Below are 72,089 nucleotides of genomic sequence, written 5' to 3'. Positions count from 1 at the left end.
TCAACAAAGCGATGGAAATATGATGAACATCTGTGTCCCGTTGCGGCTAGGCAACCAACGGGTTCTATAGATTTGGAGTGTTGTTTGGAATGAAGCCATGGGGGGGCTCTGCCTTCCCCATTAGTTGGGGATGCAGGGCTTGGCCCCCTTGACTCCATGCATCATTTGGGTTCCTCCTCTGTCTTGTTCTTCTCTCTCAGCTCTCAATGGGAGCTTGAAGGTTGCCTGTGGGTTGTCTCCTGTAGCTTCATCAGGCTCCGGCAAGCCCTTAGTTAATATCATGAGATTTCCCAGGAGCGTTTTGGGTGTAGTGGTGTAGAGGAGGGGAGATGGTGATTCTCTGCTCGATGTATCAAGGGCAGAGAAGATCTCATCGGGTAAGGAGGGGGGTGACAAGATGAAATGTTCTACTTGCAGCTCATAGTGGGAGCTGGTCATCGTAGGGTGGAAAAGAAGATGTTGATAGTTGTGAGAGCTTTGGGCTAACAATCCCTAGATGCATCGCTCAACTATTCTCCGGAGCACCCGCCATCCAGTCGTTGGTGTTCTTTTGAGATCTGGGTAAAAGCTTTCTTCGATGGGGTTTTGCCCAAAGGCCTTTGGATGCTTAGAGATCTTTCTCTGCTCTAGCCGTCGCGCTATGCAGGGGTTCTTGATTTACTACCTCTTTTTCTTATGGCCATTAAAGGCTTGGACCTTGTCTTTTGTAATTCGCTATCCCAACGTCTCTTCTCGGGGCTCGAGGGCTTGTGGTCCAGGGCCGCGCCATCCCCTGTTGTTAATGCCCATAGTGTATGCAATTTGTGGGGAAGTGATCCATACTGGGGGGACGTGCCCACTAGCATGCTTGAGTGGCTAGAGTCTAGGACCAGGGCTGTTTAGTCTGTCGTATTCCTAGGGTGTGGTGCCTTTGTTAAGTGGTTCGTACTTTTATTGGGGACTCTTTTTCCATGGCCATAGTCCCCTTAGGGGCAAATCTTTTGGGGCTCTTTAACCATGGTCATAGTCTATTTAGGTGCAAATTTTTGTAACCCTGGGGACTCTTTTTTCATGGCCATAGTCCCTTTATGGGCAATTTTTTTGGGATCATCCAATCGGTATCCTTTAGCTATTAACTATAGTTTAATTAGTCCTTTTGAGGGGGTGTTGAATTTTTCTTAGACTAAAGGGGCTCCCTCCATCTTTTCTAGTTGGGATCATATTCCATCATCGTGCCTTGTCCCTAAAGGAGGCATGAGTGTGTATGTGTGTGTGTGTGCATGCGTGCATGCGTGTGCATGTGCATGTGTGTGTGTGTGTGTGTGTGTGTGTGAGAGAGAGAGAGAGAGAGAGAGAGAGAGAGAGAGAGAGAGAGATGTCATAAGTGGAATAGGTGGAAAAAAACATGCTAGTTGCCAAGAAAACTCACTCCTAAACTCGCTCAAAAAACTCACTTCTTGCCCTTCCCTCGTGAGTTGGACTTATGGGTTGGCATTCTTGTAACCACTCCACGAATGGAACCTTAAGGATCCTTGCGGATGGAAAGGCTTGGAGGCACATAGAAATGAAGTGGCAAGAGTTTGGGCTTGAGCATCAGCATTTGTGTCTTGGAACTGACTTTATGCTCTCTATTTATCACCATTAGAGGGACCCTCTAAGACAAGTCAATATACTCTCTGACATTCAAAACAATTAATGCATCAGTCTTGATCAGGACTTTAATAGGGCGGACATGGATAACAACTGTAGCTAGGCCGTGAAGTTTGCAGTCCCATAATGTGTAGTATTCATGTTCTAACATGCTATGCTTATGGATGGATGCAGGTGAGTCCAGCTAGCTGCCTTGAATTTTTTATAAAAGGGAAGGAAACTGAAGAGATGTAGACAAACATTCAAACCATTTTACAATAGTATAATCCACTTTGCATGAGGATTTCATTCAAAAGGATGTCATGATGTCCATATCTTATGGACTGAGATCAACATGATAAGTGGGTTATATACAATATTTATGCCTCCATGCTTGCCACATCTTGAGAATCTGTTGGTGGAGTTGTTTCAACACCAAACACAAAGACTAGTTATGTGGATTCCACATTTGTGAGAAGCTTGCTATCACTTGATGCATATGGAGTCTATCCATGGTCAAAGTGATACTAATTTAGTAATGATTGAAGCTATGAATCATACACTTTCTTAATTTGATGCATGCTCAACATCTAAATTTGTGGCTAAAACAGACATACATGCTCTCAAAAAATAAAAAAGAGAAAGAACGATGTAAAGACAGACTTGATATTAAATGATTCCCAAAGGTCACCAAGGATAAAATTCCCCTATCTTATTTTATGCCCAAAAAACTCATAAAATGCCATATTCACGAAAAAACACTGTAACATCTATTTTGGGTATGTAACATTGGTACTTGTTTTAAGATTCCCTAAAAATTTCGTTAAAATTGCAGGTTTTTCAAAAAAACTCTATATTTTGTGTAGTCAAAATTAAAAGCTTGTTAAATTCATGCATTTTTCAAACATCATGCTTGCAAAGTTGAGGTTAGCACTTGTTAATGCATGAGCCCCAATTTCTAGAGGCATTTTTAACTAATTTTATGGAGGCAGGTGAGCTAGCTGGCATTGGGCGAAGGAGATGGAGAAAAAGAAGGCAAGTGAGACCCCAAAGGAAGAAGCCCAGACTAAGGAGGTTCTTGCAAATGACTTGGAAGCCCAAACTGAGAAGTTTTTCGCAGATGACTTAGATGATGCATATGGTAGATTTGAGTAGAGAGAGAGATGTGGATTTATATTGAGTATTTTGTGAATATGTATGCTTTGAATATGGATTTTTGAGACATTGAACTTGGCCAATGTTTTCAAGCAAGCACCCATGGAGTTTACTTCATTATTTTAATAAAAATTTTATTTTCTTTCTTTATTGGTGAACAAAAGTTTTCTATTCTTTCCTTATGTGATTTCAAAGAGAGTGAAAAGTCCCATTTGGACAACAATGACTGGAACATGCTACTATGTGCAACAACCTAAGATAATAAAAGTTGTTTTCTGAGAGAAATACAAAGGTCAAGGGAAGGAAAAACTTTTAGACTTTGAGAATACAAAAAATCTAAAGATATTTTGGGATGTAGTGGAGATTTCTGGCAAGCAAAGCCTGTCAAAGATGCATGGGTCTTTAAAACAAACGAAAAGACTTTGGACTCCATGGCAAACATATATTGGCAAACCAAGGTCAAATGTTACGAGTGCAAAACAATAATGAGGCAAAGAGATAATGCATTCGTGGAAGCTTTGAACTCATTTAGGAAATCTACCCACACATAACAACAAAATGACTTCATAAATAACAAATGCGTACACCCACCACCATAAGACAATACATTTCCTCACCTCTTTTTCATCAACAGTGAAATGAACAAACACAATGACTCTATCCTTCAAATTGCACAAGGCAAGAGTTACGTGTTGCAAGTGATATACGAATATTAGAGACCACACCTCACAACAAGAAAATATTGGAAGACTCAAAAGCAACAAATGGGTTGAGAACATGTATATAAATAAAGGAGGGAATGCTCATTGAGGTATGCTCAGGAAACATTAACCAACATGATGGCCTAGTGAATGGAGCAGATGGCATTTTCAAAACAATGACAACATGTGGGGCAAAAGACATAATTTGGATACCAGAGATAGGACTAAAAACAAGGGAAGAAAACAAACATGCTTACAAACAGACATTTGACCAGGAAACAATTTTCAATTCGAACCCGCTACTACAGTAAGAACAATACACAAAGTGCAAGGGCTCACCATGGAGCAAGTGGCCTTCTCTCCCAAAGGCGTACGTGTGCATGGGCTTGCATACACTGCCCTCTCAGAGCGAAGAAAATTGAGAACCTTCACTAGCTCCACCCACAACTCTGAGAGAATTTCAATGTTGAAAAGGACGTACAAAAAGGTTGAACACCACATACGATAGAAGACATTAAGAGAATTGAACTTCGTCTCCCAATATTACCCTTCCATCTAATTACATTTCAATATTCCTTCATTACATTGCTATTACCCTTCCATCTAATTACATTTTAATATACCGGATCGCCACCTTGTTTAGTGCCAGTTCCTTTCCTCTAATAAGGCATAATTCGGAGCTTTACCTGTAGTAGCCATGGAGTGCATCGTACAAGGCATCATCGAAGTTCAGGTTGACAATACATCGGCGTCACTAGACGAACAATTAAGATAATTCGGAGCTTTACCTGTGGCAGCTATGGAGTGCATCGTACAAGGCATCATCGAAGTTCAGGTTGGCGTTTATTAACTATCACACTCAGTGAGAAACCCAAAGGGCCAAGAATAGGCCTTCCCTGCCTAGCCCCTACTTGGTATGAACATAACTTTGTTAGGACAGGTTGCCTATCCTATTTGGAAGCCTCATTCCCGTCCTGCGGACCGGCGGAACCTTCGTTTCTGTGTCGCATCGGAAACAAGCCAAGAATTTTGGACCAGTGCGCTTAGGGTTCCGAGATTACACGTGTCAAGACTCATTATCGATCAATGATTGTATGTGCTGATTTTCTGTTTTAGACATCGAAGTCTAAGACAGATCCGACACTTCCATGCAGCTTGCAGTTCCACCGCAAGCTGCATGGATGCCTCTGTTTTTTTATATCGTGTTTCAATATTATGTTAATAAAGTCAAAAATTGCCCCAACTATTTGGTGAAATATAGTAACGTTTCATAACATATGGCGTTAGTCCAGCGACAGTGACTGGGTTCTATGCCTGCGCAACAAGCATGTAATGCTAGATGCCATGCTATATGGTCATGCTTGTGGGCAGGTGAAAATCATGACAGTGCTACCATGACATCATGCTTCTGCAGCTTGAGGGCATCCGATATCTATAATACATACAGCTAATATATACATATTCTTGGTGACTTATCCGTATCTAAAGCTACCCTATTTAAATTAATCACCGGGAAAAGTGTGCACCGTTCAATGGATCAAGAACCTCTTTTAAGGGCTTCAGGAGCAGTTGTTGCTTGGGGCCGTGTTTTGAAAAGTTCTCTTAAATGCTAGCTACCCTTCATTTATGAAGCCTTGGCAGAAATTTAGCATGAAGAAATGTATGCTCCAGTACACCTGTGAGTATGCTTTTGGATATAATGTGCACATGTTGTCACATGTATTGTCTCCATGCTGACCTCAGGCTATGTAAGGTGCAGTAAAGAAGAGTTTAGAGGTACACCTTTGTGTGCATGCATCAATTCAGAGGGACATTTGCCATATGCTCCACTTGTGAGCCCCCAAATGAGGACATCGGGGCAGGACACCTGCAAAGGGTAGATAGGGCTGCACCTTGCTGTGGCTGTATGAATGTTGGGGCCATGTGCTCTACTTGTGAGCCCCCAAATGAGGATATTGGGGCAGGACACCTGCAACAAGCAAAGGGTAGATACGGCTGCCAAGTGGACATGTGTTAGAGATGCCACGTGGGGGGCTCTGAGACAGGAGAGGGCAGCCATCTGGTTTTCTCAAGTGCAGCACCTTACCGTGGCTGTATGAAAGGCCCCGCCATGTGGGCCGTGTGGCCCACGCATGGGGGCAGGCTGAACAGCCTTTTATAGGCCAGCAACAAGGTGACAAATTTGGTTCAAAGCAGGGAGGTCGGTGGGTCCTGGAATGGGTTGACTAATCTGGCATGCCATTTGGTCTAGGTTGCAGGGTACATCCAAAGCAGTTTCGACTATGAGAAAGGTTCTGAAACAGCCCCTTCTTCTCTAAATCTGCCTTTGGCACCCAAGATGCATTGTTGGACCATGACTTATCTATGAAATCAAATGCTGTCTCCCAAGCAAGGGGATCATGCATACTCGCCAAAAAAGCCGATAGACATCCCAATTGATCTACATGTTAGAAGCGACAGAAAGCAATGGCTGTCTCATAGATAGGCTTCTATGTCACTCGCCATGTGCTACACCAAGAGGTTGTCCCCCAAGGGCAACCACAAGGACTTTTCTCTAACACACTAAAAAGTAATCTATATCCTCACACACTACAAAACAAGAGTAAAGATAAGGTGCCAAAGGGCTACCCTAGCACACTGAGTGAGACATTGAAATCAATTCCTACAAACAATGGCACGTTTCCAGATGGAGAAAGCTAGAACTTTTTGTGTTTCCGGTGAAAAAGACTGCTATTTATTACGTATGAAAGAAAAAGAGCAATGCACCCAGGGTGCAACTACATCATGCATAGCATGAAAAATGTAGTGGCATTTTCAGCCACAATCCTGTTTTGTTTCAGGATTTGCTTACATTTAGATATTTCAGTGGCACTTCAGTGGGAGACGGCAGTAGCAGCTCTTAACCAGAAGGATAGGTGAAGCAAATGGAGATTGAATTGGCTGTATAAAACCTGCAGCTCTTGGACTTGTTTAACCACTTCTTTTCTCTCATATTAAGAAAGTCTATATGGAACATTATTTACTGGTTGGAGTTGGGCTCCAACTCAATAGCATGATCAACTTCACTACGAGGAAAGCCCCTCAACTCACTACAGTTTATTTTTTTGTTGATTATGAGCAGAATATTTATATTGGCTCTTTTTGAAAGGCAAACATGTATGGGAAGGCATCTAATGTTGGAAAAAGTCCGTATGAGGAAGTTGTAGACTCTTCAGCAGGCTACAGTTTTGATACATCGCAATTTACATGGTTTAATTGTTTGGATGGTGAAAGAATGATCAGAAGATCAAGGAAAAGCACTTTGGACTGATTTTTATGCTTGGATTCTCGTGTCGAACTCTAAAATGCAGGTTTGAGGCCTATAATGGCAGATTTTGACAGATTGAGATGAAGACAAAAGCTATAGAGAATTGAGAGATGGTTCAAAGTCGTCTTATTGATTATTTCAGATTTCACATCATTTGATAGATATGGGTCTCCAAAGTTTTAGTGTTCAAAAAAGAAAAGGAAAAAAAAGGAACTTGTTAAATCAAGACAATGGTTTATTTTTGAAAAGCCGGTCTAGATTTCAAAAAGTAGATTCACATTGGAAAAAGACAGATATACGTCCTTTAATATCAAACCAAATTTAAACTTCAAATTGCAAACTTTAGTAGGGAGCTCTTGTAGAGGGATTTGCCAAAAAAGCATCTCTTTGGTGTAGCAACCTAAAATAAAGTTGAGAAAGGTAATGACACAAATGGCACACATCTACCTAGCCATAAAAGAAAAAAAAACCAACACATGCACGCACACGTGCACTCACACACACACACACACACACACATATAGATATGAGAGAGAGAGAGAGAGAGATGTTGAGGAGCATCATGTGCACATGATGTAAATATGCACCGACACTCAGAGAGTGCTAAAATAGCACTAGGATTTGCTAGCCCTAATTCTAAACCTAAATAGTCATGGAAAGTTGTATATATTCATTCTTTCCAACTAATACCAAGTCTACAGTTAGTCACTTGTGTACATGCTCCTAAAGGCCACTCTGTGATTACAATCATGATATTTAAAAGCCTCATGTGTCTGAAATAGTAGAAGGCTACATAAAGGGATTGTGAAATGGTTTGCAAGATTGGACCCTCCTTGACAGTTTTTACTTTTTATATACTAGCAGAGGATGCCATGAGATAATGCATTAATGCTGATGTTCACTTTCTGTATCAGTTGTTGGATAAGCATCTGGTGCTTTCTATTCCTTTGAAATTATGAACAGTGATGGAAAGGATAAAGTGGGAGGTGCATTCTATTCGAGCAAGACTTGTAAGCTGAAAAATTGTCAGTTTTTTTGCACAGCATATAGAAGCCTTGGAAGTGTTGTTGCAAGGTCTTTGTGGAAGCCGACGACAGGTTGTGAAAGTCCACGAGCTGTGTCTTAAAAGTGGGCATAATCTAGGTTTGTACATGGTTTCCCATTCCTAGATTACATTCTTTGTGTTAATCTGCATATTTCGCTTATCATACTCTTTGTCTTGAAAGTTCGTTTTGGATTGTGATGTAGGACAAGTATCATCGGAGCTGCACCTCCTGTGTGATTTAGCGCAGCCAGAGCCTAATTGGTACTTGCATTGTCCAATCGGTTTTATGCTGTGAGAGGACAAGTGTAGTTTTAAATATGGGAAAATGGGGACTTTTTCAGTTAGAAGCCTAATAAATATGTGTTTTGGTAAGATTTACAAGGAGATTGATGAATTTTGATTCAGGACAGTAAGGCATGTTGGCGGTCCCATGCGGGGTGCTGGTGCTGATCAGTTGCCTGCGTTGGTTCGGAGTATCTTGGAGTGCAAAATAAGTAACAATGCACTGCGTTTCTTTTATGCTTTGGGCTATAAGTTGGATTTCGAGTTACTGCAGATTGGCTTTAAGTTTCAGTTTCACAGGGTTGTGCCAATCACAGTGTCGGTAACATCTATTTGTAAAATCCCAAAGTTGCATGCAATTGATGAAGCAGTACCAGTTACGCCAGGGATCCAAATAGTGGAAATTACTGCTCCAGCATCTACAGACAACTACACTGAAGTTGTCGCAGCAATTGCATCATTTGCTGAATACTTGGCTCCGTATGCTCTCTCTCCTCTTCTAATCGTGCATCCATTTAGTTTCATCTGGAAGATTTTTTGTTGTGAAGGGATGTTGAGTATACTCTTGATGATGTGCAGCCTTTTACACTTGTCGAAGCCTGGTGTTCTCACTGGTGTTGTTCCAACAGCATCTTCAGCAGCTGCTTCTCTCACCTCGCGGGCAACTAAAGTGCCATAATACTTCAAAGACTGGGAAGGCAATCCTTAGCTTCCTGAATTTGATTATCGACTGGTGTTGAGTTGAGCAGGGCAGTGATTGTTGGGTATCATAAAATTGAGGACTTGGTGTAAACTTCTTATGTTTTGATATTCATGTGAAGTGCAGCAGGATATGGAATTAGCTCTTCATAATGACATGATGCATATCAAAGTTCCAGAGTAACAGAGCTTGTGAGACCTGCTAGAATTCTTTCAAATTTCTTGAGCTCAATCTTCAGTGTCTTAAAGAAAAACTTTACGCTGGCATTGGCCTTATTGCAGAATGAGTAGTGCAGATGCAACATTCTGCATAAGAAGGATTGTATGAGCTATTGATGGTCTGTCGGAATCATTTTAAATATCTAGAGAAAAAGTATTAATGTCATTAGGTTAAGACAGCAGGAACGGTTTTTAAAGGTCCCCTTTGGTTTCATCTTTCGATGTACATGGCCTATCAGGGGAAAAGATGCTGAGGTATGATTGATATCTCTAAGCATGTGATAAGACATCATAATTGATGTCACAGAAGCATCTAAGGCTGCAATGTGCATAGGAAAAAGAAAAGGAGAACCAGAACTGTCTGCTTTTAGTAATTTATGGGTGCTGTCTTGATGCCCACAGGTTTCCTATCATGAGTGTGAATCCTCTTCAAAGCACACTATTACCACTCATTTATAATGTCTATTTATATAATGGATTTGGCTACTTACACTTGAGCCCATTTTCCCCCACACACACACAAGCTCAACCCCATGGAAAGGATGTTCATGATTACACTATTCTAGACCACAAAATTGTCAAGGAAGTGAAGTCATGGAGAAGTTTCTTCACATGAATACAGTGCCAGGTTAATCCAATGCTTCCATCTATGATGAAATCACATCACGATAAATAGGGTTGAATATGATGAAAGCTCATCCCCTCCCCCACAGCGGAAGCACAAGACCATAGTGGTAAACGGGATGCTAAGTAGACCCACACTAGTTGGAACGGTGTGTCGTTCTTTTGAATTTGTATTTATAAAGAGAAGGCGTTATGCTTGTTCTTACATTCTCTATGGATATTTTTAATAAAATGGAATCTTGGACGATTCTTGCATCACGAAGGTAATAGCTTCCAAGACTTAAGAAGCAGTAGGATGGATTAAGCAATCTTTCTTTTGAAAATAATCTCTCTTGAAACAAGCATCTTAGAAAGAAGCTTATTGATGAGCTAATCTTGATACTTGAGCAATAAAGCAAATTGAACATGAATTATAACTAAATCATGATGGACATGGAAAAATGTAATCCCCAAATGGTGTAGTATTATGTTTGTCCCTTGTAAATATATCCATGATCTAAGGGATCTCTTAGGATTAAGTTGGATGTACATGGTGAAATTGGTTGAAGCATAGTGATATTTAAAAAAATCGAGACTTGGGGGACGGGGGGGGGGGCGGGGAGAGAGAGAGAGAGAGCGCTTTAGGGGAATTTCAAACTCAAAAAGGGACTCTTGGATTAGGACCTTAAGATTTGTGATTAGCAAACTAGCCAATGGGAAGGCCAAGCATTAAAAGAATGGATGATTCGATATTGGCATCTCATTGGTGGAGATCTCCCTAAGAGAGAGAGAGAGAGAGAGAGAGAGAGAGAGCAATAGGGAAATTTCAGACTTAAAAAGGACTCTTGGATTAGGGCCTTAAGATTTGTGATTAGCAAACTAGACAATGAGAAGGCCGAGCATTAAAAGAATGGAGGATTCAATATTAGCATCTCATTGGTGGAGAGACCTCCCTTGGGATCCATTAGACTCATACGTGCCTCCCTCTTGCCCACACCACCATCTAGCAAACTAGACAATGAGATTAGGGCCTTAAGATTTGTGATTAGCAAACTAGACAATGAGAAGGCCGAGCATTAAAAGAATGGAGGATTCAATATTAGCATCTCATTGGTGGAGAGACCTCCCTTGGGATCCATTAGGCTCATACGTGCCTCCCTCTTGCCCACACCACCATCTAGATTATTTACTCACCTCCTTAACTTTTGGCTTGTCCCCCTATCATCCTCCCTCTTTCTTAGTGGGCCTCAAATTTTGTTTGTCTTTTTTTTTATAAAAATTCTCCAAAAGTATCTTGACCTAGCCAAACACCTCCGAGGAGTCCTCCCAAACTATCTTCCCCTCTTAACCTTTTGCTCTCAACCTCTTCCTCCTCTTAGCCTCCTCTCAACCTCCTCTTGGTCTCCTCTCAATCTCTTCCTTCTCTCAACCTCCTCTTGGTTGGCCTCATGCTCCCAACGTCTTCCTTCTCTCAACCTCTTTCTCTTTGATTGCTTCTATGATGATGAATCACTCCCCTTCCCCTAGACTAAATATATTACTTCAATCTTGCATGGGTCACATTTTAAAGGATGACAGTGATGTTTTGGATTGCTCAAGAGTTTAGGCTAATGTCCTAGTTATAATGCAACATTCTATAATAGGTCTATTCAAGGTTTCAAGAAAAGAAAGAGCAAAAAAAGAGCAGCATTCGAAGGGTTGCATTGTTGGGTTTTTAAATATAAAAAAGGACTCAAGGTGAAGGTTTAACATGTATACATGGCTTGAGATATGAACTTGGATCTTGCAAATAGGGCTTGCCTTCAAATTATATGTATCATTTACATTGCCATTTGTACATTATGGCACCTTCATTTGTCCATTCTAGTGTGTGTGTGTGTGTGTGTGTGTGGAGATTGAGAGAGTAGGAGGGAGAGAGATATGATAAAAGGGGTGTGTTACACACACACACACACACACACACATACATACAGAGCTAAAAGTAAATTTCATTCATGATCGAATATTAGATCTCATCTTCATCCTGAATGCATCTATAGAGAATGGATCATAAAGAGGACAATCTGGACGATCAAAGTTAGGAAGAGGAAGAGGACAGAGGCTTCCACATGCACCTATCTTTGAGATACTTGGAAGCATGCATTATAGAAAGAAGTGCTAGACTTTGTCTTGAGAACATTAACTCCCCAATATTTGAATGGAAAGCTTGAAATTTTTCCCGTGAGTGTCCAAGGATTGGGTTTTAACTTTGGTAGAAGGAAACATATCTACACAGTAACCAAACAATGATAAGCAAGATGTCAATGTGCCAATCTCTCTCTCTCTCTCTCTCTCTCTTTGGGTATGAGTTGATTCATGGCCTCCATTGTATATATTTATTGCTTCAAATCAACCTTCATCCACAAAACAAAGACCATGTGGGTATGCAAAGAGCTGGCAGAGGAATTTCTTGCTAATCTCTTATGTCCAAACGTGGAATGTTAGGAAAGGTTTCCAGAAGGGAGACCATTTTAGATGTGTAATTAGTATGGAAATTTAAGTAATAAGGTATCAAGTAGTGAGACAGTATTTCTTACATGAGAGTATGCTTATAGGAGTTGGAAAAATAATCATGGCACATGGATACCTATGGATTATGATGTAATGGACATAACAAAGGTAGATATACATATGTCAAATGGCAAAATCCAATGCCTTGAGGTCACAGATAGTTGAAGCTTGAATCACATCCAAGAATACATTGCTATCATCTTTGATGACTTGGACCTTTTCTTTACACTCAATGGAAAGATAGTAAGAAGGTGACTTGAAGCAACCTCATCAATGCTTGATTAATTGAAGCCTTCTTTTACCTTGGCCATTCATACTTTGATTGGATAAATTTAATAGATTTTGAAGTGTGACAACATTTGTGAAGTGGACTAGACAATTTTTGGATTTCGTAGAATGAATTTATATTGTTTCTTGGTCTTTTTGAAATGTTGATTACCTAAGGAAAAATGTCATGATAAAATATTTTTAGGAATTTAAGTATCTAATCATGGTGATAATTTTAAAAATTGGTTCTTAAATTTGTAAGGAACAAGCTAATATATTTTATTACCTAAGTTTTATAAAATGTTCCTTTGGCTTTTTAAAGAGTTTTTTAAAGACTCAAGGGTCAACTAATAAAGGCCCTAGAACTAAGATAGCCTTCATTGCATTCATCACTTAGACATACCTTCTTCAACCCTAACTCATACCACCTTCCATAGACCTCCAATGGCCACACCCCATGAGGCATACCATAACTTCATGGTTTCTACTCATCATGCCAGTAGAGAGGAGGGCTCATATCAAAATTTTAATTGTGAGATAGATGTTATGGCGATAGCACAAATGCTACTGGTTTTAGACATAGGTTGCATAGAATTTGTAAAAAACTTGTTTTTGGGTTGATGTGCAAGTCTTGCTAGGTATGTTCGCTATGTGTTTGCAACATTTTCCATCTTGCTAATAGTTTTGCTCAGAGATTTACTATGTATTTTCTTAAGGTGTGTCCTTGGGTTCGGTCAGTTTGAGATTTGCAAGGTTTGTTGAGTTTAGATGTGCGTTTTTACTGAGAAACATTACTAAGTACCATTTCGGGTCACTAGGCTTGTTTTGTTAAGTGAGAGTGTGTCTCTCATATTCTTTTTTAGGATAAGGGATTGTGTACACCTTGAGGAGGTGCCTATAACTCAGAGAAAGCTCTAGAGCAGCCCAAGCACAGCTTGTAGGTGGCCAAGCAAAGAAGAGAAGCTCATGAACAACATAGTAGACTGTAATGTCTTGGAGGTAATGAACGATAGCTCCAACACCAATTTGAACAAGTGAAAGAGCTTGAAAGCTCTAGTTGTGGCTAGACTACAAAGGAGCGGGTGTAATGACTGCACATAGAAGTTCAAAGTAGCTCGAGTTATGGGCAAAGTTCGAACCTCAGAAGAGGTAGCTTGAATGGCAAAAGCAAAGCTTCAAGAGAACTTGGAAGGAAGTAACGACGACTTTGAGGAGTTGGTTTAGAGGAGAACTATGGCCAAACTACATACAAGATCAAAGCAGCCAATGTGAAGAGAGCTAAAATAATCATGATATAGCAAGGAGCTTGGACACAAATAGTAGGAGCAGAGGCGGCCAAGCAAGGAGGAAGGAGCTTGGAGTTAGCGACATGCTTGGAGACCAAGCATAAAGCAGCTCATGAAGGAGAGGTTGCAAGGGAGAGAGGAGTGAAGCTTGGAAGTGAAATAAAGGAGGGATAAGCTTAGGGCAAAGGTGATGGAGAAGCTTGAGACAAAGAACGTGGTGGGTGAAGAGACAAAATTATGCAATTGTGGTTGAATCGTGGAGGGTGGCACTTCAAAGGTCTTTTCATCAAGATTGAGACCTAAACTATTTTGAGGGCACCTTAGGCCCCCTCTATCATCCTAAAGTTCTCTCTCTTCCACTAGCCCTCTCATACACCATTTCAACTTTGTGCAATAGAATGTGATTTGGGCATTTGGGCAAGCCCAAACCCCCATATAGCTTTCTATTGTACACTCTTTCAAAGCCCCCTCAAATGTATTTTCCAAGGCTCTTATCCCCTCCAAGTTCTCTTTCACACTCTATAGTGCACTAGAAAGTGTGTTTTAAGTTTTCTACAATAGAAAGCAATTTCATTAATTGGGAAGGTTTCAAACCTCCAAATCACTTTGTATAGCACACTTCCTCCATAGTGTCCCAAACTTCACAGAAGCATAACATTTTTCTCAACACTCAAAATTCATATATTTTTGAATCAAAACAAAGAGCACATAAGGTCTTTTCAGTTCATTGCTCATTTTGAAATTTTAATAAACTTTGTGGGAAGTGGAATTATAACTCCGAGTATGAGTGCTTGAGTCATCCCTACAATGACATCCATGGGAGAATTTTGTGTGCCAGACACCCTAGTGTTTGATGGCAATAAATTTCACATTTGGAAATGCGGAATCAAGAATCTCTTGGTCATTCAAAAGTTGTGGGAATTTATTGATAGAAAAGTGTCAGCTCCAACACAAAATGCCCCACAAGCATAGAAGGATGCCTATGCTGAGATGCTTTGGAATGGAAGATCCAAAGTTTGTTGAAAAGATATTCTAGAGTTTACCCGCCATCCTATGAGAGCCTTGGGGTATCTAGCAAGTCAAATGAGCTAATAAGACTTTGGATCGAAGAGGAGGATCAAGAAAAGGCTTGAGGGATGACCAGGTTGAAGGCACACTAGTGGCAAAGATGTGCAATATGCAGTTCAAAGGCAAGAAGCCCCAGAGGAATGCACAAAATGGTTAAAGTTCTAAGTTTAAGCCTCAACAACACAAGAACAATAAAAGCCAATAGAGACAATACTATTTTGCTAAGCAAAATCCATCTGCAAAGAAAAAAATTAAGTGCTATGAATGTGGCAAATTGGGTCATATTGTTAAGAATTGTCATAGTAAGTCCAATGCTAGATAGGGAAACAATGGAAAGAAACCATGAAGGGCACATTAAACAAAAGTAGAGTATGCTTTTGATGGGAGAGAAAGGGATGATGCCTCAACATGGATGTGTTGTGTAATAACAAGATGTTGATTGTTGCAAACAAGTCATGCAGAGACCTGTGCAATAACAAGGATGTTGATTGTTGCAGGCAAGTCATACAAAAACCTTAGATATCTCAAGCACATCAAAATATGCATAGCATTGAGTGCATGAAAGAAAACTGTCCATGGCTTGAGGATAATGGATTTTGGTGCATCACAACACATATGTTGCAAAATAAATTGGTTCAAGACACTTGATCTAGTCAAGGGAGCCCCAAATGTTCATCTAGGAGACAATCATCTTGTTACAAAAATTAAAATTTGACATGCTCACAAATTCATAATTTACCAAAACCATAGAAACCAAGAACAAGTAAAAAAGTGGGGGAGAGAAGAGAAAGAGAGAGCGACACTGCATGGGGTCCAATCAATGCCCCTAGATGGTGGATCTTGCTTTCCATCTAGAGTATTCATAATTGTAATTCCAAAAAGCAAAGAGCCAATAATAGTACATCCAAAAGCATCCCTTGTCCACAATTAGAGGGATTTCTCAACATAGCTCCACAAGCTCAAAATATCACAAGGCTTGATATGCCCTCATCCACGATTAATAAAATAAATTAGCCCACAGCTTAGTATTCATTACTTTGTAATATGGCCCATGGCCTTTGGCAACCATTCAATACTTCAATCTATCCAAATCACCTTCACCATCTCCGTTCCTCGTTATCCAACTCAGCATCTATACTCAACCTACCAATTGTGTTAGTTATTATAATCAATTGATTAATCATCACACCAACTAATCCCAACACAATTGTACGCTTGATATATAGACATCAAAATACACACCTTGCGACCAATTGCAATACCACCAGCCAATTGCATTAGTTATTATAATCAATTGATTAATCATCACACCAACTAATCCCAACACAATTGTACGCTTGTTGATATATAGACATCAAAATACACACCTTGTGACCAATTGCAATACCACTAGTAGCACTAGCAATATTAGCATTAACATGGAATCACCCACAATACTAACCATCTAGCCTAGCAAAACACACATAGTTAGGCATCCCCAACTAAACCCCACAAAGCATCCCCATCGCATCCAATGCGCTCCTATGGAATACTTTGCCATAGTCACATTTGAGTAGAATAAAATAATTTCCATAGTAAGAAATATCAAAAATACAATTCCATAACACATTCACTTCCAACCAAAGGAATTGTTGACATACCAATTCAACTTCCAAATGGGAAGGTAAAGTTCATTTGTGATGCTCTTTATATGTGAGGACTTGCCATGAATCAAGTGTCAGTCATACAATGTGCTAATCTGAAGATTTGGACCATCTTTAAGGACAAGAAGGTGTTCTTGTTCACTTGAGAAGAGATCATTGGAAATGGATTAAGAGATGGAATTTTTACAAATTTCATTCACAAACCTTGGTTAGGATGTATGCATGCTTGCACATACAGATTCTCAGTTATGGCACCAAAGGTATGGGCACCTTAACTTTAGATCCATGCAGTTTCTTGCATGCAAGAACATGGTGAAAGGACTCCTCTTAGTGAAAAAGAGAGATTTGTGTGAAGTGTGCCTTTATGGGAAATAGCATAGGGAACCTTTTTCAACCTTGACTTTAGTGGAAAGATGACTTGGATGGAGAAATGGCTTTGGTGGAGAAACGACCACCAATTATCCCTTGTGGGCTTCATCCATGATGATTTCTCTTTTGTGCTAAAGGTGGATCCCTAGAGCAAGGTAGGGCTTTTTTTGAACAACTATGATGCCTGGTCCTCGGAGCAACAATTAACTAGCTAAACAATTCCTTCTTCCACCTGATGTTGTATGAAACAGTAACGAATATCAATGTGCTTTGACCTCTCATGATCTTTTAGATTCTTTGCCAATGCATGGCACTATAGTTTTCACAAAAGATCGTGGTAGCATGATCTTGGGCTACACCAAAATCCTATAAGAGCCTCCGATGCCATATTGCTTCACTTGCACACCATGCAAGAGATGTGTACTTAGCCTCTATTGTAGATAATGCCATAGTGGCTTGCTTCTTGCTTGACCAAGATACTCAACGAGTATATAACATAAACGTGTATCTTGAAATAGACTACAAAGCCCATCTTGCTTTGCTTTTGCATATGGGCTCTCTTTGACATATGTTAGCATATGGTTGGTTGGGCTGCTAAAGTACCTGAAAATCCACTTCCCCATTTCAATGGTGGACACACTGCTTTTCCATAAACTAGGTCAACAACCCTACTGCATAGCAAATATTAGGCCGTTTGATGTCATCTAGTAGATGAGCTTACCAACTGCCTTTTTTTGGTATAGTGTAGGATCTAAAAAATTTACACTATCCAATTTTAGCATGTTATGCCTGGTCTCAATCGGTGTACTCAAAGGTATGGCATCCAATATCCCAAACTACTCCACATAGAGTCAATATAACTTGTTTGTTGAAAATATGCCTTCCTCTATTTGTGCTATCTCAATAGCCAAAATATAATGCAACAATCCCAAATCATGCATGTGCTATCTCAACCCCCAAAATATAATGCAAAAATCCCATATCATGCATTTAAAACTGTCTCTGCAAAGATTGACCTTGACCTCCTTCATCAGCATGTTGTTGTTGCTTGAATCCTTCTTGTGTGAAATAAGTGTCAATCTTGCTATAAAAATCTCGTGGGACTTGCTTGAGGCTATAGAGTGCCTTTTTTTAGCTTGCACACCAAGTGCTCATATCCTTTCTCCACAAATCCTTGTGGTGCTGCATATAAACCTCTTCTTTTAGCTCTGCATTAAGAAAAGCAGATGTGACATCCATTTGATGCAAGTGTAATGCCATACTACAAGCAGAGAAAGAATAAGATGGATTGTTTTCATCCTTGTGTGACTAATGCACATGTCTCCTCGTAGTCAATACCCTCTTGCTGAGGATATCCTTTTGCCACCAATCTTGCCTTATACTTGTCTACACTCCTGTTAGCTTTCTACTTGACTTTGTAGACCAGCCAATGGCATTCTTTCCTTTAGGTGGTTCCACCAACTCCCAAACTTCATTTTTCAAAATGCCACCATACCCCTCTCCATGACACATTCCTTGGATTATACTGCCTCTCAAAATTTTGTAGGCTCTTTGACTGGAGACACACAACACCTATAGTCTATTTGCACCCTTCTAGGCTTCATATCTTTGACAATGTCCTCTGCCTCACCCACTAGCTTCTTTGCCCACCTTGGCATCTGCTTGGATGATGAGGCTTCTTGATCATGCTGAATAGGAGATGCATTATCCACTTGAGAATTTGTAGAAGGTCTAGGAGATACCTCCCATTTCATGAGTTTCTCCTACGCATGCTAGGTAGCATGTCATCAAATATTTTTATGGATGTCTGCAAATCTGCATCTCTAGTATTGTCAACCACTTGATTCTCTTCTCTTCCATCTGGTTCTAGATAACCATGATGGCAGTTACCTTGATTTACCCTCTCATCAAACCACACATTACGGGAAGCAAAAATTGTGTGTGCTACAGGGTTGTATAGCTTATAAGCTTTATGTTCCTCTGCATACCCAACCAAACTGCATTCCTTACTCTTAGCATCAAACTTACCTTTCTTATCCTTTGACATTGAGCATAAGCAATTGATCCAAATACTCTGAGATGCTAGACATTTGTCTTATGTCACTCTATGCTTCCTTTGGTGTCATATCATGTAAAGCATTTGTAGGGACCGATGGTTCAACAAATAAACTGTTGTGCAAAACTACTTCTACCCAAAACTTTTTAGGCATGTCTTTGTTTGCATCATACTCCTTGCACACTCAACAATGGTGCAGTTCTTCCTTTCCACTACTCAGTTTTGTAACTTTTTTTTAGGCAAGGAAAGTTCTCTGCATTTGACTAGTCTGAGCTTCTACCATGGTCTTGAACTCTTTGAACTTTGCAAGTAGTTCAGACGTCTTCTTCATGGTGTAGACAAATATCTTCCTTGGGTAGTCATGAATAAAAGTCATGAATAAATGTGACAAAATATTTGTTACCATCAAGTGATGGCTTATTGGTCATGTACTTGCTTGAAATATAAATATGTAGCAATTGTAATGGTCTCTTGGCTCTTTTGGCTTGAGCCTTGGGAAATGCTACCCTATGCTATTTCCCATAAAGGCATCCTTCACACAAATCACCCTCCTTCATCGAGGGAAGTCCTTTCACCATGTTCTTGTGTGCAAGAAACTGCATGGATCTGAAATTAAGGTGCCCATACCTTTGGTGCCATAGTTGAGAATATGTATGTGCAAGCATGCATACACTCTGACCAAGGTTTGTGAGTTCCAATTTATAAAAAATGCCATCTCTCAAACCATGTCCAATGATCTACTTTTGAGTGAGCACGAGCACCTTCTTATCATCAAACAAGGTCCAAATCTTTTGATAAGCACATTGTATGGCTTACAGTAGATTCATGGCAAGGCTATGCACATAAAGAATATTGCATATCAAATTACCTTCCCATTGGGAAGCTAAGGTGGCATGTCACAAATTCCCTTGACTGGAAGTGGATGGTTGTCTCCTAGATGAACATCTAGAGTTCCCTTAACTGGATGGTTGTCTCCTAAATGAACATCTATATCTCCCTTGACTGGATCAAGCATCTTGAACTAATCACATCTACAACACATGTGTTATGATGCACTAAATCCACTACCCCACACATCATGACCAGTTTTCTTGGATGCATTCGATGCTAAGCATATTTTGATGTTCTTCGGATGTCTAAGGTCTTTGCATGATCTATCTATGACAACTGGTATCTTTGTCATTGCACAACACATTTTTCTTGAGGCATCACTCCCTTGAGACCTATCAAAAGCATACCCAACTTCTACTGCATGTGCCCTCCATGGTTTCTTGCCTTTTTTGCTCTATCTAGCATTGGACTTGTTATGAAAATGTAATATGATCCCAACTTGCCACATTGATAGTATTTTATTTTGTTCTTTGCAAATTGCTTCTGCTGACCAAAAGATTGTTAACACTGTTGGCTTTGATTGTTCTTAGGCTTAGAGTTTGAACTTTCACCATGTTGTGCATTCCTATGAGGCTTCTTACCTTTAAACTGCATATTGCACATCCTGGCCACTAGTGCACCCTCAATATGGTCATCCCTTAATCCTTTTCTCCGATCCTCCTCTTGTATCAATAGGCTTATCAATTCATCCAACTTGATAGCAGTGCCTCTGGGAATTATCTACTATGTAGATGACATTCTTCTGACCTTCTAATGGTTTCATCTCTGTGAGCCATTCCTGATGCTTTGTCATAATTATATCACTGCCACCCTGAGGATCTCATAATTATAATCCTCTATATAGCTCATTCAGCCCGCTACCCTCTATTTCTCACTCACCACCTATATAGATTGAACAGGATTGAACTGATTGCTGGGGCCTCCACTTTGGCTATGGCCATTCTCGACGCTTGAATTTTTGCAAACCATAAATTCCTGGTCCTTTCATTATTATTGTCTTCTCCTCACCCTCATCTTCTCCTCCTCTTCCCATTTCAACATTGCCCATTTGTACTACTGTTTGCTTAGTTTGCTACCATCGATGGCAACGCATTTGTAGAATCACCACCCCCGCCTTCAAGTACTTGGAATTTGTTTTAAAGAGTCTTTTCTCGTATTAATTTGCCCCAATTGATAGTCATCAATAAGTTTAGTATCTTTATTTATTCCAATTTCCATTCCACAAGGAGAGATGTGGATCAGAGGATCCCACATGTGTTGACTATTCAAAGGGCACTCTCTATATAAGAGGCCTATCATGTATTGTTGAACACACATTGCAATAAAGGAATGCACATTCACTCAAGATTCTATTTATGAGTCCAAGCTAATCTATCTTGGAACCTAATTGACTTGAGGTACATGTCATGAGCATTCTCTTCATCATGTCTGCACACAGGTTACATCCACCTTAGAGCACTCCATAGATCCTGAGGCACACACGTTTTCTCATGGTATCAGAGCATAGGTTTAGCTCATTAGTAGTTCACTACGATTGCTCCCATTCCTAGATTAGTTTCAGAATGTAAGATTAGTTTTAGATCTCGAGAGTTCTTGTGACAATTCATTGAGAGAAAGAGCGACAGAAATCCAACTTCTTGAGAGAATTCCATTTATTGCACTTCTTCTTGAGAGATCTTGGAGAAGGAGATTAGCGAGAGTGTGAGGAATGTTCTAGAGAGACTATATCTCTCTATCCTAGTCTATGATCGGCCCAGTGAGCACGGCCCAGTGAGCAATCCTCCCACAGTTCAAAGCCTCAACCAAACAAGCAGTTCAGCTCAATACGACTCTACCTAAGGTATCTCAGATCAACAGACCTATCCTAAAGCTCATTGGCTACACACATCCACAATAGCCTGCTGCCAAGCATGCAATTGCCTTTTTGGTTGCATCGACAGCCAGCGGAAGCACTCCTGCAGCCCACTTATTCAGGATTCAGAATCAAGCAGCTCAGGCAAGGAACCCGTCTTGTAGATAGGAGAGTACTCATGCTCCTCGAAATCATAATCAGCCCCTTTGACTCTCAAACCTCGCGCTGTCATGCAGACTCAAACTACAGCTCATTACATGCAAGCTCTTCTCCTGATGAATATCGGCGGTGCCATTCATCCCAGCTAGGCCTTCATTGTCTTGCTATAATTTGATGGGCAACCTCTGCAAACTCAAGCCAGCCCACTGCCTGGACTCAACGAGCTTGTGTCAGCGACCTCCAGCATCTAGCTCCTGAGCAGCCAATGCACTATCTATAGCCACACTCCATAGGCGACCAAGCGGTTGCCCAATGATCGACTCTTCCAGACCTCCAACAGTAGCTCTATAAACTCCAATTGGGCGATGGAATCTCTACAACGACACACAACGCGGGCCTATGGCTGACTCCAAGCTCTTCCAGCCATCCATAATTGAGCAGTCCACGAACCACAGCACTCCACAGTAGTGCTCCAACACTGCCTTGCCAAACGACGAGCTGTATCCAAAAAGCCTCTACAAGCGACCTGTAGCAACAGGCCTCAACGAATGGTTGACAGCCCTCCTACTAGCCACGAGCTCCTACACGACCTCGACACACAGCCATAATCCTCCATACGCCGCACGCCATCATCTCCTTTGCATCACCGTTGTCAAAAGTCCCGCAGAGATTTCTTCAAAGTTTTTTTTTAAAGGTTTCTAAGGTTCCCACAAAAAGCCACATGGTAGGATAAGGCTTAACTGTGGTTAAGTTCATCTAATCACAATTAACCTTGGTTAGTTGTGTGTGGTTATTGACTGCTGGTTAACTTAACATGGGTAGAATTAACCTTGGTCAACAAGTGGATAGGGTTGGTCAAGCCAACCCCTGGAAGGTCAATTCACAATAACCATGGTTAGGGGTAGGATTAGTTAAGTGCCACCTCAACACAGTCACCCCTTGCCAAGCACAGCTTGCAAGCAGCATATGAACAACCTCTGCCACATCATCAAGGTCCCCTCTTCTTCACAAAAACTTCGACAAGCCGTAACTTGCAATCCAAGAGGAATTTGCGCACGCTCCAAAAAGAAAAAGTGATCGTCTTTTCGAGCTCTACACGCTTATCAGATCAAAATCATTGTACGCAATTAGACACTACCAATATTGAAAGAAATCAATTGGTAAGACCTTTGCAACAAATGGAGAAGCAACGCATGAATGCAAAAAGCATGCCAAAAGCACAAGTGTATGAGATGACCATAGCACAGAACATGGCATCCACACATAAAGCATTAGGGCACATGGAAGAACAAAGCATCACACATCAAGCTACATCAAGCAAAGAAGCGAACGCCATTGACATCAAGCATTGAGAAGCTTTTACCTTGCCACCTTCAGCCCATATGTTTGTAAATCAAGCCTAACCACCTGAGAGTAGCTATTTAAGGACCCAGAGGACGTATTGACATGTAAAAGCCACACTTGACCACCTTAAGTAGCAATGCATGCACTAAGGGGAGGTGATGGATTTGTAACTCACATCTGACCACTTTGCAGTAGCCAAAGGATTATGGCACCAAGGGGAGGTGTTGAGATATGGTGCCATAAGCACATAGATTAAAGGGCAAAGGTATGTGATAAGGAATGTATTAGCAGTAGCCAAAGGATTATGGCACCAAGGGGAGGTGTTGAGATATGGTGCCATAAGCACATAGATTAAAGGGCAAAGGTATGTGATAAGGAATGTATTAAAGTAGCCACCCTAGGATGTGGACTACATGATGTGGAGATGTGGATTAAGGATACCCACAAGGAGAGATGTGGATCAGAGGATCCCACATGTGTTGACTATTCAAAGGGCACTCTCTATATAAGAGGCCTATCATGTATTGTTGAACACACATTGCAATAGAGGAATGCACATTCACTCAAGATTCTGTTTATGAGTCCAAGCTAATCTATCTTGGAACCTAATTGACTTGAGGTACATGTCATGAGCATTCTCTTCATCATGTCTCCACACAGGTTCCATCCACCTTAGAGCGCTCCATAGATCCTGAGGCACACACATTTTCTCAAAGTGTTCTTGTATAGCTATTCCCAAGGTACATATAATGAATTTCAATGGAACCATTGCTTTAAGACCATAAACCAATTGAAATAGAGTGAATTTTATGCTTGCTTGTTGCTTGGCATTAATCTTTTCAACCCAATTTGACCACTTGGTTCTACTTTTTGGTAAGAACATTGCATAAGATTTTGTGAATGGATTCCACTTATACATTTCCCTTTGGATAATATGTTGTCACAAGACTTTCTAATCACATAATTTATAAAATGCATTCCTATGTCAGATACAATCTCCGATGGACCTTCTTATATGGTGGTCACTTATCCATACAAGATTTTTGTTTGCTTTTGGCAATGGCTTTACTTATTGTTGTAGCTTCTTTCCATTTTTTTTACTAGTATATGACAACAATTGTGTATCGGATTTACGTGCCTTCATAAGTAGATGAGCGAGTCTCATATAATCTCCTCCTATTCAAAAGGATTCTAACAAAAAATTATTGTTATGGGATTAAAATCTTTGTGTTGGAACTTGTTTGTTCTTTGGCAAACATGGCATTGCATTAACATATCCTTTCAACCTTGTCTGCTTGCTGTCCTTATATCAAAGCCGCGATCTTTTGGGGCATATGGTGCATCAGAATCAAGTTCTTTTTTGGTTCTTCTCTAAATATTGGCTTGAGGGTGGATGCAATTTGGAGCCTCCGATTCTTGCACTAGATTGGTGGGTGACCCAATGGACTGTGGGTTTGAAGCGACCAAGGTGGTGTATAGGAATCTTGTGCAGAACCACCTTAATAATAAATGGAAAGTTTGGAGAACCCCGAAATAGTGGAAAGATCGATTCAAAGATCACTTTCCTTGCATCAGAACTTGCATTGAGAGACGATCATCTTGCAACCCTAGAAAAAAAGTTTTTAATAGAATAAATTATGTTGAATATAGAAGACCACATATTGCATGACTTTTCCACATTACAGTATGAAAATCAAAGTAAAAGATTCCTAACACTTGTGACTAGTTAACTAAATATAGCAAGGCTTGATAATCAATGGCAAATTCAAAATCATTTACCAATAAATAGTATATAAGGTCCTTTACATCTACACCATTGTTGATGGTTTTTGCTCGATGGGGGTATAATTTACTTTGGCATCAATGAGTTGGCAGCTTACAAAGTAGATTGGGTAATCTTCTCTAGTTGACAAAATACAACTCCTATGACATAGCTAGATCCGTGGATACATGGTGGTGCTCTTAGTATTAGCACGACAATGAATCCTAATTTCAAGACTTCAAAAGCTAGTTTTTCTCTAGGATCCTATATAATAGCTTAGCTACCATTGCATACTTTAGAATGAACCTTCCCTAGTATCTTGCAAACCCCATGAAGATCTACACATTAATTGAAATTCTTTCACTACCAAAACCTTGCACACATTCTAGATATCTAAATTGCAATTTCATCATGTGACCTAAAAGTTGCATTTATTGCTTAACTTTCATAAAATTAAATTTATTAATTACATTGAAAATTAATTACAAATGGTCACTTGTGAAATTCTCCAACATTAATAAAGTATAAATTGCACCTCGACTTGGCTACCATCAATTCCAAAATTTCATGTCTAAAATTCAACTACATTAAATGCTTACAATTGACTTCTACATGGTCGCAAATTACTTCAACTCCGTAGTTTAGAGGAATCATAAAAGAAAGTACAAACTTATATCAAACTGGTGATATTTATACTAGAAGTATCCTCAAAATCTAAATCTTCTCCCTTTGTTGATTTCTCCACTCTAGGATGAAAAACAAATCACATACTAGGAGTATTACCAGTGATATAAATATTCTCCATTTGTGATGAGCTCTCCACTCTACGATGAAAAACAAGCTATCTTTCATATAATTCTACAAATTACAATTTTCTCTTGCTCAATGTGTGCACTAATATCATGTTGAAGCTCGAAGAATGTAAGAAAAAGCAAAAAAACAAGCTTGATTGTATTGATAAAGCTCTCACACTCCAAGGGACATGTACAAGAGAGTAAAAGGGACATGCTTGACGAGACAAATATACCTTTATGTGCTTCATTTTTAGGGTTTCCAAGACCCTTGATGGCATGGTATTGCCACATGGTAGGTGAACAAAATCTACCGACCAATTGCCCTAGGTGAGCTTAACTATCTAAATTTTAAGAACGACCACTGGTTGGTCTAAAAAAGGCATCTTGAGTACTTAAACATAAGCATTAAATTATAATCCCTCTCTCTCTCACACACACACATCCTATGCCCACTCTTATGTGCACTAAAATTAGAAATTCAAATACAATTACTTCTCTTCCTAGATATTTGTAAGAATAGGCCTAGATTTTCATTTGATTTATAGTAGCTTGCATTGTAAATCAATGCCATGCTCAACATAGCATGTTCTTGATTTACATTTGATTTATAATGGCTTGCATTATGCCATGCTCAATCCAACATGAGCTGAGTTTTCTTTTAAAATTTTATAGAAGTTTGATTAATGCCTTGAATTTCAAACTAAATCCAAGAATGCTAGAGCCATCAACAATATGCATGAAGTCGAAAACTACACAAAGGAAACAACAATAAAGGAAGTACGCAAATGGCCTTAATTGCCAAAATTTTTTATTTATTGAAACTCATTTTTAAGGATATAGGTTTTCATAAATAGTGTTACTAAACTCTTGGTACTTAGGGCATGTAAGCGATTATGGATGATACAAGGCATAAGAAGAGTTCATATTGAAGTACTATAAATTTAAAAACAGCATTGGAAAATAAACAAAAGAGAATTCAACCTTGTAAAAAGAACATTGTAGCTTGGGCTTTTAGCTTGAGCTCCCACACTTTACATTAAAGTGTTATGCTGAGATCTACAAGAAACGATACAACAATTACCACAATAACAAACATGGTGCAAATAAATCAAAACAAGCTAGTTTTTGAAATGACATCAAGCTCTTAATGTACATCAAATTCTCCTTTTAATTGGACATGGAAAGTAACATTAGCACCGCTTAACAAAATGTCAAAAGACACAATTAATTCCATTGAAAATTGTGGCAAAGATAAAAATGACAACATAAACACGGGCTATGTACCTGTCTATATAACCATCTGATTTGCATTTCGGCTTGTACACCCATTTAGTTCCACTTGCTTTCTTGCCACAAATCAAGTCCACCTCCCAAGTGTAGTTTTTCTATATGGAGTCTAACTCTGTTTGCATAGCTTGCATCCAATGCACATTATCATATGCATCATCAAAGCAATCTGGATCTTGCTGACTCGAGCTGAGTCATAACAATGAGCATCCTCAGCATCTCTAGTATCACCCCACGTGCGACCTAGAAGAGGTGCAGAAGGCTTGCTCTCCTCCAGAGCACGGAGCAGCCAACCAGAAACTCTCCTTGCTTGATGATATCTTTATTTTGTTAGTTTGTTTTGTTTTGAGAGCCGGCTTTGCTGTGTGAGGCATTTACCCACCAGGCATCTCATGGAGAACTCTTTCGCGCCACCTTATGTATTCGGCGCCACCTCAAGTGTGGCACATCGGACCGCAAACATCACTGTGTACAAGCTGCAATTTTCTCGCAACCAAGACAGCACCGTCCCGTGGAAATGAGAATCTATGCATTTTTTCCAAAATACAGGCCTCACATATATGCTTATAAGGGACCTCCATAAGAGGTAAAGCATCAACCATTTGAGGCTGCCAAAATTGACATGCGACTTTGCATTCTACATGGCAGAGGTAGCTGTAGAAGCTGTTATAAATGAATCCCTACAGAGGGTATCCCGCAGTGGAAGACTAATAGAGTGTCCCCGGAATCCACACGGAAGTGTTTAACTACGGAAATACTTCTTCACTTATGTATACTTCACAACCATGAGTGTGTGCAAGCCAGTAAATAGACTATGAATCACAAGAGAGATACAGAATCCACAAAAGGTATATTTCCATAAAAAACCGGACACAATACAAAAGAGATGAAGAGTCCCACCAAACCGTGGTCCTCTGATCTTACCAAAAGCTCTCCTATTGTCTCCTTGGCACCTCTAGATCCTTGAGCCAACTGCTCCTCTCTGAGCTTATGTAGACTCTCTGTCCTTGATCTCTCGACCTTACTGCCCAGGTAGTCAGCCTAGGTGGGCAGCCCTTCCAAGCTTAGTCTGCAGCCCTCCAAGGCTCTCTTCTCCGCCTGGATGTAGGCCCAAAAGAGGCTGATCTGCTGCTCCTATCTGCCTGTTGCTTGCTGCTCCAGATGATGCCAAGTGAGGCCCCAAATGGCCCCTTATATAGGGCTGAATGCCCCTCCAACAAAAGCGAGCAGGTAGGGGAGTTTGGGCCGACCCAAACAGACCTCCCCACCTGACTTTCCAGATCTGCATAGTCCCCTTGTGGGGGCGCACAGTTTGAGGGCTGGCTAGCCCAGCCTGGCCACGTGGCAAGCTGCCGCTGGCCCAGGCCTGTCCAGCCCAAACCCAACCACCTACAAGCCCTTTCTGGTCCCCAAAACAGCCACAACCTGGGCTACCTTCCTTCTGCAGCACTTGTTCAGGTCTCCTCCAGGCCCCGGAGCCCTTCCAAATTGCTCCATAAAGCTTGCTGAAGATGTCCATACTAGGCTTGACGTCATCACTAACTCATCACCTGCTTTTCCTACGCAATCAGGCCCTTTCCGATGGACAGCCAAGTAGCATCGTCGCCTCATATCTGCCCTCCATGATGGCTTCCACCTGCTAGGTACTCTCCTTTGTGTGCTGCCCACATGGCAGCCTGTTTGCTGCCCATGTCACAGCCCATATCGTTTTGTTTTCCTCTATGGTTCACCCCCCCCATGCACTTCTCATTTGGGGGCTCACAGATGGGGAGGTGACCAACCCTAATCGAACAGAGCTGAATGTGCTCTCTTCTTATATGCATCATGCTGAAAGAAACCGTGACAAACTGTGCCTATCAACACCAATGCATAAACTCGCTCTTTGTCACACAGTACATTTGTCATCGAGACCTTGAAAGCCTCAAGCCTCCTCTAGTCAAAGAGGACACTGAAAGTGGATTCTTCTTAATCCTAAGGATAAACATGTAAGAAAACAATACAACGTCTGTGCTCAACAGATAACAGGATCTCATACGCAAGAGAGAAAATAGATAGTATGGAGAATAAAAAATGTGATTACTGTAGAACTGATACAATAGATGGCGCTGCCTCCCAACCCTGCGCTCCTGTGAAAGAAGCTTCGATGGTGAGCTAGAAACAGTAGAGGACGGAGGCTGGATGCTAAGGAATTAGGGTTGCTGTAGCCAGTGATGAAATGGGCTTCATGGGCTTGCTCTTATATAGCCACCAGTCGTATCGGTTGGGCTCAATTGGGTGACCGACCTAGTCCGCCCAAAACGGTCGACTGGGGGTCGGTCCCGAAATAGGCCACCGACCACACGATAGAACTGGTGCGCAAAATAGAGCAACTAACCTACGGACTCTGTTCGGCCCACAAACATCCGGGATCATCTGGGACTCCAAACGGACCCCGCAACACGAGAGTGGGCTGCCCCAAGAAATGCTCCGTCTACCCTCAATGCGGTCAGTCATGGGATGCCTTCCCGCACTTGCATGTAGCCTAGTTGACACTGTGCCAACTCCGTCCAACCATCAGGCCACACATGGCTCCCATCTGGTGTCCAAACCAGGACCTACCGGATAACCGAGCTACTCAAATGCCTTCTCCTCATATGGGGGGCTTACAAGTAGAGTTAGCTGGTTCCCGCGTAGTTACACGAGAGTGGAGCATTGATATCCAACACCCCCCCTCAATGTCCACCCGCAAGTGAACTTTACTTTTTCGGACCAATGCCAAGACGATGAAGATGCCTCTCCAGCAAGTCTCTTTCAAGAGCCTTCGTGAAGATGTCCGCAGCATTCTCTGTAGTCGGACAATACACCAAGTCGACCTCTCCATCCATGATGAGCTCGCGTACAAAGTAATATTGAATCTCAATGTGTTTTGTGCAAGCATGGAACACAGGGTTCTTTGCAATCGCCATGCAACTCTGATTGTCACATAATAACTGCGTAGGCTTGTTCTGCACTGCACCCATGTCCCCTAAAATCCTCCTCAACCACACTGCCTCACAAGAAGCAAAGCATGCTAATTTGTACTCAACCTTGGTAAAAGAAAGAGCAATTGTGGGTTGCTTCTTGCTGACCCATGACACAGCTCCAGATCCAAGTGAAACAGTAACATGTCACTGATCTCCTACTGTCCACGTCTCCTGCCCAATCCGAGTCATAGAATCCGGTCAAGATATTGCCCTTGGTATAGGTGATGCCATAATCAAGTGTGCCTTTGATGTATTTCAACACCCGCATCCCTGCCCTCCAATGGTTCTCCTGAGGCTTATTGGAAAACCTGCTTAGTACACCAGTCGCAAAGCTGATGTCCGACCGTGTGTTGCATAAGTAAATCAAACTGCCCACAAGCCTTCTGTACTTCGCTTCGTCCACCAGTGGTGATGAATCCTCGTTTGAGAGCTTCACGTCAACCTCCATAGGGATACCAACTGTCTTGCACTTAGCCATGCCAAATGCCTTCAGTATCTCTCCAGCATACTTCAGCTAGCATACTTCAGCTGTGAAATAAAGATCTGTTTCGGCTCTTGCCAAACTTCAATCCCCAAATAGAAATGCATCAGTCCGAGGTCTGTCATTTCAAACTCTCTTCCTAGCAAATGCTTTGTCTGCAAGATCTTCTCTTCATGGTTCCCTGTTATGACAAGGTCGTCCACATAAAGGACCACGATCATACACCTGCCTCCTCTGAAGATATATAAATTTACATCTGATGGACTCCTCCTGAATCCGTTTTGCAAAAGTAGACATCAATTCGCTGGTACCACGCTCGTGGGACCTGTTTCAGCCCGTAAAGTGCCTTCTTTAGTTTACAGACTTTATCTTCTGAACTGGGGATCACAAAACCTTGTGGTTGTTCCACGTATACCTCCTCCTTGAAATCCCCATTCAGAAAGGCGGATTTTACATCCATCTGAAACACGGGCCAACTTCCCTGAACAGCTAAAGCCAAAACACTGCAAATTGTGGTTAGTCGAGCTGTGGGAGCAAAAGTATCCTGATAATCAAAACCATGTACCTGTGCGAATCCTTTTGCCACGAGCCGAGCCTTGTACTTATCCAACGTGCCGTCGGACTTGTACTTGGTCTTGCACACCCACTTGGTGCCGATTACCTTACGTTTTGGTGAACGATCCACAAGGTCCCAAGTATTGTTCTTCATTATGGAGCCATACTCCGACTGCATAGCCTCCATCCACCTATCATCACCTTGTGGCTCTTCAAGACACTTGGGTTCATCAACACGGATCACTTCTGTCATCAAAGCATAGTTGACCAAGTGTTCCTGCGCTCTTCTTTGCTCCTCTAATCTCTTGGACTGGCGGTGTTCGAATGGTTCCTCCTCAATGGCTAAAGGTTCTCTGCCGTCCAAAAGCTGCTTTACCCACTTCGGGAATGACCGTTGCCGTTGTGGTTCTGCAGGCTCTTCTTCATCTTCTTTATCTTGAATCCTCCCAAGCACCGTTGGGGGAGTTTGGTCTGCTGTTGGTGATGGTACTGGATGGATATCCTGGTCCTGGTTGTCTGGGAAGGAAGCATCCTCCTCCAATTGATGCGGCTGTTTTGAGTAGACCGCATCGCGACTTACTATTACCTTCTTGGTAACAGGGTTATAGAGATAATAACCCTTCGTCTTTTCACTGTAGCCTAAGAAAATACATTTTCGGCTCTTCGGTTCCCCTTTGGTCTTGTTAGCATCAAGGACATGCACAAAACAGTCACATCCAAAAACTCTGAAATGTGCAGCTGAAGGTTTCTTACCAGAAAATGCCTGCAATGGAGTCATCCCGTTCACAGCTTTCGTGTAGCTACGATTCAGAATGTAAACTGCAGTGTTAAATGCTTCAACCAGAAAGTCTTTGACAAATCTTTCCCTTTCATCATACTCCTACCCATTTCACAGATGACGCGCATCTTGCATTCTTCTCCAGTCCTCGTCTTTTGACGCATCTCCTCCTCCAGAAGCATCGCGCTAAAATCCTCAAAGTTGAGGGACGAATTTCTGTTCTGCGTATTCAGCGCTGTAGCAAGACCATCGTACTTTGGTGGGAGAATCCGTATACACCTTCGTGCTAGATTCTCGCTGGTGATGGTGATGCCAATCGCAGTCATTTGATCGCGCAGATTCTTCACCTTGGTGATGAACTTCTCTACCTTTTCAGACTCAGACAATTTCTCGTTCGCGAGTTGAGTCTCCAGATTCTGAATCCGCGTCTGATTCATGATCTCGTACTGATTTTTCAAGACCGTCCATGCCTCCTCCGTTGTGGTGACATGTTGAATTAACGCCATAACGGAATCACTTACACTGCAGACAATAGAACACAGCGCATCTGCATTTCTTCTTGTCCACGCGAGAATCTCATCCGCAGTTGGTACTATCTGTTGTCCTGCATTGACTGGAGCCGGTCTCGCAACCGACCTCACGTCCACCCCAGTAGCAGTGCCCCAAAGCTCATATGCGCTTAGGATGGTCTTCATCTTGAACTTCCAGAGTGGATAGTTAGAGCCGTCCAACTTTTCGCTTGCGCCGAACGCTGGGATTCGCAGTCTTGCGGACTGGGCCATCTTTCACAATCTGCTCGCAAACAGAAACACACTACCAAATCTTCTTGCTAGAGTCCAGGCTCTGATACCATGTAAGAAAATAATACAACGTCTGTGCTCAACAGATAACAGGATCTCGTACGCAAGAGATAATACAGATAGTATGGAGAATCAAAAATTTGATTACTATAGAACTGATACAATAGATGGCGCTGCTTCCCAACTGTGCGCTCTTGTGAAAGAAGCTTCGATGGCGAGCTGAAAACAATAGAGGACAGAGGCTGGATGCTAAGGAATCAGGGTTGCTATAGCCAGTGATAAATGGGCTTCACGGGCTTGCTCTTATATAGCCACCAGTCATAATCGGTTGGGCTCAAATTGGGTGACCGACCCAATCCGCCCAAAACGGTCGAATGGGGATCGGTCCCGAAATAGGCCACCGACCACACGATAGAACCAGTGCGCAAAATAGAGCAACTCACCTATGATCGCCGTTCGGCCCACAGCCATCCAGGATCATCTGGGACTCCAAACGGGCCCCGCAACCCGAGAGTGGACTGCCCCGAGAAATGCTCCGTCTACCCTCGGTGCGGTAACCATGGGATGCCTTCCCGTACTTGCATGTAGCCTAGTTGGCAGTGTGCCAACTCCGTCCAGCCATCAGGCCACACATGGCCCCCATCTGGTGTCCAAACTAGGACCTACCGGATAACCGAGCTACTCAAATGCCTTCTCCTCATATGGGGGGCTTACAAGTAGAGTTAGCTCGTTCCCGCGTAGTTACACGAGAGTAGAGCATTGATATCTAAGAAAACAAAGCATCCTGGATGTAGAGATCAGAGCCATTGACAACTGTGAGCAAAATCTCTCCAATTTAACCGGACAAGAAGAATTATTGGCACATGAGACTTTCTTGCCAACGTGTGTTCACGACATGTCAAACAATTCTTTTCAGGACGTGATATGACAGGATGCACCGCTATCAAAATACCATGTTTTCTCATTTACACTGAAAGTACGCGCCTCCCACGAGGCATCATAGCTACAAGGAAAAAATGCCCAATCATGCTCAACAACGTTGGCTGAAGTATCATATCTTCCTGCATTATGGCTGAACCTGAACAGCCATACCAGATTCCTTCTTCTTTTCCTTTGCAAGCCTCCTCAGGCACTCACTAATGTGATGACCCGGCTTATTACAATAATGGCATCGACCTGTCTTGAAAGGCTTCCCGGCATCCTTTTTATCTTTAACTCTAGCATGGCCAGGAGTAGGCTTATTCCAGAATTATGACCAACAACATATTTGGGCTGATATTTTTTATTGCCCTTATCCTTTGCTGAAAATGCCTGCTCACATCCAGCCTATCCTTGTGGGCAAGCACTTGGATTATTATGTGCCATCTTGAACAAAAGAAAAGGAGAAGGTGGCTGGGGCTGAATTGGTGAAGCGCCAGAGATGGCAGGAAAAAGGGGAAAAGAAGAGAGGGGAGAGGGAAAAGGAGAGAGAGAGGAAGGGGAAGAAGGAGAGGAAGGGGTAGAGGGAGAGGAAGAGAGAGAGAGATAGAGAAAGATTGGGAGAGAGAGTAGGCAGCACATAGGAGGAAGGAGGAGATAGTAGATAGGATAGATGCCACATCAAAAAGGTGCTACAATATGTGGTGGAGGGAGACTTATATAGTCCCTCCAGCTGTCTCACCTAAAATCCCCCTAAAGGGCCTCTAAATTAGCCCATTTTCCCCCTTCATTACAACCATCCCTTCCCATAGAATTTCGCCCACAAAATTTTACATCCTGGCTGTCCAAACGGTGCAGCAAACAGCAACTACTAATCAGCCCAGAAGGAGATAGGGGTACATGGTCTCTGAAACCCACGATGCGCTCCGGGGCATAGAGGATGTGACCCTCCTCATCCATCAGTGTCGCTCATGAACTTGGACATGCTGTCCTACATGCGGCTTCAGCAAGGACACATGGAAAACATTGTGAATCTTGGAGGTAATGAGTAGCTTCAACTCATAGGCCACCTCTCCAACTTTGCAGATGATCTTGTAGGGACTGTAATACCTGTGAGCAAGCTTCGTATTGGTGTTACCTTTCAGCGAGGTATGACGGTTCTTATGGAGGCGCAAATGCACATAATCCCCTTCTTCAAAGACAGATACCTCCTACGTTCATCTGCATACTTCTTCTGCTTGGCTTGGGCATCTTGCATATCCTTCTTAGCCAATTGCAGAAGGGCATCCATTCTTTCCAAGTCACTCCTTGCTTGCTGATTTTTCACAGCTATGTCTGCCATTAAAGGCAGACCCCAACCTTGCACGACTTATGTGTATCATGACAAAAGTGCCTCAAGTATTCCTCCACCCATCTGTTCAACCTCTCTGACTGTCCATTCGTCTCTGGGTGGTAAGCAGTGCTAGGTGTGAGGAGAGTACCCATCGCCGTGAATAACTCTTGCCAAAAGTGACCCATACACTTTGCATCTCTGTCACTGACAATTTTCTGAGGGAAGCCATGATGCTTAAAAACATGCTTTATAAATTGCCAAGCAACCTGTGATGCTGAATAACGGGTCTTAGTGGGTATGAAATGAGCCTGTTTTGTCATTCTGTCCACCACCACATAAATGCTATCCCATCCCTTCTCTGTAGAAGGCAACCCTGTGATGAAATCCATAGCGATATAAGTCTAGAATAGGGAGAAGTTGTAAGAGACCTGCAGGTCGCTAACTGTCTACCTTATTATGTTAGCAAGGCACGCATTCAGTGCCATATTTAACCACACCCCGCAACATGCCATCCCAAATGAAACTCTGTCTGATTCTTTCATATGTCTTAGTGATACCAGAATGTCCTGTTGTAGGAGATTGTTGAATTTCCTGTAAAAGCAGCCGTTTATACTTTGAATCTAGCACAACATAAATTCTTCCCTTGTGGTACAACAGCCCATTATGAAGCTTAAATTCAGTATGCCCTTGGTTTGAAGGCTCCTGTAACTCCAGAAATATGGGAGCTGCCTTCAAATCCTGCATAAACTCTTCCTGAATCCCATGAATCCAATCTTGATCAATGGTGGAAACGGCAAACAAACTGCAAGCCCACATTCTAGATGGCAACCACATTTTCTTTCCCCTTCTTGTACTCAATGTCAAAATCGTAAGACGACTGCAACCAACCACCTCTTCTGCTTCATGGATAAATCGTGCTGCGTAAGGAAGTACTTGAGTGTCCTATGATCTATCTTAACCTTAAGCCTGCTACCGTACAGGTAGTGGTGCCATTTCACGAAAGCATGTAGTATGGCCAGCATTTCCTAATCATAAATATGATAGTCCAATTCCTTGGCTGTAAATTTTCTGCTCTCGAAAGCTATAACTCCATGTTGCTGTCTCAGAACAGCCCCCAGTCCTTTGCCACTTGCATCCGTCTCTACAATGAAAGGGCATGAAAATTCAAGGCCCACTAATACAGGTGCATTACTCAAGGCATGTTTGAGGTCCTCAAAACTGAGTTGTGCTTCTCTTAACCATTTGAAAGCATCCTTTTTAAACAAGTCAATGAGAGGGGCTGCCCTCTTGGCAAAATGCTTAATAAATCTCCTGTAGAAAGAAGCCAGACCCAAAAAGCCTCCGAGTTGGGTGGGATTTTGCAGTTGTGCCCAATCCCTTATGCATTTTACCTTGGCTGGATCCACCTGAATTCCATCCTTGCTCACAATGTGGCCAAGATATGCAACCTCTTCTGCCATGAAGGCGCATTTGCTGGCTTTAGCATAAAGCTGATGCAATCTCAAGATTTCTAGGACTTGTTTGACAAGTCGGATATGTTCTTGCTTGTCCTTGCTGTAAATGAGGATGTCATTTAAAAAAAGCAGCACATATTTGTAAAGAAGAGGTTGCAAAATCTTATTCATGAGTTCCTGAAAAGTAGCCAGTGCATTGGTCAATCCAAAAGGCATAACTTTGAACTCATATAAACGTCTTTATGTGCGAAAGAATGTCTTGTGCCCATCTCATTCTCTCATTCTGATTTGATGGTAGCCTGACCTCAAATCAATCTTAGTGAAAAATCGAGCGCCCTTGAGTTCATCCAACAGGTCATCTATCCTAGGGATCGGAAACTTGTCCTTGATAGTATCCTTATTCAAGTCTTTGTAGTCAATGCACATGCGGTATGAACCGTCTATCTTCTTCACCAGGAGCACTGGGGATGCAAAAGGAGAAGTGCTATGAGAGAGAAAATTTTTCTGAATCAACTCTTGCACCTATGTTCTCGTTCTTCTTTCGAGAGACGCTACGGAGCCTTATTAATTGGCTTGCTACCAAGCTCAAGCACTATGGCATGATCAACATCTCTTCATGGAGGTAACTGTGAAGGCATATCAGCAAACACATCTGTGAATTCTGAGAGCAACTTCTGCATATCACAATCCTCAACATGGGAAATGCTACCCTCTTGAGAAACTGACCCATTCAATACATAGATGGCACACTCACTCTTGAGTTCTATGGCTAGCTGCTTCGCTGAAATGACCTGCAATTTAGGGGTTGCAATACCATGCAATGTTATAGATCTTCCCAGTAACAAAGCTGAGTGACAAGGCATTTAAGTCCATGCTGATTTTGCCCGAGGATTTCAGCCAATCACAGCCCAAGACAGCATCGATTAGGCCCATATCCGATGCCAAGAGATCCCCAGCAAAATCATAATCCTCAGAGATCTTGATCCTTGCATCTTGGCAACAAAATTAACTGACCAAATGCTGTCCAATTGCCACCTGTACTCTCAGCCCATGGTCAATCTCAGTAGCAATCAGTCCCACCTTCTGTAAGGTCTTAGAATTGATGAAACTATTAGTGCTACCGCTGTCCACAAGCATGTGAACAGTCCTGCCATTAATTTTCCCTTTCAATCTGATAGTTTCAGCACTTTTAGCACCCATCAAGGCATGAAAAGAGAGAGCATAAATTATTTGCTGCACATCCCAATAGATCTCCTCCTTGTCCACAGAAGCATTTCCATTTGCATCCTCTCATGCAGGAAAAGGCATAGCAACATGATGCTCCACAAGAAAAGACTTAGGTCTACGAACTCGCATGCCACGAGTGGGCTGAATGTCCAGTGATGACATATCATGAATATCATGACCAATTGCACCACCCGAATTAAAAGGGAAATCAATCCCCTTCATGGCTCCATTGTCAAGAGCCTCATCCGCATCATGTGATCTTGTTGTCTCATCATGAGAGGCATCGAATGAATCTGTGGCATCAACCAAATCCTCATCATCAGAGATTTCAACGATCATATTAAGCTTGGCTGACCCAGTATTCCGCATCTTGCAAACATCCTGATGCTCAAGGGTCCATTTCTGCCCACACTTAAAGCATAAGTTTGCCTTTTTTCTACTGTCCATTATAGCCCTGGTATACTGCTTAATTTCTTATTTTTCATTTCTAGCAGTAAGCTTAGTTCCTGGCTTGGCATCTGATGGCTTGTATGGCCTGACATAGGGCATTTTACTACCTGAAACAGTAGGAAACCTTGGAAAGGGCGCTGCTGCAAATTTTTTACCACGCCAATCAGTCACCTTAGGCTTCTTCTCATCCTCATTTGCATTCCCATATGTGCTGCCCGCTGTCATCTTATACTTGCTGGCATATTTGGGCTCAAATACCTCTACCAATTGGGCTGCTGCACGCTCAATTGTTTGAGGATTATGTGCCTTCACATCTGCAACGAGAGAAGCACTCAATCCCTGGATGAAACGCAACAACTTCCCTCTCTCGGATACATCTTGTACAAACAAAGAAAGTCTCCAAAAATGCTGCAAGTACTCTTGGATAGTACCAGTCTGCGATAATGCATAGAATTCAGCCAGATATTGCTCCAGTGGTGATCATCAACTCCTTGAACTCTTTCCATGTGGCTGGCCTCTGAGGCGAGTCCCTCATATAACGCCACCAAGTATGTGCATAGTCCTGCATGTGCATACCCGCAAAGATTATGCGATCCTCATCTTGCTTTGGGTGGAAGCGGAAATAATCTTCCAACTTCGTAAGCCACTCCTCCAGCTCATTAAGTGTGCGAGTGCCCCCTTTGAATTTATGCACTGTGAGTTTGTCCTTGATATCCTTGGCTGTATAATTCTTGTGTGTGTAGCCTCCGAAAGTGCGGGCATCATCACGCTTGAGGTTCACATAATCGGAGAAGGACATAGTTTGATGGCCTCAGGTAGGGCCTTATATGAACGCAAAAAACCTGCCAGGATATTATCGGAAGTGGCTTGTTGCCCACGCATGAACCCCTGGCTGGGTCTCTCTGCCAAATGCATGTCTCCGAAATGATGGCATACCAAAGGGCTGAGAAGTGGACTTACCTCTCTCCCAGGGGTGTGGGCTGCCATATAAACCCAAGCCAGCTCCAAGCATACTCGCTGGTGCGGTGAAAGGAACACTAACCGGATGCACACCAACAGGTCGGCCCAGTAGAGATGGCTCATCTTGCATAAATGCAGAAAGCTGTGAGCCAAAAGATGGCCTAACATCCAGCAAGAAGGTCCTCTGTGGCACAGAAAATGCATCATCTACGTCCAAATAATCCTCATGCTAGGGTACATGCAACGGTCCAGAAGGCTGATGCTCATAGGCACCGCACGCATCTGCCATAAAACCCCTGTGTGGAGTAGACAAAACGTCCTGACTATCTGAGTGGTCCCCTTGCTAGGGTGCACGTTGCTTACCCTTATCCGGCATAGCAATGGCAGATGTGATCTGCTAACCAATCTGTTGTCCCATCTGGGAAAAGGGGTATCCTGCATAGCCATGGTTGTGGTAAGCTGCTAGGTGAACTCATGTCCTATCTGGCGGAAAGCACCCTAGAGCATAGAGGAAAGGGCATCCAAAAACTGTGTCTGCGCTGCCTGCGCTTCCCGAGATGCAGGAGAGAGAGGATGAGTGGAAGGAACCTCTGTACCACTAGTGGATGCAACCACTGTGGCAGGCACTCGCTCATACTGAGCAGCCTCATCACTGTCATGCAATATATCATGAGGGGCACGCTTCGGTCACATGGTGACTGGCCCTAGAGAGAGAAGCACCAATGTAGGCAAAGAGAAATGGATAGCAAATCCCTGCTGTAATGAGCACCTGAGAGAGTGTGTGGAAACACGAAAAGATCGATGGAAAGGCTCAGAAGAAAGGTCGTCGACGAAACTTTGAAACGAGGTCTGAATGAGCCAAAATAGAACTATGGAAAGCCGTAAAAGAGGCTCGAAATTTTTGAGTTTTTGCCTCTCTTTTTTTTTTTTTGGGGGGGGGGGCCTAAGTCACCTAGGACACTTAGGACTCCTAACCTAAAGACTGGTAAGATAGTTAGGACACTGACTTACTCTAACCCAACCTAACCCCTAATTGAACCCTAGTTAGGTTAACCTAACTTACCAACTAACCTAAACTAGCTAACTAGACCTAACCCGACAAACCTAACTAAAGCTAACCAAACTAAACCTAGCTAATTGAACCTTAGGCAATACACTAAGGTTTTTGGTTGTAGGCGTGACGGGTGGCGGCGGCGGCGCGGCGAGAAGGCGGAGAGAACGACATCAAAAATCGACAGACGGCAACCATGGTGACGACGAGACTGGTCACTAAATCACGGAATGGTGACGACGGCGACGACGGCTCACGGAACACGCTCACGTCGACTCACAACAGGCTCACGAAACAAGCAAGACGAGCTCACGAAACGAGGCTTGAAAACGGGATTCGGTAACTGAAGACGTCCGGTTGGGTCCAAATCCCGTTGGGGCACCAAATCCTGTTTGAAGCATCCGATTGGATTTGAAGGGGGGGAAGCAAGTCGATGTTGCTAGTCCTGCTTCCTACCCTTCTTGCTCATGTTCATCGTTCGTTAGCCAGTCGATGTTGCTGGTAGGATTTGGCGTTGACAGCTTGACCTTGAAGCTCGTTCCAAACACGTCCCTAGGAAGGTGCTCTAATACCAATGCAATGACGGTGGCCAGGGCTGAATTGGTGAAGCGTCAGAGATGGCAGGAAAAAGGGGAAAAGAAGAGAGGGGAGAGGGAAAAGGAGAGAGAGACGAAGGGGAAGAAGGAGAGGAAGGGGTAAAGAGAGAAAGATAGAGGAAGAGAGAGAGATAGAGAGAGATTGGGAGAGAGAGTAGGCAGCACGTATGAGGAAGGAGGAGATAGTAGATAGGAATAGATGTCACATCAAGAAAGGTGCTACAATATGTGATGGATGGAGACTTATGTAGTCCCTCCACATGTCCCACCTAAAATCCCCCTAAAGAGCCACATGTCCCACCTAAAATCCCCCATTTTCCCCCTTCATTACAGTTTTGCTCTTGTTTGGAGCTGTTTCAGCTCTGTTTTGTAAAGACTAAAGGTCGGCCCTGTCTTGGAATGCGTGCAGCAATGAAAATTCTAAAAATGCCTCGAAAATGTAGCGGAAGCCTCCAAAATCATTCGCCTATGCTGATAGAAGCTCCAGGAGCTTTCCAAAGTTTAAAAACAGACCGCTTGTAACCAGCCTTCAGTTTCCTAAAGGGCAATAGACTAAAACTTGCACTGCATATTCATTACTCACAGCCACATTGCATCATTTCCAACCACTTAACTTTAAACAATATCACTTAGAAACAATTGAGAAATAACTGGATGGAGGCTAGAGTGCCCCTGCTCAATGAAACCAAGTACAAGACACCACATTGGCCCCAAACTCTTGGCTTTCGGTATTTATTTCTTTCTTTAAGAATGAGATACAACAAGGCCTCACCCTTGTGCTCTGCCCCACGGGCTATTCCACTGTCCAAGCCAAACCTTGGCTATAACCTGCATTCCATCCTAGTGCACACACTAGTACCCAAGTGCCAAGGCAAAGCTAAGGCATTCACCATTTGTCCATGACCAACTGTAAAGGTATTCAAGCATTCCACAAAGACTGTAACCAACTGTTAATGACTAGGCATCCAGACACTTCCCAAAAATGCTCAAGCAGCTCCAAAGCACCCAAAATGCAATACACTGCCCTTCTGGCATTCTCCTAGGAAAACCCTCTGTAACTAAGTGTCTGCTTAAACCTGTAAGGTCCAGAGGAAGCTCATGCAATCACATGAAAAGGATAGCGACAAGAGAACTCAAACCAGCTTCAACTGACTTCAATCCAGCTCTGAAACACCTCCACAAGCAACACATCCAGTGTAGAGGCTAGCGGGAGGAACTGGCAGCTAGGAGAAGGGAAGAAAGAGAGAGATAACGGGCTGAAATCAGAGAGAGAGAAAGAGCAAGAGGATCACGGGCAGAAGGGAGAAGGTGAGCAGCTAGCAAAGAGCGTTGGGGAGTCTAAATGGGCCGTACAAACAGCCAAAACAACCTTGGGCTGTGTGAAAACAGTCCGCACAGCAATAACCACACCTTGGGATGCGTGCTAACTGATCCATACAGCAGCGATGAATGCTCCGTACAATCAGCCTTGGGATGCGTACCTCTTTTGTACAGCCAGCAATTAATGCAATTCAGCCACCTTGGCTCACGTGCCAATCAAAAGTTCTGTCCATACAGCAGGCTAGCAATCCGTACAGCAGTGTTGAAAGGACTGTACAGCAGGTACGGACACCTTAAATGCAGTTCTTGCAGTCCGTACAGCCGTACGGACTGCCTCGAGATGCGTGCAGGCCAAAAATGCAAGGAGTCAAGCCTTCCTTGGACTTAGTACAGCATGTCCCTTTCACCTTGGGATGCGTGAAAGAAGAGAGAGAAAACCAACGTCCAAAATCTCGCTTTTTGCCTTGGAAGGAGAGGAAGAGGATAGGTGTGCATGAGGGGCTGCCACGTGGCCCCCTCATTAATGCTCTAACCCTTGCAAATTTCATTGGTTTGCCCCTCACATTAAAATCCTAACTCCTTCTAACCAATGAAACATTGGTTTCCTTGGGCCTAACTTTAAGACCCCTCTAAACCTTGCCTTGCCCCTAGCAAGTAGGCCTAGTGTGTGCACCTAGGGACTTCTGAGAAGTGTCGCTTCCCTTGGGCTAGCCCCCTAAGCCAAAGTTAATCACGGTTCATAACTTCACGTCCCCGTGACATATCCTCCTCTTGAAACAACAAACTATCAAGTTTACTCTTATAAACATAAACCACCAGCAATGATGATATGGTCTAGGAGAGCGCGCGAGTCCATCCATATAACAATGCATCATCCATGTGGAGTGACTACTACACTCATCATAGAAGTCCCGTAGCAAATGTATTGTCAGCAAACAATACCTCGGGTGAGACATACAGTGTCACCAAGCGACTTCTAGATACGGTGAGCCTGTCTATTGACAAGGGGGTGGAGGAACTACCCCCCTCTTGAGCATCAGGCAATGCTCTAGACCTACGCTCTGCTGAGCCTGAAGAAGCTACAACCGAAGTCAGCTCAAAGTACAACAATTGAGTGGACTACACCACTCCGAGTGAAATCTGCTAGTTCACTCACATCCAATAACTTGAACCACACACACATGGCAATAATGGATCCTAGGAACATAGATCCCGGTACTCGATGTCCTTTCAAACTTGCATCACCGCAAGCTGAATCGGTTCAACCAATCTATGCTAGACTTGGATCCTTGCCTCATGGTTCAAATTATAAATACCAACTAGCATGTACTAAAAGGATTTACTGCTCGAGCCATGCCGGGAAACAAGAGCATCCAAAATAGGCATGTGATACAGGGATGTGCTGCTCTAGTCATGCCGGGCAACAAGAGCAATCCAAGACTAGCAAGGAATACTTATTCTGCAATTTACCATCCAGCCTAGAAAGAGGAGACTCTCCATCTTTTGACTGATACAAAAACCAACCAAACTGGCAAGGAAAAGCCATCCTGCAAATTACAATGCAAAACTAGCAGGGAATAAACATCCTGCAAATAACAAGGCAGCCTAGAAAGAGGACATTCTCCAATTTCTAGCTGTTACAATTATTCATACCAATATTACTGCTTTTTACCAAAAGAAAAAAAATCTCCTTGCGCGTGTGGCTGTCCTTTTTCGCTTCTTGTACTCCCATAGGTTGTTTCCGTTTACAATTGGGGCAATCTTTGGCCTGATGGCCCTCCTCTTTGCAAAGGCAACACTTTCCAGCTTCAAATAGGGCTTGCCGTTCCTCAGGAGACAATCTCTCTCTAATACTGGGCTTACTATCAGGTCTTGGATCCATATCAAACTTGACTTTGGGTCTTGGCAAATTTCCTTTTCATGAAAGAGTCATCCTGCTGCTTACCTTTGAATCCTGGAGTCATCCCTTGCATAAGAGCATAGGCTGTAGTAGCATTCTCAATCAGCTGAGATATGTTGGAGACCTTTGTCTTGGTGCAATAGTCACAAAGCTCCTTTGGCAGCCCACAACAATACTTTTCCACCTGCTCAAACAGTGATACAGTCCTATACGAGTTGACTGGCAATAAGGCCTCCCATAACTTTTTGTTATACTCTTCAAGATTCTTACAGTTTGCGGCATCCAACTTATGCCATGCTGTCATTATATCCGCATCAAAAGTGGCGGTGAGCCAAGCAGATGAGAAAAATTGCTTGAACTCAACCCAAGTGTTAGGGGCTTTACCCTACAGAAGCAAATTGGGCCACCATTGGAGTGCATTACCCTCCAAGAAGGAGGCTGCCTTTTGTACCTTGGAAGACTCTGTAAAATGACCACCAGAATAGGCAGCATCAAACTGTTGCACAAATGTCAGAGCCTTCAATCTATCTTGCATCCCATTGAAGGTTTGAAACTTCACAGTTGCCAGGAGTAAGATTATCATAAACAGGGGCTGTAAAAATGGTGGAGGCATCATGGATCCCATATTCTGTACCATATTGTCTGTGCCCATGGTGGGGTTGACCATTCCAGATCCCATTCCCTGCAACTGTGGCATACTCCAAGTGCTACCCATCATTCCTGGCATCCCTGTCTACATACCGGGCTGCATCCCTATGTTTGCATACATCATATTGGCATTTGCCGGGGGCATTCCTCCCTCCATGTGCTGCTGGAAATTCTGCATTGCTGGCTGGAAACTACCCAAGTATGTACCAGGCCTGTCCCACCATTGACTGAAAAACTGATCCTCGGCCAAAATATCCAGGATGCTTCATGGGATGACGGAGGACTTGCTGTCCTTGATTAACTGAATGAAAATCATTGACATTACCCGCTACAGGGGTGACTGTGGGCATCTCTGGTGCTGTCCACTGAAAGATACACGCCTCTGAGTCTTCTTATGCTTCGTCTGCTTCTTCTCAGCTGTCTTTTTGCTTCCAGGGGGAGCATTACCACTAGAAGAAGCTTGCATAATCTCCATGAAAATTTGTTGTAGCTGTGACAAGGCTCCCACTACACTTTGCATTCGTAACTGAAAAAGGGCATTGGGATCAAGCTCCTCTGCCTCATCTACCTCGTCCTGCGAATCCTCAGTGGCATGCTTAGGAGAAACATGCTGTCCCTCATCATTCTGTTCTTCTTCACCCTCACTAGTGTTGTGCTCCTCCTCAAAGCTGTCTGCTTCCTGCTCGGAGATAGTCAATGATCTCTCACAGTGTGACATGATTGTTGATAATATGGCTGTAATAAAAAAGCAATGGGGCTTTCTTCACCCAACACTCCCAAAGCTCACCTCTGTAGGAAGATGGTGAGATCCCGGCAATGGAACCACTGTAACCGGCCTTCAATTTCCTAAAGGGCAGTAGACTATAACTTGCATTGCATATTCATTACTCACAGCCACATTGCATCATTTCCAACCACTTAACTTTAAACAATATCACTTAGAAACAATTGAGAAATAGCTGGATGGAGGCTAGAGTGCCCCTTCTTAATGAAACCAAGTACAACGCACCACACTGGCCCCAAACTCTTGGCGCCCCTTCTGGTATTTTTTTCTTTCTTTAAATGAGATTTGTACATACAACAAGGGCTCACCCTTGTGCTCTACCCCACGGGCTATTCCGCTGTCCAAGCCAAACCTTGGCTATAACCTGCATTTCATCCTAGTGCACACACTAGTACCCAAGTGCCAAGGCAAAGCTAAGGCATTTACCATTTGTCCATGACCAGCTGTAAAGGTATCCAAGCATTCCACAAAGACTGTAACCAACTGTTAATGACCACGCATCCAGACACGTCCCAAAAACGCTCAAGCAGCTCCAAAGCACCCAAAATGCAATACACTGCCCCTCTGGCATTCTCCCAGGCACACCCTCTGTAACTGAGTGTCTGCTTAAGCCTATAAGGTCCAGAGGAAGCTCCAAACAACAAACGGAGCAACAACAGCCTTCCAAAAATAGAATGCCAAGCACACCCTGTATAACTGAGTGTCTGCTTAAGCCTATAAGGTCCAGAGGAAGCTCCAAACAACAAACGGAGCAACAACAGCCTTCCAAAAATCTCCAAATGCAATCACATGAAAAGGATAGCGACAAGAGAACTCAAACCAGCTTCAACTGACTTCAATCCAGCTCCGAAACACCTCCACAAGCAACACATCCAGTGTAGAGGCTAGCGGGAAGAACTGGCAGCTAGGAGAAGGGAAGGAAGAGAGAGATAACCGGCTGGAATCAGAGAGAGAGAAAGAGCAAGAGGATCACAGGCAGAAGAGAGAAGGTGAGCAGCTAGCAAAGAGCGTTGGGGAGTCTAAATGGGCTGTACAAACAGCCAAAACAGCCCTGGGCTGTGTGAAAACTGTCCGCACAGCAATAACCACACCTTGGGATGCATGCTAACTGATCCGTACAGCAGACCTGCTGTACAGCAGCGATGAATGCTCCGTACAATCAGCCTTGGGGTGCATACCTCTTCCGTACAGCCAGCAATTAATGCAATTCAGCCCCCTTGGCTCACGTGCCAATCAAAAGTTCTGTCCATACAGCAGGCTAGCAATCCGTACAGCAGCGTTGAAAGGACCATACAGCAGGTACCAACACCTTAAATGCAGTTCTTGCAGTCCATACAGCAGTACAGACTGCCTCGAGATGCGTACAGGCCAAAAATGCAAGGAGTCAAGCCTTCCTTGGACTTCGTACGGCGTGTCCCCTTCACCTCAGGATGCGTGAAAGAAGAGAGAAAACCAACGTCCAAAATCTTGCTTTTTGCTTGGAAGGAGAGGAAGAGGGTAGGTGTGCAACCCTTGCAAACCAATGAAACATTGGTTTGCCCCTCACATTAAAATCCTAACCCCTTCTAACCAATGAAACATTGGTTTCCTTGGGCCTAACTTTAAGACCCCTCTAAACCTTGCCTTGCCCCTAGCAAGTAGGCCTAGTGTGTGCACCTAGGGACTTCTGGGAAGTGTCGCTTCCCTTGGGCTAGCCCCCTAAGCCAAAGTTAGTCACGGTTCATAACTTCACCTCCCCGTGACACCGCTGATAGCAAAAAACGACATCTAGCTTCTCTTTCTTCGCAACGAAAGTCAAGGTTTTGGCAACAGAATTGCTCCACAGGTGCACCGAAAGTGTTGGGCACCTGATACCAAATGTTGGAAATGGAAGCGAGAGAACAAGAGAGAATGGAGCTGAAGGGAGCTGATTTGAAATTACAGTAGCAACAATGAACTACAAAGCTAAGGTAGTCATCAAAACAAAACCCTAGGATGGAGGGTCACAACATGTGTGGTGACTAACTCACCCACAAACCTCTAACTGAGGTTAGGGGGAACAAACCTTATAAAGGGAGAAAGTGCCCCTCATCCTTAATACTTTGGCCGCTGCCTTAGGTAAGAAATATGTGTATAGGCTAATGAGCCAAATACTCTCAAATGATTAACTGAGGACTTCATTTGTATGACTGATTCTGCAATATGGCAATAAGACTTCTATTCATCAAGTAGAGAATTTTCTTTTCTTCAAGCATACACCTTGCTACTTCATCCTGCTTTGAATTTTATCTACATGAATTTGCAAGTTTGTTTTTCGAATAGTGCTCTGAAATCCTTGAATACACTGAGTATATCAAAATTTTGCTTTAAGATATATATCTCGGAATAATCATCAATGAAGGTCTTGAAGTATAATGCATTATATATTCACTTGATAGAAGCATAACCCATCTATCTGAATGAATACTTTGGAAACCATATGAGCTCTTAGACCATGATGTTGGAAAATGGTTCCCTATGCTACTTTCCCATGTAGCATGATTCACAAACATCTTCTTTGAAATAAACCCATGGAAGACCTTGTACCATATTTGACCTTTTAATAATACTAGGATCTTGAAATTGAGGTTTAGACAACTCTTATGCCACAATGTGCTAAGATATGCATCTTGATTCTAATAATTAGCTATAAGAGCTCTCTAATTTGGAACTCGATGAAAGCATAAGCATCCAATCAATCTTGACATCTTTGCAATTGTTAAGTTTTTTGACTATGCATCCATATTTGTCACTTTAGCTCACAACCCCAAGGTAATATTGGATAAGTAAGCAACTTTCCCCCAAAAAAATCCTTAAACAAAACCTTGTCTTTTACTTTACTAAAACTTATTCGAAGGGGATCATTAAAAAAGCTCTAGAACCAACAACATGCGCTCGCTCAATTGGAAATGAGGATGGCTTGTCACCAATGAAAAGAATATTTTGTGCCAAAGTTCGAACATGGAAAGATCACCAATACTTTCTACATTATCGGCATCACCATGCATTGTATGTTTCCATTTCCTTCAATGTTTTGAGGTGTATTATCACCCATAACAACTTTCTCTTTGGCATTGTATGTTTCCAATTCCTTCAATGTTTTGACGTGTATTATCACCCATAATAACATTTTCTTTGGCATTGTATGTTTCCAATTCCTTCAATGTTTTGAGGTGTATTATCACCCATAACAACATTCTCTTTGGCATTTCTATTTGGATGCAGTTCTGAAAACCAATTCTTTTCGGGAGCCATGTGATTACTTGCACCTAAGTCAAACCTCATCATTTTAATCTAATTAAATGGTTTCTCAGCTTTTTACTTTTTTATGTATAAAAGCCTCGTTCTTTTTAGCTTTTTGCTTTCAAGTGCTCTAGACCCTGTCTTCTCCACTTATGATTGATCTAGAGAGCCTATTTGTGCACATTCCTCTTTTTGCTGGAACCACATGCATCCACAACTAGAAATCGTCCATCTCTAGTTGCTCTCCACCAGTTTCTACCTCAGCAATTTGAAATTCAGTCATCTAGAAACCAATTCTCGGCTGTTCATTGAGCCCACAATTGAATCAGAGTGTCTCGGATGTCTCATTGAGCCCACAATTGAATCACAGTGTCTCGGATGTATTTCTATACGCCTATCACAATTTCGACATCTTTTGGAATCCAACAAGGTCCTTGCTCTATAATTGTAGTTCAGCCATATCGTTTTGGCTTGGACCCTACATATGGACACCTTAAGCACCAAGCTTTGACACTAGAACACGGATTAGACTGATGAGTTTACATTGGAAAAATCTAGGGCAATTTGCAAGAGGAGAACTCCAGAGCAATTGCAATATGCTCCTAAACCCTGTCTTCAGCATGCAAATCTACTTGGGATGCACTAGAGCTATACCCTCATTGCAATTTGACTGGGCTGAGTTTTCATTAATATTTAATTGATTCTGACAAATTCGAAATCGTCGCTTGGTTCCAGAATCTGTTTAGATAGGCTTTCTTCATCCGATTGCTAGACATTGGTGTCACTAACACTAGAAGTGCTTGTTATGGAAGATTGCTTCCAATTCCTTGAACTTTTCTACTCATCTTTTGGTATTTTCTGCAAGGCATCTCAATGCTAAAACACAATCAAAACAAGCCCGTATAAGTACAAAGAAGACATCACCTCCATTGGCAAATATTTGTTCTTCCTTTGCGGATGTTTGACTTACAAATATGTAATGGCATCAATCTTTTCAGTGGCATTGCAGTGGATCTGCAGGTTATGCACGCTAGGGGAGGTCAGGACAGAGGAGCATTTCTTATGTGTCTACCCAGCATACTACGAGGTTCGGAGACAATACCACTGCGTCTTTCAGAAGGGGCACGGCTTTGGTCCACTCTCACAGTTGATGACCAAATCTACATTGGGCTCTATCTGATTAAGCTGCGACAACACAAAGAGACACTATTGCGACAGATCATCCAGCAGCAACAAGAGGTGACTGCACCGCAGAAGACAGAGGTACACCAAGCACAATGACACGTCAACAGGCTTCTATGCATTTGCGTCAACTCCAAGACAGAGAGGAGTGGAGGCGGAGGAGCTAGCTGACATGAGGGCAGTGTTGATCAGCGGGAAAAGATGACGCGATGCTATCAAGCAAGGTACGCAGAGACCATACACAACACAAAGAGGGACTAGCACACACGATCGAGGTCTAGTCTATTTCGACTCTCCTCAAAGGAGACCGCCAAAGACGAGGTGCCACTCTTGACATAGCCCATTGGATACATAGGTTGAGCAAACCACATCCTCCACCACAACGAGAGAGAGCTCAATAGACGCACATCCGAGACATCTTTGCAGTCCATCGGAGAGCCACCATGGCGCCTGTTTTCAGCTTGTGAGTTTCAGTTTTGAGTTTTGAGTTTGAGCTCTTTAGCTCTTTAACTTAGCATAGCACTTAGCAAGGGTGCTAGCGCACCCTTTCTTTAAGCCCATAGATGCTTGTATGAGTTCCTTATTTTGATGTACTTTGTCCCATAAGCTCGTGAGGCCTCCCAAGGACGTTAATCTATCTCTCTCTCTCTCTCGTGTGCACACACATTTCCCCTAGTACACACACACACGCGCGCGCACACACACAAAAACATGCATGCATACATACAAGAATATGTCAAAAGCCAGCAATGACAGAATCCTTACCTTTTTCAGAAAATCCTTTGAATCATGACATAGCACAAGAAATGTGAGCCATAGATGAGCTAGTGGCTTGCATTTGCTTTCAACTGTACAGCCTCTGCCTCAAGCATGTTAAGATCTCTTTTGAGCTCCATAATCTGATTCTGCACCTGCAAATGTAGTACTGCATTAGAATTAAAAACCCTTACACTTATGTACCACGTCCTACGAAGACGCAAAATTACTTTCTTAACTTAGAAAGCATATGCATACTCAGTCAAACTCTCTTTTGAAACTAAAAGAAAAACGGGCTATTCAGCTCCTTGCCTTTTGTTTTCAGCTTATGTTCAATCATTCTAAACATGTCTAAAGCTAATACACCATAGATAAAGGACTTCATATCTACGATTGTGCGTACCTTTTTTCATTATTTTTCTTGGATTATACCTTGTGTATTAGTGCCTGGAAGGCAGTGCTAACAAAGGTATTGGAACATTTGTCCATATAAAAAATAACAAATTTCCTATGGAGCAATTAAGCAACTTTCTTCAAAATCTTCCCTTTCCATTCTGATAAGATATTTTGTACTCCTAAACTTTCTTCTATTTGCAAAGCAAACTTTGAGATACCCTTATCAATAGCTTTTAGAAGGCAAGAAAAAGAGTACAATCGAAATTCGTGCCTTTCATAAAAAGATCTCTCAAGTTACCAAAAAGTAAAATTGAAGTATCAGTTATAACTACATGTCCTAAATCAACATCAATATAGATTTGGAATCTCTTACTTTTGCAACAACAAGGTTCTCTAAGGATAAAAGATTTTGAATGCTCTGAAAGCCTTTTACCTATCTCTCCATAGTTGAAAGCCTTTTGTCCCAAAGTTTTTATATACTTTCAAGCTACTACTGGATGCTTCCAAATTCTTCTCACATAATGAGGGGGAGAATCCATTACTTCAGGAGACTTCAAAATTGAGTTCAAGCCTACCTTGTCAAGAGAAGGAGAAGTAAAATAGAAATAAAGGGTGTCTTATTTAGATAGATTTCTTTGCTTTCAAAGGAAGCTTTTAATTTTCAAAAGCGATCCAACGAAGTTTTAAGTTGTATATAATGGAGCTTATTTACATTCAAATCCTGAAAAGAGAAGTTTCCAAGGTGTATTGAAGTTAGAAAAGAACTTTGACATTATATTTTTCAAAAACTTTTATTGAAAAAGACCCGAAGGAGTCTATCTAGGTAAAGGAGTCTTCTTTTATAGTCTCGAGAAGTAAAAGCTCTTGGAACAGAGGAAGTTAAAGGAACTGAAAGAGGAGGAAGAAAAAAACAAAGAAAAGAGAGAAAGTTTATTAAAGTCTATGAAAGACCGATGGGTCCATGAGACTGATTAAAACCTAATACAAACAAGCAGAAGGGTGGAGCTACTAAGCAAGCATCATCACCCATGCTGAATGCTAATATATACCTAGATGAATCCAGGAACATTCCCAAACTCATCCTCTAAAAACACAACATAGAGCACTTTCAATCTCACGATAGTCACTCATAAGATTGAAAACCATAAACTCCATCACGCATAGCAAGGACTAGCTACTATGACATCCCCACTGATGTCATCAGCGCCCAACCGTGGGGATAGACCATAGTATAAAAATACGCTCACACATACAAATTCACACACCCACACATACTTAAGCATCCATTTATACTAAGTCTTCGTACTGAGTTTCTGTCAACACTCCGGAGGTGAAGGGCAAACTCAGCCATGACGAAGGCTAGCACTAAAGGAGAAGGCTAATCAAAAAGTAGTCCAAAATCTCTTCATTCAAGCTACAACTGCTTGTGAAGTCTAAATGATTTCATTTTAGTCTCTCCCAAACGAGCATCTAAATCTAGCTGATAGGGCAACGCACCTAAGATAGAAATAATTATCGCAATACCAACAAGCCACAACTTAGATGAAAACTTCACAAGGTGAAATTTTCATGTCAGCTAATACGGCAAAAGCATATACCTAGATGAATCCAGGAACATTCCCAAACTCATCCTCTAAAAACACAACATAGTGCAGTTTCAATCTCATAGTTAAATACAATGTGACCTCATAAGGAAGTGAGGGAGGCAAATCACAATCAACATGTGAGATTGCAAGAGCGCTAGGACAATCCCGTAACATAACTATAGGTTTCCAGGTAGGTATATGACTATGTTGGTAAAGAGGAATGTTAAAGGGCTTGATATGAGTTCTCCACATCATAGGGTGTTTTTTAGCGGTTCTTTTATTCTTACAATAAGTTGATTTTCCTTCCAAATTAAAACCTCTTGGGAAGAGAGTGTGTAAATTCCTCATCCACGAGGTCGAGCAACCTTGTAAAAATCCTTGGCATTATTAAAATGGCCCTCTATATGCTCAATAGGAAAGCAACGACAAGATTCGAAACCAGATTTTGCCATTGCCGCAAATAAGAGTGTTGAATTCTCAATCAAGGAATTCTTCCTATAAACTTTTCTAGCTTCCCTAGCATGTTCTTGAAAACGAATAAAAGCTGTCCGATAGGTTTGTCCTACATAAAGCATATTACTAATATGTATGTTTAGACAACATAAATTACTTGTGTGGCATGAATAGGACTAATAGGAACAGAAGTCTTAAGACGCTTGTTTCTAAGACGTCTTAGTTTATTAAGAATTCTTATGTTATTATTTGTATAATGAGTGCTAACTAATAAAGCCTTGAAGTTAGACCAATTAATGTTACCTTCACCGCAATCATGAAGATTATTCATGTTTGACCTAGCCAAAAAGTTAAACCTTTCTCTATATATGTTTCTTCTAACTTTTTTGTTTTGATTTACCAAGCTAGACCCAACTAAATCAGCGCTGCCAGGGCCTATTTATAGCCTTGGTAGTAGGTGCCTACTGCTGGAAAGTCAAAGAGCAGTCACAGTCATTTCAGATCTGGTCGGGAGATCTCACAGACCCAGTCAGTGCTACAGCAAGTCCAGTTGGCTGGTTCAGGGGTGGTTCCTAGCCTATATAAACCCTCTCACTTTCCCACATTCAAAAGAACATTCATTGAAGCCTTCTTGCTCTATCAGCGTGGACTAGAGAGAGTGTGAAGTCATCTTCTTAGCAGTGCAATCACTTGGATTGCTGTTTTGGTCCCAGTCCTTTCAGTAGAAGCCTTGTACTCTTTTGAGACTTGTTTTTCCCACATCAATGGATGAATAAAGTCTGAGTTATCTCTCTCTCTTCTTCCCTCCTATCTGCTGTCTACACTCCGCAGCGAGGCTCTCTATGTGAGTGCACTCGAGTGTTTGGAAAGGGTTTTTGAGATCATTCCGCTGCATGAGGTTTGAGTGATCCATACCTCTGTTCTTTGACAATTGATTGAGGCTGTTGGAAGCCATGGATGCATGATCATATATTCTCTAACAAGACGAAGCTGCAGGAGAAAGCCTAGCAGGCCAGTAAGCATGCCAGAAACAGCTAGAGTACTCAATAATCCTCGTAATATGTTGAAACATTAATTTGATGTTCAAAAGTAGATTGTTAGGAGTCTGAATCACATAAGGTTGCTCTTGACACGTATGAGAAGACCTTTAATTACGTGATTGGGCTCTGTGTGTGTGTGTGTGTGTGTGTGTGTGTGTGGTAAGGCAGTTCACCTACTGAAGTATAGTTATGCCTGCTCGCCCAAGATGCATGGGGGTTTAAATATTCACACTCATGTGATAGCTTGCAAGGCTACACTTTTGCTTACTTTTCTGGAGCAGCGTCAGCCATGGACACTTATGCTCTCTTGTATGTTTGCTTCTCTTCATTCTGATGCATTTGAGCAGTGGATTCAAGGCTCTTTCAGATGTTATCTTTGGGTGCCTACATGGTATTCCTGGTTGTCCATTTTCTACTCGTCTACTGCTGGATTGGCAGATTCTACTGGAACACTTGCATTGGTCAGGCCGTCCCCGGGATCCTGGAAATACCCTCCGTCTGCAGAGTATTCATTGGAGCCGGGTCTTTGATCCGCCATTGGCTCATCTTCAGCCTAGGAAGGTCTACTTTCTACATCGATTGGGTATTTCCACAGTGGATGATGTGGTGGGTTTTACTCTTTCTTTTCCACACGTTTGTCTTTGGGTATGCCTCACAAGCCTATCTGGCGTATTCTCACTACCATGCTGCTTCCTTTCCAGCCAGTTCCCCATTTGTTTACTGACCTTTCTCTTCTGGATTGGAGATTTGATCAAGGCATTCCGGGTTATTCTTCTTTCTCCTTTGTGGATCTTACTGCCACATTCAATTTTTCAGTTGGTCACATTGCATGGAGATCTTTCAGCGGCCCAGCTAGAAGTGTTTGATGAGTGTTTTTAGTTTTTCTGTACTAGCTATTCTTTTCTGGAACAGCTTTTACTGCTTTTAGTTGTCAGTATTTTGTTATGAGTTAGTAGCTGTCTCAATCTAGGACAGCTATGAATGTAAATGCTTCTTAATGCAAATGAGTGTGTGTGTGTGTGTGTGTGAGTACATTGATTTTATGTTAATTTTATAGTCACTGGTTTCACAAAAAAAAGTGTGTGTGTGTGTGTGTGAGGGAGAGAGAGAGAGAGAGAAGGGGGGGGGAGAGGGGAGGGGTGGAGCGAAGGGGAGAGAAGGAAGAAAAAGAAACCCAAAACAAAAAATAAAATTCAAATTAAAACCACATGAAAGAACGCTAAGAGGAAGGAAATTCACATAGTAAGCAAAGCTATAGTGATGTTCTCATCAATCACCGAGCATAAGCTGCCATACACTCTTGCACTTAGTGATCTAACAAATAGATAATATTCTCTGCAAATTGGTCTCTATGAAGTCTCAATCAGTGTGGTTTCTATTGGTCTTTAAGGACATTGTTACACACAAATTCAGACTCAGCCCAGAAGTCTGAAATAACCGAGTAGTGATCAAATATTCGTCTGTTCAAAGTTAGAAATATTGATTCTACTTTTATGGGACCATGAAAGTGTTCCTTAACGGCCATGACCTCGAGTCTATCTGAATCAGTGGGAAGCATGACACGTGACTGCTCTTTACTTTGAACCTGAAGCAACAAAACTATAGCAACATGCAATCACTTTTAATATTTACAATAAAGAAGAGCGGCAATCTTCCAACTCTATGCAGCATGAGAAAACATGCTACCTGGTGCCGTGCTGCTTTTAGGCGCGCTAACTCCTCTGCATCAGAGTGTTTCAAAAACCACTGTCCTAATGGATGGTCCTTTGTGTCACCTTTCCTCTTCTCACTGGTGTTTTCAATTGACACTGATCCACATGAAATTTCAAATGCTGAGTACCTTGATGCTTATGAATGCAAAATGATAGAGCTCAAAAAGGCACCTGTACAATAGGTACCCATGCAACACTCGTCACGGAGTCGATATCTTCACGTCTAACCAGAAGTTTCATATTGTTGTAAAACCAAATCAGCAGTAGCTATAACATTGTAATAGGTTGATACCTGCAGGAGAAGGTGGTATACCATTCAGTGCTGATGGGATCCCACCTACGACGACGGCAGGGAGATTTCGAACACGAAGAAGGAATGCTTCAGAAGGCTCAGAAAAGGCAATTTCATCATAAGCTTCTACAACCACTGGCTTCTTTATGGATTGTGGCCCTGATTCATCTTCCGGATACAATTTCAAGTGGTGAAATCTGCAAATTTTCATTTTTTCAGTGCCAGAAACGATTAAGATTTGGACAGCTAAATGATAAGTAAATGTATGGTTCACTCCAATAACATTTGCCTGAGCAAGGCTTAAGGACTCACAGCTCAATGGGCTTCTCAGCTGCATCAGCATGAAAGAAGACGGTTATGCCAATTTCAAACTCACCCCATCCTGTTTCACTCAGCTCAAATGGGGCTGCCTCCACTACCCTAGTAGGATTGTTAAAACTAGGATGAAGCTGGAAGACAACTCTCTTGATTACGCATCCAAGGTCTTCATTGGTAACGCTTCTTATATAAACTGTCCATTTGTGTGAGTGGTACCTACACAAAATAGAAAACATAAGGGTTTTCATGTTTGTGAGCATTCCAAGGCAAAAAGAATAATATACCTTTATAAGATCTAGAATATAACAATCTTACAAATTAAAAGCTTTTATAGAACAAGCGACAGGACAAAGGAAAGAAGGGAATTTGTAAGTGCCTTTAGAAAAAATTATGAGCAAATGAGAAAATTTAAAAATGAAAAACAAAGCTACGTAGCTTATGTTCTCATCAGTATCCAAGCATAAGCTGCCCCTGGGTTTCAAAAGATCCAGGAATGCCCAAACTCTAGATAATTTAAAAAGATTGTCCTTCTAGATTCAAGGCATGCAGAGCATTCCAAAATAACGCATACTCATCTGCTTTCTTGCCTAGCCAAAAGGCAACCGTTCCATAAGCAATTGGCACTGCTATTTCCACATCTTTCACTCGTCGAATTGGATTCTGCATGTAATTGGACAATGTGAGTTTAAGCTTGCTAGAAATGTAATGAAAGGAACAATGCAAACCATGGGTAATTTGCCCTAGCGAGCTCAAATTGAACCAGCATACTAGAAATCAGCAACAATTTGCAGTAGACAAATTGGAACTTCAGAAGTCAACTAATTGCAGAAGCCACAAACTTCTCATACTTTTACATAAGATCTCTCTTACAAGTCTGGTTGATTAGATTCTTATTACTGACACACTTCATGGAACTCTTGTGATATGGTTTGAGGTCGCTGTTTCCATTTAGCAATACATTCTACTATTCTTCGACCATATGGCTCGATAGCTTTTTTCTAACTTAGTTTGGAAGAAATGATTCAATTTTAGGCATGTGGAGATGGCGTCGAAGGACAAAAGCCTTCGTATGGCAAAGAACGAAACAAGCAAGTCTCGGGAGCTCCACGGATGAACATTTCTACAAATCCGTATTCTTTCCTGAGTTTAATGCCTTATTGCATTGCTGCACGGAAAGTGCTGGCTAGCGAAAACACTCCTGGCAAGGGCGATGAGGCAAGCCAAGCAAGAAGCCTAACTTGCAGCGTGGTTGAAGCAAGGACCGTGAAAAACGGACCAAGCAAAGAGGAACAAAAGTTCATGAAAGCCTTCAGGACAATTAATGAATTAAATTGCTTCTAACTAATAGCTCGCAGCAAATGTACGAACCTTTTTTTCGTTGTCGTCGACGACTCTGGCGGTCTTGGCTCCTCGCTGCAAGCGACTCGCCTCCGTCTCACCCTGCTTCTTTCCAACCACAGCTTGGGGCATCTTGTCACAGATCAAACGCAACTAGCAATACCGGGCTACGATATCGTATACATGGATACAGTACACAAATACAAAAATACACGTACAACTAGGGTGCCTAAGACAAAGGCGGAATGAAGTACTAAATTTATAATAAGTCTATTTCAACTAACAATGTTTTAAACTTAAATGGAAAAAGTAAGTCTAGAATATCAGAATTGTTGTTGTATCAATTCACAAATGAAAATGGTAATGCTTGGAAGAATGAGAAGAGTACATGTAGATGATTGCTCAAAGAAAATAGAAGAATAAGTAATAAATGATATGAGTTGTCTTCCGAACATTTGAAAATGAATTCAGGTAAATGAAAGTGAAAAAAGGGAAATACCTGACTTTAAACTAAACTGATAATACCAGCTCCGACCAAATGATGTGTGTTTAAGCATTTTCTTCTTGTGAATGCCTCGACACACAACAAATAGAAAAAGAAGAATTTAGAATATGCAAAAACAAAAGTCAACAAAGAACATGAAATGAAAAACATATTTATATACACACATACATATATATAGAATATTATATATATATAACCACGCATAGGGTGGGCGGGGAGGTGGTGCACTTCCTTTCCCAAAGAGTTATAATCCGAGGGAACAAGCCCTTCCCCGTGCGTCGATAATGGAATCGCCGTCGAGAATATTAGCGCCAAGATTGAGTATCGCGAATATGTAAGAGGCTGACATATTACCTAAATCTCAATGAGCGTAATTGTATTCCGAGTCGAGCATCCAAATTCTTGTACGTAGCAAGTATGTACGTCTACTTCACTTTTTGAAAAGGTGTAAAAATACGCCTCAAATAGAAATAATATTTAAATACAATATTATTGAACACTTTTTTTAAAATCTAGCTTGTATCAAAATTTCATATATGAATTGCTACATGTAGTGTTCGAATCTAAAATGAGATTTCTGAGAATATGTTTATAAATTACAACATGTACTGTTGGAATATAAAATAATATTTTTGACAATAGGTTTATTATTTGGTTTATAAAAGCAAAAAATCTTAGCTCAAAATCTATTGTTTTCAGTTCATCATTCAGTTACATAAACATAAATGGTTTCTACATGCAAGAAAAATCAAAGTTTCTTTTGCCATATAGGATGATGTGTTCCACTTTGCTTTTTTTATAAATGTGCCATCTAACTGTGGCGTTTCATCATAGGACAATGAAATGTGGTTATGATTTTGACTTGCAAGGGAGATTAAAGTTCCCTTCACCATATACGTGTAGGACTTCAAGATAGGACGATGGGATCCACTTTGAGTTTTTATTGCACATCTTGGTTCCTAGGACAGCAGGAATGGGTAGGAATGCATGGGATGCATTAATAAATGGTAGGCATAAAGTGTCATAGGTTAAGGGTAGAATAATGGGGTATGCCCAAGGGATGGATCCCAAGAGGCATGAGAGGTCGTGACCTCTCGTATGCATGGAGTGTGTGCATGAGCCATTATGCATTCATGTGTGGTATGGTGGATTACATGAGTATCTAGTTGCTGTTAATAGCAAAAGTACACTCACGTGGGCACTCCTTCCACCCCATTTGGAGGGCCAATGCTTCTCACGTTATGCATCATTCTTTCACACATGTGCATTCTCCAACCGGTTTGTGAGTGACAAACTCTTGCTTCAGTCTATTGATTCAAGGATCCCTTGGCAATGGGAGACGGAGCGATACAAAGAGACCGATTCTTTCATTGAGCTTTTCCCTGTGAATTTTACAAGGTGCACACACAGATCGTAGGTTTAAAAACAAAATCTCATCGACCATCCACGCTCAATTGTCGATCTACGTCTGCCCACTTTAGTTTGCCTAGCCGCGATCTTCTCCATTACAATCTAGAAGGCAGGCAGTGTGGGCTTTGTATCTTCTTCATTGATTCAAATTTCAATCATATCATCAGCTAAATCTTTGTACTCGATATATTTTGATCGGATTGTACGCTTCCAAATCAACGAAACCAAGAATGGGTTATACTCCTTCAACACATGTCAAGAAGCAAGCAATTGCGGATGGATGGAATCCTCCCTCGAAAAAGCTATCCCAAGTCTACCACATTCAACAGTGCAGACTTTGATCACCACTTGGTAGCTTTGACATCTGGTTCCTATGGTGTGATAAACGTTGATTCACTTAAGCCAATGGAAGAAGTAAAAAAGACGAACGTCGGTGGCCTAGAATTGTTCCACGAGATGAATGAAAAGCTTAGGGGTTTGAGATTAAAGTTGAGAAGGAGTACCACTCAATGCATCTTTAGCACAACCAACGGACTATGAGGTAAAAAAGATTAGAAACTCACTTCTTCCACCAAGAAGATGAAGATGCCACAAAAACTACAAGCCTGATGCCAATTGTTTATATACTAGTTTGAAAAGCAGGTAGCTTTTACTGGGCAAGCTTTTATAAAATACTTTTGGATATAAAAGCTTGGCATTTGCTTTTCGATAATACAATCACATTAATTTTCATAACAAAACACATTAATAAACAATCACATTACTTAATTACAATCAATCAAAATCAACAGTTAGTATTGATGACATGTGGCTAAAGAAGATGAAAGAAAACCAAAACACCTCTTTAGGCTACCTATCACTTGTGAACAGAACTATACATACATAGAAATACATCCTTTTTTTACTACAACATTTTATGAAACTCTAAAATCATACGAAGCCATATGGCACATTCTAAGCCATTAGATCAACTTGCCTATTATTGGCTACTTACAACATACTTAGCAACTGGCCAAGCATTCTAGTTTTTTTGTTGCATACATATTCACACATACATACATATACAACACACTTGCACTTGTGCGTGCACACGTGTATGTAAATGTAAACTCAAATACATTGATCTTCCAATATTGAGTTGGTTTCTATCGTATTTGTCATTGAGAACACACGTTTATCTTAGATGTTCCATGTGATACATACACCTTCTTACATTTAATGTTTGTCTATTGTGTTTAAGCTTCCCCTCCAGCCTAAATGGGCTACTAGCTTGGTGATTAAGACGTGTGTGTGTGGGGGTGTGTGTGTGCATGCGCGTGTGAATTCGACCCTTGGCTAAGCCTTGATAGCACCACAATTTTTGAAAAAATAGTTCAAGCTTTCCCTTTGCCCGCTTCAATACATATGTAAAGATTGTGTCCTTTAAACATGTTGTAAGGATATCTAATGCCTTGAAATTTTCCTCGTCATGATCTTTTTCTAGGGCTTCTTCATTTTATATCTTTGTTATATTGAAAAGTCTAATCAATGGTCCGAGATTCCTCAATTTGTTGCTCCCTTGGTCTGTATGATGGTTTGAGAATCCTTGGTCCAAGATTCCTCAATTTGTTGCTCCCTTGGTGTGTATGATGGTTTGAGCATCCTCAGTTTGCGCCCTTGATGTGTGCTCAAGTTGGAGGAATGGTAGTCAAAATCACCATGCCAAAGGAACCCAGGTTCCCCTAAATTGTATGTTTTGGGGTAAGGATCCCCTAGAAGCAAGTTTTGTGTGGGGATTTTTATGTTGAGTTATAGTGAGGTTTGGGCTAGGCGGGGGGCCAGGGGGGGGATGTTGGTTGTGGAGGCTTTGATTATCTCCCACCTTTGTTGTCATCATTTTGGGTGGAATATATTCTCTTTCTTGGAGTACAAACCAAGGTTGCCACAACTTCGAGACAAAAAACTTTTGAAATGGATCTACAAATATATGCAATTTTTTAATGAAGGTGGCTTTGATTTTGGGTTTTTGGACTTTTACGATTCAAAACTAAACTTAAGATGTGGCATTAACCTTTATGTTGTAGGTTAAAATAAAAAACCCTAGGATTAAAAGACTAAATATACATTAATTGGGGTTTCATGGCATGGGTTAACTTGAATCAGGTTGGGTTAATGCAACACTTGATTGATTCAATATAAATTGGATTATCATTGAGCTTGATAGAGTGGGATTGGGTTAATACCTTTAGTTGGGTTTTTGGTTAACTAACCTTTTGGTTTGCTTTTGGTCAACCCAAAGGTTAGGCTCCGGCAATACACTAATAGCTTGTGGAATACTCAAAGGTTAAGGGGCATGAAGAACAGGTCATGAGAATGGAGTTTCGTGAAAGGGTGTCACAAAGATTACAAGATCCTTGTGGGATTATGGAACTCCTAACCTTGCAAAGATGTATTTATACAAGGGGATTTCTACCTTAGCCTTGTCTCGGTTCACCCCTCCTTCATAATATTTTCTTAGCCTCTTCAAAAAACTCAACAGTTAGGCTCCCAAAAGTTTTATAAGGTCTCCCTTCTTGAGCCTCTCAAAAGAAATCGCAAGGATATGCTACCTTTCACTCACAAAACGAGTGAAGGTTATCTTTTCAAGCTCATGAAAATCTCTCCCAAGTCCACTCAAGCTCCTTCATAAAGGTTATCCATAGCTTTGTGTGGCTCATATGTCTCTTTGTTGTGGCTTGCAAATAGTACTTCACCCATACGTTGTGTCAACCCTTTGTATTAGTGCTCTCTTAAATCTCTTTACAATCTATGCTCATGTGTAACGTCCTTGAACCCTTCTTAAATCTTGTTGACAACTTGTATCGCTATTGTCAGTTCTTCTCTCCCTACAACTCTTCTCCATAAAGTCAATGGCTAGCCCTCAAGAGGGATTTGTTGAGTCTATTGATCAAACCATCACATAGTTTAGGCATCATCCATTCACTAACATACTACTCTAAAGCAACTCTCTCATATAGATGTAGTTCAAATATTTTGAGCAACCAATTGTACATGTTCAAATCTGTTAATATCCCATATTGTAGCTTCCTTTAACCACCACCCCTAGCTTCATATCACATGTGTGCGTGTCAATAAGAACATTCTCTTTGTCCCTGTGAACAACTGGTGCCCCTTCCATTTGTAACCATGTGAGTCTAGAGGTATAATGGAACTTTCTGAAAGAGGATATCTATTGTCTTCTTCTTTATGCATCCATCGTCTGTAAGTTGAAACTCATAAACAAGTACGTCTACTTCTCCAAGATCAAGAACATCCAATTGGGGTTGGTTTTTGGTGCCCCTTCTTGCCCTTTTCTTTTTTGGACATGCAACTATTTCAAAAGCATATTTTTCTTACCATGGATTAGCATGCTTAGTCCTAAACCATTGCACAATAATGGAAGTTACCTGCCCTTGCATAGACTTTTGAATTTTGACCACTTTTGCAATCCAAACTGAGGGTCCTATTGAGCAAGAGTTGCAATAATGGATGCAACCTTTAAATCTTGTACAGAACCTGCCCACATTTTAGTGAGCTCTTCTTGTCTTTGACGAGATCGTTGTGCAGCAAGATACATCTCTTGTGTAGGTATCTTGATTAAAGCTTCAACCTCACTTTGATGTTGTACAACTTGTTCTGAACGACGACAAGATATTGGCTATACAAAATCATTGCACAAAGTAGTAGTCTTACTCTTGATCCGTTCAATGATGAGGGTTTGGCCTTCAAAGAAAGTAATCCATCACATTCCACTGTCTACATTCTAGAGTATGATTTTACCTTCTCTACTATCAAACTTCTCTTCTCAGATATGCACTAGTGGCCAAGGATACAAGGCATTGATGTGGTGCATGTGATCAAATAGTAAAAAGAAGAATAGTGGATTCACCCCAACGAGGTGCCAATAGGTACCTCCGTCCTCGTCCTCCTCCTTCTCCTCCTCCTCCTCCCTCCTCCTCCTCCTCCTCCTCCTCCCTCCTCTCTCTTCTTTCCCCCATGCTCTTACACCTTCTTCCTCTCCCACTCCTATGCTCCCCCTAAACCCTTAGTTTCTCAACCCTTAACCTCCATGATCTACGAGGGAGACGAGTTCTCTACCATGTACTCTACCTTGAACCTTGGATCCTTCTTCTAACCCTGGAACCTCCTTCTAAACTCTAGAACCTCCTTCTAAACTCTGGAACCTCTCTCTAAACCTTGGAACCTCCTTCTAAACCTTGGACCTCCTTCTAAACCTTAGAACCTCCTTCTAAACCCTGAACTTCCCTCTAACCCTTAGTGCAAAGGCATGAAGAAAGAGCATTTACAAGAGCCGACCAGCAAGAATTCCACTGAAAAATGCGAAAAGAAGCACTTTTGTCATGAAGAAGTGGGAGTTCTTGCGCAAAAGAAGCGTGCTTCAAAGAGAAATGAATTGAAAAGGTTTTGGAGAAGTTTCATCGTCAGAAAGTCCTCCAAAACTGAGAAAAACCAATCAACCAGCGCGTGGGACCACTCAAAGTTCAACAGAAAGCTATAGCTTTGTAAGAGGAGAGGCCCAGGAGGTTGTAGAAGCAAAAAGGTTCAAAAAGAGCCACTTTTGCAAATTCGACCAGCAAAAGAAGTGCTCAACTCTACCCGTTCTACCAAACGCATGGAGGGAAAAGCATATCACTGCGAAGGGGAGGTAGAGGGGAAGCCATCAGGCCAAATGGAAGTCGAGGAATCCAAACGGGTGAGGAGTTGTGAAGAAAAACGGAATTTAGCTGAAGGAGGCTAAAAAACCAGTCCAAAATCTCAACAAAGGGAGAAGATGAGAGAGAAAACCACATATGTGAACTTTAGAAGGTCCAAGAATGGCAAAGGAGCATGTAGAAGGCACTAGAGCCACCTGGAACTCTAGGGAGGCCACTAAAGGTACATGGCCCTCTAGGGGGCCCATTGAAAATACCACATCTTGATCACATGCACCACATCTTGATTTTAAATTCCCAATTGCAAAAAGTTATAATTATACCTTTTCTGCTACACTTGTGGTTTAGTCCACTTAGCGATCGGACTTCTCACACTCCAAAAGACTGAGCCACATTACCATGGCTTTTGTGGTAGCAATTTTTAGGAGCTACTTGATTAGTTTGAGAAGCTTGGCAAAGGTTAGAGTGATAGTATGAGGAAGTGCAAAAACTTGTACCATAAGGGCTTGCCACTTTGTCTTGTAGATTGCCCATTGGCGCTCTTCCTTTGCTTTGATCATGAGGTCAAAGTCATGAGTGGCACAATCATAAAGTGAAACTCTAGCTAGTAAATACTCAAAAGGAATGATGTGTTTTGGAGGCTGATAGTTCATAGGCTGGGAGGCAGCTACTTCTTTCTAAGCACTTGCCAAGACCATCTCCAGAGTGTGATAATCACGCAAAAGACTTCCTTGCTAGGGATGGCCCATAGGATATCCATCTCGGAGTAAACAAGTTTGTTGGCAAGACATCAGAGGCAAGAGGCAAATGCTCAACAAACAACAAACGAGAACCAGATGATGAAGACCCAATTGGAAAGTTACTCAAGCTAGGCATAGTTTGGGAAGGGTAAGGCTTGGACTCTCAAGCATCAATAGTGTAGGGGTAGTGGATCCATCATTGAAAGCAAGCAGCAGACTAGTAGTGGGTTGAGTGTCTACCTACTTGGTTCCTTAGCTGGTAGTAGTCTTGGACCTTGTTGTCTTGATGGACACTACCTAGGTGCAAACATTTAATAGAGTCTATGTGGAACACTAGTGTCCTCCTTGGATGGAAGGGTTGTCCTCATCATCAGGTCCATGTCAAGATGGCCTCTACTAGGATGTTCATTAGTGGCCAGGTGTGTGCATCAATCTGTATCATCTAGTTGCTCAGCACAACAACTTGCCTTTACCTTGGTCAGGAGGCTACTCAGTGGAAGCCCCACCTTCTTGATTCTCATGTCTAGTGGTTGCAATAGACTCCTTGGCTAATCGCCTACATGTCGCTACTTGTTCACCCTCTCATTCTTGGTGGGCCTCCTGCAATGTCTCGATAGGGAGGGTTGGGCTGGCAATGCAAACTTGGCTGTGTGGTGCTTGGCTCTTTGTAAATTAATGTGTTTAATGGATCCGGTAGTGGAGGCAGTGGACTAGGGACTGGGATGGGGTAGGCTTGGTGACTAGTGAGAGATGAGGAAGACGAGTGGGGTAGACTTCGTGACTAATTCTTTGGTTGTTTGGAGAACACTGGAACAAGAGGCAAGGTCTTAGAGTTGAGCTAGGAGGGGACGAGAGCAACATCTGGGATGGAACCTAGCCAGAAGCAAGATGGTAGCGTAGCATCATGTAGAGGTGAGAAACTAGCGTAAAATGGGCCTGTCCCTTGGTGACTTTCTACATTTTTGACTCTAAAATCTTGGCAAATACATCTTGAATAAATCCTTTGTTGCTTACCTTCCACTGCTGCCAAAGCCAAGGCAGCATATGTGTGAGCTACATTGCCAAGGCTCTTCTTTAACCCTATATATACTTAGACAAAATTTGAAAAAAGGGGTGGAGCTTCGCATCTTTGGTTTTATTGATTAAGTACCCCTAAGAAGATAAATAGATACCTTGTTCAAAAAAATCATCACAATGCTCACTACTACTAGAGAGTGGTGGAGTTTTCAAACTTGGTGGAAGTAGAAACATAGCTTCATATAGCTCGTATGTCAAAAACACATACCGTACATTGAAGAAAGACTTTGGTTCACTGCACGATAGCCAAAGGTGGTTGGTGACTACAGGGTCCCATCCTTTCATGGTAGCTTCACAAATTTGTAAAGCCAATCTTTGCTTCAAGAAAGACGTTGTAGTGTCCATCATAAGCTCTATAGGATCTGGAGGCCGAAAGCGAGGTCACTGATGGTCTGTGTCTCATGCTAAACATTTTGCTTTTCAAAGATAGAAGTTGAGTGGCAGGATCGCTCATGGTGATTAGAAGCAAAGCTATTGAAGGCATGGTGATTAGAAGGGGAGTGGCGGGAGTGCCCATGGCGATTAGAAGCAAAGCTATGGAAGGCATGAGTGAAGTAGTGAAGGCAATGGAGACCCTGAGGTAGAATGCAAGAGCAAATGGGAAAAAAGGGCTTTTTGAGCTTAAGGCAAAGGCTTTGTAGAATGAAAGTCGAGTGCACCTGCAAATGCTTGTGAATCTGCATGGTACAACGAACTGTCTTGGCATTTGTGCTGCTCTAATCAATGGTGCATTTGCTGATTTGGAGCTTTGTGAATTACACGTTGTTGCCATAATCCTCTTTAATTAGAGTGTCATTAAGAGAACCAGACCAAGAAAACCTTGGCATGGAAAGGCTTTACTCAGTTGCTAGTACAGATCTCAGGAATAATCTGTCCTTGCAAATCTGGTAGTTTCACTGTTCCATTTTCAAATACCTTAATAAGCCTATACGTCCATTCTAGATAACCTCGAGATGAGGCTTGAGTGGACCTAGCTTGGCATTATACAAGAGAACTAGCATGCCTTTCTTCAAGTGTTTGGGAACATTGTGTATGGCATGTCGTGCCTTCCTTGTTCACTGTATAACCTATTGAGAACATGTTGCTTGAATTTGTAGCTCATTTAGGTGAGTGAGATTATGTAATCGCCCCTTGACTGGCTTGGTCTCCCCAAGACGATGCTCGGCTACCACCAATAGACTAAGAGCAAGAAATTCCAAAGGACAAAGGAACTACTTCTAAACCAAAAGCCATACGAAAAGGAGTAAGGTTGGTAGTTACCTTATACGATAAACCCAAATTGTTGCATGGAGCTAGGTATCCCTAAGCAAAAGGAGTAAGGTTGGTTGTTACTTTATGCTATGTGATAAACCCAAAGTGTAGCATGGAGCTTGGTATCCCAATCTTGATGACGGGTACTCACTATTTTGATAAGCATCAGCCTAAGAGTTTTGTTGGTGGACTTGGCTTGTCCATTATAGCGAGGATAGTATGTTTTGCCTACTCAATGGAGGATCATGATTATTTGGTTAATATTTCAAAGGCATCATTCACAAAATGGGTTTGTGATCACTAACTCTCTCAATTGGATAGCTATATCTGCAAATAATATTTTCAAAAAGGAACTTGGTGTACTCCAAGCTGAGTATAGTGGCATAATCAATAGGAGTGTGATTTTTTTGAATTAAAACCCACGATCTTATAGTTCACGCTTGATGCCAGTAACCTTTCACAGTACACCCTTTCCTAAAGAAACAATGTTGTGCATCCTTTTGATGCTTCCATTCCATACCCTCTAGGTTTGTCTCCACATGAGTTTGAGAGGGATATCCGCCTAGCACTAACCGAGTTTCACCACACCAATAGATTTTAGTAATGATAGTGTTTTGGACAAGATGTAATCTAAACATAGGCCGTACACATGCTCTTGGAAGCATACATCAAAGGTGCAAACAATCTTAGTGTAGTCAATATCTTCTCCAAAAACTTAACACCAAGTAACCATACCAATCGTTTCTTCTTAATTATAATTAGCTCAATCTCTCTCTCTCTATTTCTCTCTCTCTCTCTCTCTCTCTCTCTCTCTCTCTCTCTCTCTCTCCACCCACCCCCCTCCCCCCCACACACACACACAATAAATTTGATTAGTAAATGTATCTCACACACACAAACACTTATTTCTTTACACACGAACACACACACATGCATACACACATGAATACTTTCCTAACTATGAATTATTCTTTTATGTACCCCCATGAAATCTTTCCTTTACACTTTCTTTTTAACCACCCCACATACCCACTAATCATCCCATACCTCCTCTAATCCCTTCTTAACCCATGCACTCATTTGCTCCTTACTCCACTTGTGACTTAAACTTCACTTAAGAATCCATATGGTTGTCTATATTCCTAGGTAAAGCCATAACAAGCCGGGGAAAACATGCATTACCTGTCTACCCAAATGTAACTATGATGTTCTAACACCTAGTTTATTTGGATGGTGGTAGGTAAGTGGACCTTGACCTCAAAACCTGGACTGCTTGAGGATTCGACATCTTTTTTCAATATTATGTTTATCAAACTCAATGTTATTTAAAAATTCTTTAATTTGATCGAAATTTTTGCAAACTCTAGTTGCATTTTTCAACTTGGATGTCTCAAACATTTTTTCCTTATATGTTTCTCTTTTTTAAACTTTTTATCCAATTGACGAAATTTTGATGAGACTTTTTAATCTAAACACACACTTTGATTTCCCAACTAGCCTTTGGTAGGGCTAGTGCCATACAATTAATTCACATCCATTTGATTAGCATGGATAATCTCTAGTCATGTTGTGATTCACTTTATTTTTTACTAACTTTTATATCTATTTTGTAGAAGTGGTTTACGCATTTACTATTGGCATTATTTTTTCATTTTGACACTTATCATATAGATCCACTTTTATTCACTTATTATCATTAGGTGGGGAATAAGTTTCACATGGTGTGCTCCCCACCATGTGGTCTTACCCTCTGGGTTGGGGGTGGGCCACACACATACACACACAAAATAAATTTGATTAGTAAATGTATCTCACACACATAGACACTTATTTCTTTACATACACACACACACACACACATGAATACTTCCCTGACTATGAATTATTCTTTTATGTACCCCCATGAAATCTTTCCTTTACATTTTCTTTTTAACCACCCCACATACCAAGCCCACTAATCGTCCCATACCTCATCTAATCCCTTCTTATCCCATGCACTCATTTGCTCCTTACTTCACATACACACACACACACACACACACACACACACACACACACACACACACACACACACACACACATGCAATAGTTTTGCATAGTGCATATAACTTTGAAAAAAGGAACACATAATAAACACGCACATATTAGTTTTGCATAGAACCTATAACTTTTAAAAAAAGGAATGCACACACTCAAGCGAGAGAGAGAGAGAGAGAGAGAGAGAGAGAGAGAGAGAGAGAGAGAGAGAGAGACCTGAGTACATGATTTTGGCAATACAAGCTTGAAGCTTGAGGGTTTAAGCTTGAAAAAGGGTAGCCCCCTAATCATTAGCAACGATAATATATTTGTTCTATTATATTTTGCCATAGTCTTGAAAGGACCCATAAAACTTAAACCCCATCATTGAAAGGCTTCCCAAGGTTGGCTTGTCTAAAGAGGAATATGATGATGGGGAAGTAGGTGACCGGTCCATTGGCAAACATCATAGTAAATACAATGGTCATGCACTTCACATAGCAAATGCTCCACCATAACCCTACTTTACGAAATTTTGAAGCTACTGTGAGCTCACCATTGAAATGGCCTCTTGCATATCTAGCATATTCATCAGTCAGTGCTATTACTCATTTATGTTATAAAACCCAAAATTGCAAGATGCCATTGGCACCTTGGGGATATAATTGGCCTCTAATTAATGTATACTTCCAAGCCTTTAAAGCAAGGCGTTGCCATTTTGTCCTTGGGCATTTGATCAAGGAACGTGCCTTGAGATAAGTATTGAAGAATTTCATCGTACTTGGTTTTAGAAAAATCTATAGCAAATAGATGTGCATTGGGTAACTTGGTTGTGACTCCTTGGTATTCATCTAAAAAAGGTAACTTGGACGAACAATTGGCTCCCATCATGAGATTTATCAGGTCTGTGGATCATTTTAAATTTAACTCTTGAAGCAAGATCATCCACTGTACCAAGCACCCTTGAATAATTGTTTTGTTATATAGTAATGCTTGGTGGTCCACATAGAAGATGAATAGGTTACCAAGCACATAGTGTCTAAACTTCTACTATACCAAGAGCTACACACTCAGTAATGTTGTTGTTATACTCAGGTGTTGTCATCAACTTGCTTGTAAAATATATAAGATAAAATATAATTTCCCATCTGGTTGTGCCAATGTAATGCCAATCATAATATAATTTCCATCTCATTGTGCCAATTTAGTACCAATGGCATAGCCAGATGCATCAACATGGATATGAAAAACATCGTACCTAAGTTGGTAAAGAATCCTTGTCTCAGTTGCTCATCTCTTTAGTTCATGAAATGTTGCTGATAGTTGCTCAGACCATTGGAACTTGGTGTCTTTTTTCATCAACTCATAAAATGCATTGCGATTTTAGCAAAGTCCTTGGCAAATCTTTGGTAGGAGCTAATGAAGCCAATAAAAGATGGTAGCCTAGTTCAATTCTCTAGCTCGGGCATCCTTTAATAGCTTTGATTTTGCTCAGCTTAGTGCAAATTCCTTCTTGGGAGATGATGTGGTTGAGTAACATAACAACTCATACACAAAAAATACTTTTAGCTAGGTTTAGAAAAAATCTCAACCACATGCACCTGTCAAAGACTTTTCCAAGGGAGAGGAGATGCATAGAAACTACTGCCTAAACCCCAAAATCATGCAAATAAATTGCAATGAACTTGATCAAATAATATCAATAGGCTTCTACCATCAATTTTTGGGATGTGGAGGGTGCATTACATAGACCAAATGGCATGACTTTATTGGCATAAGCATCCCTTTCTATGATAAATGTAGTTTTGGACTGATCCATAGGTGCAATAAAAATTTGGTATGACTTTAGTGGCATAAGCACCCCAATCTGTTATAAATGCAATTTTGGATTGGTCCTTAGGTTCAATAGAAATTTGGTTATACCCACTGTAGCCATCCATGAGCTACATCTCGTGTCATACAACTTGGTCAAGAATCTTGTACATGAAGGGAGTTAAAATGGATTCAGCATGTTTTGGGCATAACAAGGAGTTTTCCATTTTTCTTGGGCACCACAATGGTTGGAAAGAGCCAATCGCACTGGTCAATGGCACAAATGAACTTGGATCAAATGAGGTGATTGAGTTCTATTTTCACTTGCTTGGCATAGCTAGGATTCATCTTGTACTTTTGTTGTCAAATTGTCTTGGCATTTGGTACTAATGGAATTTGATGCTAGCAAATCTATGGGGGAATGCCTTGTAGAACAATTTCCCTTCTTTCATCTTTTGCTTGAGATCAGTCTGCCACTTGGAAGATATCAACCTCTCCCATAGGTAGAATTTGCATTCCATAAGCCTCGATTTTGCATGTTGAGGAAATTGATCTTTGACCTCTAGATCCTAAGTCCTACAATTGCTTAGTTGTCGTCATGCAACTTGAGATCGTGGGCAGATACCCTACTCCTATCAAGACAGCCTACCACCGCCACCATCGCAGAGGAGATACATGGAGGCACTTCTAAATTATGGGAGCATCAGGATGCAAAGGCAAAACATGAATTATTCCATCAATTGGCAAGCACCAATTGTTGCACGTGCGTCAGGGATGCATCAACATCAAAAGAAGCCTGGGATGCTCTAACATCCTTGTATGAAGCAAAGTCCATGGGGAACAAAGCATACTTGAGATGCCAATTAATCAATATGCACATGGTTGTTGATCAGGATTCCATTAGTAGACTCACTTGGTAAAATTCAAGCTTATGTTGGCCAGTTAGCATCAATCGATCGAGATGCAATCGTAGAGGGAGAGGTGTGCATAATGTTATTGAACACATTGCCTGAATCATATGACCACCTGAATGTGATGCTGAGTGCCGT

The 72,089-nt window shown here is 41.7% G+C and overlaps 2 protein-coding genes across 4 annotated transcripts; one reads left to right on the top strand and one right to left on the bottom strand.

Annotated features, from left to right (window-relative positions):
- The first annotated feature begins 3,988 nt into the window (after nucleotides 1–3,988).
- LOC147886909 (mediator of RNA polymerase II transcription subunit) lies at nucleotides 3,989–9,453 on the top strand. The gene is made up of 5 exons (XM_087394567.1): nucleotides 3,989–4,299; nucleotides 7,815–7,914; nucleotides 8,020–8,077; nucleotides 8,222–8,578; nucleotides 8,678–9,453. The coding sequence occupies exons 1-5, from the start codon at nucleotides 4,264–4,266 to the stop codon at nucleotides 8,775–8,777; spliced, it is 651 nt and encodes a 216-aa protein (XP_087250693.1). The 5' UTR covers nucleotides 3,989–4,263; the 3' UTR covers nucleotides 8,778–9,453.
- Nucleotides 9,454–26,476: 17,023 nt separating this feature from the next.
- LOC147886908 (transcription initiation factor TFIID subunit 14b-like) lies at nucleotides 26,477–57,892 on the bottom strand. 3 transcript variants are annotated; one of them, XM_087394515.1, is made up of 8 exons: nucleotides 57,823–57,837; nucleotides 57,569–57,767; nucleotides 56,772–56,860; nucleotides 56,195–56,416; nucleotides 55,883–56,079; nucleotides 55,565–55,686; nucleotides 50,413–50,558; nucleotides 26,478–26,716 (listed from the first exon to the last, which is right to left on the bottom strand). In XM_087394515.1, the coding sequence occupies exons 2-7, from the start codon at nucleotides 57,668–57,670 to the stop codon at nucleotides 50,472–50,474; spliced, it is 819 nt and encodes a 272-aa protein (XP_087250641.1). In that variant the 5' UTR covers nucleotides 57,671–57,767; nucleotides 57,823–57,837; the 3' UTR covers nucleotides 26,478–26,716; nucleotides 50,413–50,471. The 3 variants fall into 3 exon arrangements, with proteins under 3 accessions (XP_087250642.1, XP_087250641.1, XP_087250640.1); XM_087394516.1 differs by having other exon boundaries at nucleotides 26,477–26,716; nucleotides 55,904–56,079; nucleotides 57,569–57,892; XM_087394514.1 differs by having other exon boundaries at nucleotides 57,569–57,890.
- Nucleotides 57,893–72,089: the final 14,197 nt, after the last annotated feature.

The sequence above is a fragment of the Dipteris shenzhenensis genome, chromosome 23 (genome assembly GCF_047967505.1).
Source record: "Dipteris shenzhenensis isolate YYH24624 ecotype China chromosome 23, Dip_SZ_1.0, whole genome shotgun sequence".
Taxonomy (NCBI): domain Eukaryota; kingdom Viridiplantae; phylum Streptophyta; class Polypodiopsida; order Gleicheniales; family Dipteridaceae; genus Dipteris; species Dipteris shenzhenensis.
This window is presented reverse-complemented; position numbering and strand designations above follow the sequence as displayed.

Coding starts and splice junctions, on each gene's coding strand:
- LOC147886909 (XM_087394567.1), top strand. CDS start 4,264: ATGGAGTGCATCGTACAAGGCATCATCGAAGTTCAG. Junction 7,915..8,019: donor TAAAAGTGGGCATAATCTAG/GTTTGTACATGG, acceptor ATTGTGATGTAG/GACAAGTATCATCGGAGCTG. Junction 8,579..8,677: donor TTTGCTGAATACTTGGCTCC/GTATGCTCTCTC, acceptor GATGATGTGCAG/CCTTTTACACTTGTCGAAGC.
- LOC147886908 (XM_087394514.1), bottom strand. CDS start 57,670: ATGCCCCAAGCTGTGGTTGGAAAGAAGCAGGGTGAGACGGAGGCGAGT. Junction 56,861..57,568: donor TCGACGACAACGAAAAAAAG/GTTCGTACATTT, acceptor AATTACATGCAG/AATCCAATTCGACGAGTGAA. Junction 55,687..55,882: donor TATACCACCTTCTCCTGCAG/GTATCAACCTAT, acceptor CATGTGGATCAG/TGTCAATTGAAAACACCAGT.